Genomic DNA, 72,089 nt, shown 5'->3' on the forward strand with positions numbered 1-72,089 from the left:
AATATTTTTTTTGTGTGAGCAACACATTTTTAAACCAACAATTTTTGAGCGCTAGCATTAGTGTTGCATTTCTGCATATTGTATAGCACAAAGTAAAAATTATGTGAGCGACCATGTAAAACCTGTGAGCAATGCTCTGAAATGTATGAGCAATTGCTTACATGCTCAGCTTAGAGAGAACTCTGCCTACCACACTCTGGAAGGATCCATATAATACATAGAAGAGTCATCATTTTCACTTCAAAGAGCAGCTGTGAGGATGGTCTATATAGGAGGCCATACGTCTGTGCAGTTTCACACAGAGCTGGGAAGTAAGAGCTCTGGTCAGCCTGAATCTACTCAGGCACTTACTCGGATGGTATAATGAGGGAGGCCTTGCTAGAGAGAGAGTCATCTCTGAGAAGAAACAGCTGGAATGGTGTAATGAGAGAGACGGCACACTTTTTGCATAGACCACTGGTGCTGCCTTGAAGCTGTGACTTGCCCGTGGTGGTAACATCTGTATACTAATAAAACACATTTTCCTTGTCGGGCGAGTTCTATATTCTTCTTATGAGTGTGCCTTGAAAAGATAAATAATGCATTTGCTGATGTGCAGTAGCAGCAGCAGTGCTCTACTCTCGGATGTGCTGACCTCAAAAGGAATTAACAATTACACCTTGCTGTCCTTCTTTATGATAGGGAAGTGAGTCATAGCTAAGTGTTCTGTGATAGAACAAATTTTGAAGGGAAATTATACAGTAACATGAAATAATTTCTATAGTATGTTGTAACCCTGACTCGGGTGATTCCAAATGAGTTGCAGGGTACAGTCAATGCCACGGATGAGTCTCTGATACCACCATGGTTTTTTCTCTTCCTTTTCTCACACTGGGGGGACCTCCAAAGGCAGGAGGGGGGAGGCTAAATCTAGGTGTTACTTGTATGATCCTTTAGTGAGTGTCAAACATGAAACTGGACATTGTGATGCTGTTCCAGCATAGACTTTACTGAAGCACTTGTTCAATAATGAGAATCTGAAACATAACTTAATTCAGATGTCATCTGTGTAGTCCCTCTTCCTTGTTACTGGGGTCCCAGTAGTTCCCTTTTGAAAATTGGGAGTCCCTGCGCCATCTAGCTAGAGACTCCCTCCAATTTAAGGCTCCTCTGTATGGTACCTGAAGCTTATTGATACCCCCTTTGATGTTTCCATTCTTCTCTTTTTTGATCTCTCGAATAGGAACCTCCTTCACTCTGCTTATACTGTGGATGAGCACCTTGAAGGTGCTACTTCTTCTCCTTTCTCTCCCTTTTCTCTTCAACAGCTGGGTACCGGATGGATATCCTCTTATCAATAAAGAGTTTTACTGTAAAGGCACAGTTTTCTTACTCCAGGGGGCAGCTCCTTTAACAAAAATGGAAAGGAAGGGTGGAAAAGCTTCCTATCAACTGATGTTCCAAAATAGAGAATCTTCTTCTCAAAAAGATAACTCAGTCTCTCAAATCTCTAAAAACTCTTATCCCACCAAGTTGGGCCTAAAGTTTTCTCCAAAACGAAGAAAACTGAAAGGAACACACTTCTCCCTTAGATCTTCAACATAAACATGCACAACACCCTAATGGTTTCCTATGTCTAACATAAAGATAGTGAACAACCATTTCAGCAGCCTCACATGGGGGTGCTGTTCCTTTCTCTTTATCTAATTGCATAGCCCTTCTACAAGGCCAGACCTTCATAGAGATCCCAGTGGGGCCCTACATAATCAATTGTATAGCTCAGCAAGCAAAACGGGTGATATTGTCTGGCGATCTGAAGGCAGCGAAGCAATGTGACAAGGCAATAGCTAAAGCCAGAAGGATGCTGGGCTGCATAGAGACAGGTATAACCAGTAAGAAAAAAGAGATGGCAATGCCCCAGCACAGGTCCTTGGTGAGGACTCACCTGGAGTAATGTGTTCATTCTGGAGCCCGTATCGCAAAAATGATAGAGATAGGATGGAGGCGGTCCAAAGAAGAGCAACCAAAATGGTATAGGGTCTGTATCGGAAGACTTATGAGAAGAGGCTGAATGATCTGCATAGTGCATATGTATATTCTGGAAGAGAGGAGATGCAGGGTAGATATGATACAAAACCTTCAGATACCTGAAAGGTTTTAGTGATGCACGTATTTCTAACCTTTTCCGTTGGAAAGAAATCAGAACTAGAGGTTACGAAATGAAACTCCAGGGGGACGACTCAGAACCAATGTCAGGAAATATTTCTTCATGAAAAGGATGGTGGATGCCTGAAATGCCCTTCTGGAAGAGGTAAACATAAAAACAGTCAAAGACTTCAAAGGGGCATGGGTGTGGATCCCTAAAGGCTGAAAGACAGAAATGAAGAAAAGGGTGCATGAAGGTAACGACCTTTAACAACATGCATGGGGATTACTACCCTTAACCAATAAGCCTTGATACTTTTAATGCAACTGCTCTCCGCTTTAACATTGCTCTCTGCTTTGACAGCGTGGGGGGAAAAAGGGTAATAGGATTCAGAGGACACTCAACAAGGGCCCTGAAATTACAGCCTAGGGTACTTATACACAGACATAAGGGGAAAAGAACAGAATTGTATTGTGATCCTTCCCTGTTTGGGGAAGTATCTACACATTTTTTCCCTCTTAGTGTTTCTTTTGCGGCTCAGAGCCACCAACGCACTTCTCTCGCGGCAGGTGCCGCGCTACTGCAGTCCCTACAGCCCGGAGGCTGCCTCTGCTCTCTACTTCTCCTTTCCAAGCGGCCTGGAGGCCGCCGACAGCTTACTTGCGTGGCCGGAGCCATGCTGCCACCTCCTAAGCAGCACGGAGGCTGCCGACCTGCTCGTCTTGCGGCAGGAGCCACGTTGCTATTCTTTATGCGGTATGGAGCTGCGTAAAGCGTTCTCATGTGGTCCGGAGGCTGCCAGATTACCTTAGGCCCTCCGGGGAAAGAGGGCCTGCATCCCCGGTCTCTCCTGATGGCTGGAGCCGCCAGCAATCCTTCTTCAACGGCAGGGAGCTGTCCCTGACTCTGGGGTCTGTCTTGAGGCCTGGTTCCGGCTTCACTCCTCTCCTGCATTCTTCAGCGTCGCAGCAGGGCTGCTGTCCAGGGTCCTGTACTGCTTCTTGCTTCCTCCTAGGGGGCGAGGCCGGCTCTCTCTTCAGCATTTAAAGGAACAGTGAGGGAGGAGGTCCATCGGTGATGTCATCAGGGAGTCACCTTCTCTTCAGTATAAAAAGGTCTTGGCTTCATTCCTTCCTTGCCTTCGCAAGGAGCCAGTCCTCCTTAGGATTTCATCTGCTTCTCAAGGCACTTTGTTATATGTAGGATCCTGTGTCTTCGTGATGTCCTCACAGTACGTCTTCGTCTTTGTCATTGTCAAGGTCTCCAAATGTCTCGTTTTGATGTCTTCCTTATCCGGTTGATCTTTGTCCTGGCAGCACAAGCCTTCATAAGGTTCCAGCTTCTTATTTTAACCTGCGTCGTAGAGGCATCCCCTCGAATCTTCAACTTGCCTGGTTCCTTGGAGTCTGCACCCTGTCTCACTTCACAAATGAACTCTATTGTCCAATCCGTTCTGGCGTGGCTCTGCCTGGCCTTAATAAGCTGTGCAGGGTGCATCTTGGAACAGGCTTCGTCGGAGTCTTCACTTCAGCATTTTATTTCCCTGTGTGGGGAACCACCAGCATGGCCCGTGACCGGTCTTCATTGACTGAGTATATGGGCACGTGATGTGCAGTACTGACTCAGCTCTGCCAACTTATGTGGGGAACCACTAGCATGGTCCGCGACCAGCCTAACCCGGCTGTGTAGGGCGTGCCATCTGTGTGGTCCGAGACCAAACCAGCTAGGTTGTGTAGGTCGCATGATGTCCGGTACCAACCAAGTCTTCAAGCAACTCATGGCCTTCCAGCGTTTCTTCTTATACGTGACCAGAGTTCCTCTTCACTCCATGTATCCATATTGCAGTTTCTTCATGTTCTGAAGTCTCGTCTTATTTCATGTATCCAGAGTGATATATCACTTCACGTATCCTGGGTCTTGTGTCACTTCAAGTCTTCGTCTTTGATGTCCTCATCCTCTGACCACTGTCCGCCCTGTCGCAGTTGCTGCTCTGTGCTGGAAGGTCTGAAAGGGCTTGGAGTAGTCAGCGGACCACTCATGAAACCAACATTGCATTGTTTGGGTCTCTTTCTGCTGCGTATAGGTGTGGCTGAGGTTAAGGTCATCCTTCCATCTTCAGCCCATGCTGGGTCACCTCTCACCTGCCTCTCTGCTTGCCGGAACTCCTCTGCGGCTATATCGGGGCCCAGGGGCACACAAAAACATCAGAGATGGAACCGCTACCCACGTTTCCACAACAGATTGCTTCTACGGCCAAGTTTAAAATCTAAGCACATCAAGCAGCACTGTATAAACTTTCAAGACAGCCCCTTACCCAGTAAAAATGTTGCTTTGTTAATATATAAGGCTTGGGGGTAAACTGCATGGAGCGGCAGTTAATAAAAACATGGGGGTAACCTGCACAGAGTGGCAGTTAATACCCTTAACAGAAACACGGGGGTATTCTGCATGGAGCAGCAATTGCTACCATGGGAAACCTGCTGGGCAGACTAGATGGACCATTTGGTCTTTTTCTGCTGTCAGTACCATGTTACTATGTAACTACTAGAGATGTGAATCGTGTCCTCGATCGTCTTAACGATCGATTTCGGCTGGGAGGGGGAGGGAATCGTATTGTTGCCGTTTGTGTGTGTAAAGTATCGTCATAATCGTTAAAATCGTGAGCCGGCACACTAAAACCCCCTAAAACCCACCCCCGACCCTTTAAATTAAATCCCCCCCCTAAATGCCTTAAATTACCTGGTGGTCCAGCGGCACACTAAAACCCCCTAAAACCCACCCCGACCCTTTAAATTAAATCCCCCACCCTCCCGAACCCCCCCCAAATGCATTAAATTACCTGGGAGTCCTCCGTAGCGGCGGTCCGTGGCTAAATCGGGGGAAGGGGGAGAGCACGAAAACCGGCACACTAGATCGTGAGGTCTTCAGCCGGCGCCATTTTTCAAAATGGCCGCCGCAAAATGGCGGCGGCCATAGACGAAAACGATTCGACGCAAGAGGTCGTTCCGGACCCCCGCTGGACTTTTGGCAAGTCTTGTGGGGGTCAGGAGGCCCCCCCAAGCTGGCCAAAAGTTCCTGGGGGTCCAGCGGGGGTCAAGGAGCGATTTCCTGCCGCGAATCGTTTTCCGTACGGAAAATGGCGCCGGCAGGAGATCGACTGCAGGAGGTCGTTCAGCGAAGTCCGGAAATCTCGCGAGGGTTCCGGACCTCGCTGAACGACCTCCTGCAGTCGATCTCCTGCCGGCGCCATTTTCCGTACGGAAAACGATTCGCGGCAGGAAATCGCTCCTTGACCCCCGCTGGACCCCCAGGAACTTTTGGCCAGCTTGGGGGGGCCTCCTGACCCCCCCAAGCTGGGGGGGTCAGGAGGCCTTCAGAAGGCCTTCAGGAGGCCTTCAGGAGGGTCCGGACCTCGCTGAACGACCTCCTGCAGTCGATCTCCTGCCGGCGCCATTTTCCGTACGGACAATGGCACCGGCCATACGCGTATGGCCGGCGCCATTTTCCGTACGGAAAACGATTCGCGGCAGGAAATCGCTCCTTGACCCCCGCTGGACCCCCAGGAACTTTTGGCCAGCTTGGGAGGGCCTCCTGACCCCCACAAGACTTGCCAAAAGTCCAGCGGGGATCCGGAACGACCTCTTGCGTCTAATCGTTTTCATCTATGGCCACCGCCATTTTGCGGCGGCCATTTTGAAAAATGGCGCCGGCTGAAGACCTCACGATCTAGTGTGCCGGTTTTCGTGCTCTCCCCCTTCCCCCGATTTAGCCACGGACCGCCGCTACGGAGGACTCCCAGGTAATTTAATGCATTGGGGGGGGTTCGGGAGGGTGGGGGATTTAATTTAAAGGGTCGGGGGTGGGTTTTAGGGGGTTTTAGTGTGCCGGTTTTCCTGCCCTCCCCCTTCCCCCGATTTACGATTTTTTGACGATAAATCGGGGGAATTGGTATTGTATCGTGGCCCTAACGATTTTTGACGATTTAAAATATATCGGACGATATTTTAAATCGTCAAAAAACGATTCACATCCCTAGTAACTACTAGATCTTTCCCTTTTGTTTGTCCCATTCTATAAACAATATCAAAAGCACTGAAAAATGTGAAAAATTCTCAAAACAATTGTGGCAAATAAAAGACCAAAATGGCCCATCCAATCTGCCAGCAAACTTTTTAAGGTGGTTCAAGAATCACTTTTTTATTTATTTTATTTTATATTTTGCTTTTCAGGTATTTCAAAAGAGATTATATTCAGATACTGTAGGTGTTTCCCTATCCCCAGAGGGCTTACAATTTAATAAGATTTACTAAGCCACATCAAGGTGATATGTATGTTATGCACGTTAAATGCTGTTTTTCATGTGATATCACCATATCGTGGCATATCATGTGATGTAACTGAAGAGTTCCTTCTCCTATGGAAGTAAGCCACTTTACATGCATTTAAATGCATAAAATTGCCTAATGCGGCTTATGCATTGGCAATTCTTTGGTCATAAAATTACACAGCTGTCTTAGAAACAAGTCAGCCCCATTATTTTAGCACTTTTAAGGAAGTTATAGGTAATTTCCCGAGGGAGCATTGGGACACTAACATGGGTCCCTGATGGTCCTGCAGATAAACTAAAGGGCCCAAAGCCCATAAATCACCCCCACCCCCAGACCACCAGACTACTTTTTTTAGGGTCGGAAGATGGGGAACCACTAGACCCCAGGGATTTTACTTTATTTGGATGGGGGAGGGCCATATGGGTAATGGAAGGAACTTTGTGCCACAATAAAAAAAATCACACCATGGTACTGCTATGATAGTTTGTTGGGAAGGGGCCATATATCGAAGAGATGCCCCCACAATATTTGTCCCTTCTCACGATAAACTATTGTAGTTTACTAAATCTCCCTATAAATTGTACCTGAGGCAATGGAGGGTGAAGTAAGTTGCCCAAGGTTTTTGGATATGTGGGTTAAATTAGAGGATGATGTTGCGTCGGAGGTGGACCCTTGGGCCTAGGTGGGGTTGCCGCAACCCGTAGGTAAGGACCTACGGGTCCCCACATTTGGCAGGTGGAGTGGACTGATAGGCAGAGGCCGCTGGAGCTTCACCTATAGCAGCCCTCGTTCCCCGCAGGTTGAGCCTTTGGGTGCCGGGGCTGGCAGGACTTAGGTGGGCCTCGATATAGAATAGCAAGAGAAGTTGGTTCAGCCCAGAAACAGCAGGCGAGGGATGGTGCAGTCCTACTCTGGACTGGGTAAGGTTCTGGAAACTCGGGCGCCAATGAAACAAAGGAAAACTGAGGGCGCTCGATCAAAGTTAGGCTGAAGCCTGGTAAGTCCACATCCAGGGAGTAGGCAGAGGAGGCGTCCAATTTTAGGCTTGAGTCAGGGCTGGCGGCATCCAGGGGCTTTGGCAAGCAATGCTGAGGTCTGATCGTGTAGATAGTCAATAGTGTAGTCGGACAAAGCGAAGGTCAGGGTCTGGAGATAGGCAATACGTGGTCAGGCGAAGCAGAGGTCTGGGGCTGGAGATATGCTGTAGTGTAGTCAGGCGAAGCGGAGGTCAAAGTCCGTGTAATCAATTTGAAGCATAGGCAGGGCAGGAACAAGGAAACAGGAACCAGGAACAACAAGGATCAGGAACGTAGAGTAGAGACGAATCTCTTAGTAGCAACGAGTACTTGACCAGCGAGGAGACCTGTTACAAAGGCAACACTATGGAGCGGGGCCTGAGCTTAAATACTATGAAGAGGTTGACGTCATCATCCGGGGCTGCGGCCAGGTTCCTGCCATGGTCCCTACATAAGGATCAGCGATGCGAGCGCACGCCTAGGGAGGGACGCGGCGCGGGTAGTGGCATCTCTCCACTGGCCACATGGAGAAGCCTGACGAGCAGTAGCAGCAGGTCCAGGAACGCTGGGGACTGTGGCAGAGCCGGAGGCACCGGGGGAAGCCCAAGGTTGGAGCTGGTGGCCCACCACCACTAGCAAGAAGGAACCAGAGACTGGAGTCCTTGTGGACAGGTGAGGGCGCCATGCCACGGGTCTGCTGTGGATGGCACGCATAACAGATGAGAGGTTTGTCACTTCTATTTTTAGGAAGTTGATTGACAGACATTCTCTCCTCCAGATGCAGGAGAATATTCCTGAATCAGTTTTTCAGATTATGGAGGCTTTGTACCTGTTATGATATCGAGGTGTTTGGTGGATTCTCAGGGGTAACAGTGATGTTATCTCCTACGGGGAGGAGCCCCGTAGGGAGACTGATGCACCGGGCTAGACTCAATAGCACAAACATAGAGATAGTTTCTTTTATTGTACAGCTAGGATAACCGCCAGAGGTGGTAGTAGAGAGCAGGTTAGCTGGTAGCAGTCTGTAAACCTTGGCGAGAGAGACCCATCCCACAATGGTGGTGTAAGGCCCCGACGCAGATGTCCAATAAGGCACTGTAGGAGAGACAGACTGGCAGATGTTAAACACACTCCCGTAGCTGAGTAGAGAGAATCCCAATGAGCAGTAGAAAGGATAAGTGTTAGCAGTCCGTGGTCCTCGGCAGAGACCTTTCTGCATTGGTGGTGTAGGGCCTGATGCAGAGAGGTATCGAGGAACTGATGAGAGACAGAGTGGTAGAAGTTGTACTCACTCTCTGTAGCTGATAGATGGATTTCTAGCAGGTTGAAGAATGGAGCAGGCACCAGGAAAGACACACAGGCCCTCGAGGAGTGAGTACCTGTAAGAGGATAGGCACCTGTAAATAAGCAGAGGGCCCTCGAGGAGCGGGTACCCAGGTTAGAGAACCCCGAAGGGTGAAGATAACTTCCAGTGGATTGGAGCGGCAGAGTAGTTTCAGACCGGGGCATATCAATCCTTGCTAACTCGGTGAGAGTCAGCAAATGGGCAACCTTAAATATGCAGAAGCAGTGACGTCACTCGAGGGGGATGCCCCTGAGGTTCGCACCAACACTACGACAAAGGTAGGGACGCGCATGCACGCGAGCCCTAGGAGACTTCGGGTCAAGATGGCTGATCGCTGCACCAGAGCCACTCCGGGGAAGCCGGAGGGTGTGGCAGGGAGACGCCACGGATGCCATTCTCCCGAGGCTAGTGGAGAAAGCTGAGAGAAAGGTGAGGCATGTGAGCCTGACGGACGCAACAGTACCTTTTTGAATGAATTTAAAATACAAGAACTTGAATGATTTTTTGATCATGACTATCCTATAAAAGTGATTAGAAGAGCTTATGAAAGAGCCCTTTTCATTAATCTTGTCTTACTGTTACAAAAGAAATCTTCTACATACACAAGTAAAATGGTGTATGCATGTCCATATTCTAGATCTACCAAGACAGTACAGATATTATTAGAACACATTGGTCCTTTCTTCAGTATCATCCAGAGCTTAGCAAACCTCCTTTGTTTGCCTTTAAGCATGCAAAAAATGTATGGAATTTTTTTGTGTCATCCTATATACTCAATATCCTGTTTGAATAGTGGGACTGGACATTTTCCCTGCTATGGGTGCAGTGTATGTGTACATTCAGCCACATTAACTTATTTTGATCATCTTCAGTCTAAGAAATGGTATTTCTTAAGATCCTCTACTATATGTAGCGGTAGTTGTGTGATTTCTTTTATATTGTGCCCTTGCTCTTTGATTTATGCATGAAATACTTTATGGGCTCTGAAAACATGGATTATAGAGCATCATAGTAGTCATTGTATGTCATGCGTATTGCGGAAGTGGACTCTTGGACCGAGGTGGAGTTGACGCAATCTGCAGGGAGGAAGCCTGCAGGTCCCCACCACTGGCAGGTGGAGCAGGTGGAAGCAGAGGCCCAAATTGAGCTTCACCAATACCAACCGACGTTCCCTGGTTGAGCCATGGGTGCCAGGGCCAGATGGACTTAGGTGCAGGCCTCTGCGGAGGTGAAGATCTGACAAGAGGAAGGAGTTGCAGCACAGGCAAGAGCAGGTGGAGAAGAGGTCCGGGACATGATCAGTGGCAAGCGGATGTCAAGCGAAGCCAATATCCAAGCAGAGGTCAAACCAGAAGGTTCTGTCCAAGGGCAGGTAGAGCTGAAGGCAGGCAGGATGGAATGCTAAAGAAAAGAAGACCATGATCCTGAGGAATACAGGAACTAAAGACTGACCACAGGTGAGACGACGAGAACTGAAGACAAGACTAGGAACCCAGGAACAAGGATTGGACAAAGGATCAAGAACTGGACCACAGGAACGAAGAGCTGGGAACAGGAACATTGAGGAATGCACACTTCGGAGAAGTCAACCTATTGCCGAGGTGAGGAAGCCAAGGTTTAGAAGCCTTTTTTTAGGCCTTAGCTGACTGATGTCATCAATAAGGGCTGTGGGATTCTACTCTGCAATCTTTTTAAAATTTAACCTGAGGTACGTGCGCACGCCTAAGGACGTCAGCTCTGGGCAGGAGTTAGTAGCAGCATCAGCCACAAAGAAGATAGTGGCAGCATCTGGAAGCCTGGCAATTTTGGACTAGCGGCCTACTGCTGTGTAAAAACGTCAGCAGCAAGAAATGCCATTGGGGGTCTTGGCAGGAGGTGAGCGCGATGGTATGCGAGGTTAGCCTGTGAACCGTCAAATACAACAGTCCCCCTCCTCTTGAGCCCACCTTCAGCGGCCCAGAGTTTACTGGGGTACCAGCCATGAAGAACCATTCGGATCCTTATAGTCTTCTTGGCTCGGGAGATAGCTTCTACCACCAAACAATTGGTTTTCTTCCTAGTTCATTCAATTCCAGGGACAGAAGCGGAGCCCCAAGTGGAGATGGGGTCTCTTCTAGATTGTCTTTCTGGAGAACAGTCCCCATCATGTCCGCGGAGACTGCTAGCTCCTCTTCTGGATCTGGACTGAACAGAAGTGTAATGTTCCTCTCTTTTTCCTGCCAAAGTCAGGAACACAAAATTTGTATTTTTTTCATCTTTGTCTTGGATATAGGTCTCAAGTTCCTTCTTAACATGCATGTGTTCCTGTTACAATTTTCCCATTCAGACCGCTCGTGGTCCAACTGCTCTCACAATTGTTCGTAGACTGAAGGTATTCTAGAGATGTTGTGAAGCTGTTTGCATCTTCTGGAACATCCCATCTGAGGTTGGGATCCTTGGAAGAATGGAGGCCATGACCATTGCACAGGATGAGTCTTCAGGTCTTAAACAGGATCCTATCTACCCTGGGATCTTCTGGGTGAGTTCTGCCATGGACCAGTCAAATTGTGACGGGTATTTCCACAGACATGGCAGGCCAAGGATGACGGCTCTTGGCAAGACATGGAAACTGATGTCTTCCGCATACATGCTTCCTACTCTTAAAATGAGTGGTACGGTAGTGCAAGTTACCAGTCCCGGAAGGGGGTCTCCATGGACAGATGAAAGCACCAATGGTGGGGTCAGGGGAATCGTGGTGATCCAGAACTGGTCAACGAGCTCCTGTTGCATAAAATTATCCCTGGTGCCGGAACCCACTGAAGGGGGTTGTTTTAAGAAAACCGACAAGTGAAACTGGGAAGCTGGGGTAACTAGACCTAAGGTCAATTGCTTGGATGTCACTAGGCATGATACATTTCCCTTCCTTAAGGGGTTTTGGGCTAAGACATGACCCCAGGCAGCACAATATAAACATAGGCCCAGTTTTCTGTGTCAGGTCCTCTCCTCAGAAGAGCGGTGGCATTGGCCCAATTGCATGGGTTCCTCTTGTGGGAGGAAAGCCGGTGTAGTTGAGTCAACTGAGAGTGGATATTAAAAGGGTGGCATCCAAAGAGCATCCTTACGTCCTGAGTGTTTCTCCCGAGCTCTCTTTTGGAGGCGCCTGTCAGTTTTTCTGGTGAGACCAACTAGCACCTCCAGAGAAGTGGGTATCTCTTGAGCAGCAAGCTCATATTTGATTAGTGGCAACAACCCTTCTAAAAAAAATTGCAAGCAGGCTGTCTTTCTGCCAATTCAGCTTAGTGGCCAGTGTTCGGAACTTGATCGCATACTCAGCTAGGGGCCGGGTGTCTTGGTGCAGGAGCAGGAGATAAGAACCCATAATGGGTAGCCGACTAGGCTCATCAAAGATTGTCATAAAGACAGCAATGAAGTGCTGCAGGTCCTGGAGGAGTGAATCCGCATGCTTCCATAATGAGGAGGCCCGGGCCAGGGCCTTACCAACTAAAAGGGAGAGAATATAGGTCATTTTAACTGTGTCAACTGGAAAAAGTGCCACCTGGAGGGAGAAATGCATATAGCATTGATTAAGGAATCCCTGCATTGTTTCAGTTTCCCAGCATACTGGGGTGAAGCTGGTAGTTGGATCATTGATCGGTGGGAAGCAGGAGGTGGTGCTGGTGCCACTACTGGTTGGAGTAGAGTAATGAGCAGAGTCAGTGCATCCAGTTTCACAGAGAGACGGTCAGTTGCTAAGGCCATGAGTTCCAAGGCTGCCTGTTGGGCCTGTGGTTTCTGAGCTAGGCCAGGGTTATCCTGTAATGTGGGCAGGTCCGAGTCCATGGCCTCAGCAATCTGTTGAGAAGTGGACCCTTGGGCTGAGATAGAGTTGGCACACCCTTCAGGTCCCTGCCACTGGCAGGTGGAAGCAGAGGTCCAACTGGAGCTTCACCAATACCAGCCCATGTTCCCTTTAGGTTGAGGTCTCAGGTGCCGGGGTTGGCTGGGCTTAGGCATGGGCCTCTGCAGAGGTGAAGATCAAACAGAGGAAGAAGTTGCAGGCCAGGGTCTAGCGCAGGCAAGTGCAGGTGGAGAAGAGGCCAGTACTGTTGTCAGTGGCAGGCGGAGTTCAAGCACAGTCAGAATACGAGCAATGGTCAGTGGCAGGCAGAGATCAAGCAAAGTCAGTATCCAGGCAGAGGTCAAACCAGAAGGATCCATCTGAGGGCAGGTAGAGCTGAAGGCAAGCAGGAAGACAAGGCAAGACAGGTGGGAGAATGAAATGCTGAAGAACAGAAGACTAGGACATGAAGAAATCACTACAATATGCTACCTTAGGGGTGGATTTATCAAAATGTGGTAAGTACCGCATGCGATAGCAAAAGGGGTGTGTTTTATGCTAATATAGCATTTTGTACTAATTACCTGTGTGAAGAGCTAAGTTAGCACAAATTGTGGTACCATTTTCAGATTCTGCAATAAGTGCCAGACCTGTTGTATTTCCTGCATCTCTTGTGAAGATAGGTTGAGAGAACATTGCCCAAATCTCATCTTGGAGTGAGTTTCCTCACTCTGAAGGCCAGCAAATCTTCACAAGAGACCACTGTTCTGTTCGTAGGTGTCAGGTAGAATGTCAAAGTGGCCCCTAACCCCCTACACTCTTACCTAAACCCCACCTCGAGTTACTAGGTGGGCCTACCATAGGGATACAAATACCTACCTATGGGCCATGACATTATGGCCAGTCTCTCTCTCTCTCTCTCTCTCTCTCTCTCTCTCTCTCTCTCTCTCTCTCTCCAATCCAAAGAGGTGTAGTTAAAATCAGTGTTACAGCAATAGCTCTTCCCAGCCCTAACTCCTCCTATTTGCATTAACTACATTTTCACATTTTGATAAATGACCCCCTTAGTTACCTACTTTTCGCCTTCGTTCACGTGTTAATTGCTTATCTAAGTTTCCTCCCTCCCCCTTCCTTCTCCTTTCCCCACCTACCCCCATTAATTTTAGCCCCATTACAGCTAACAGCCAGTTATGTTATATGTTATAAGTTTGTGTTAAGTTTATGTTATATGCTATATCAAGTGTAACCAGACTCTACCTTCTACGCCTTCCGTTATCCTAGTTCTCTTGACCCCTGTTCTATGTAATTTATTTATTTATTTATTTATTTTTATATACCGATATTCACCCGTGGGTATCATGTCGGTTTACAAGATAACGTTTTTGATAATGTGACTGCGGTCATATTATCTTTACATTGTAACAAACATTAATTTAACCTTCTTTATAATATTATAATACCCCTGTTCTATGTGAACCGATATGATATATCTACATTAATGTCGATATAATAAAGATTTAAATAAATAAAAATAAGACAGGAACTGAAGACTGACCACAGATGAGACAAGAACTGACTTAATGTCACCACGATATTAGGTCGGAGGATGTACAGAAAGGCAATATTTTTTCTGCTTTTCTGTACACTTTTTTGGGCTGCTCAGAAATTAATACCTGCTCTGGGCCGGCGTTAATTTCTGAGCTTACAAATATACGGATCAGATGTACATTTTTTTTTGTATTTGGGGCAAATAGCTAATAGCCTCATCAACATGTATTTGCATGTGTTGAGCGCTATTAGTTTTCAGGTGGGGTGGTCGCGCATTTTGGACACAATAAACCTCTTATGGTATAGGGTTGTGGACGCACGTCAGTGCGCTCAGCTGATCACACTTTACTGTATCAGAGTGTAAGTTTGTACCTGAGGCAATAGAGGGTGAAGTGACTTGCCCAAGGTTACAAAGATCAGCAGTGGAACTGAAACCCTGGCTTCCCTGGTTCTCAGCCCACTGGTGTTCTCCTCCGGTCATCGGTGGGGACTGGGGCACTTGTCGGGATGGAGGGGACAGCGAATGGAAAAAAAAGCACAGAAAAGTCCTTGAGGAAAACCTGCTGCTTTCCATATGAAAGCTGGAACTGGGACAGACATTCGCCTTTCAGTACAGTTTTGTAGACTTCTCCAGTTATTGGATTTCAGTGTTGTGGGTTATTTTTGGCCCTGAAAGTCAAGTCACCAACATGTTGCAGGAATACTTATAACCTTTCAGAAATGCATTATGCTGGTGTAAGAGTATAACAACTGATCAAGCAAAAATATGTCTAACAACATTTTTATGACATAAACATAACCGTTCTCTGTAAAGGCTACGCCTATATATCTTTTGTTGTAAGTTACTTGTAAACCGGCACGATGTGCAAACGGTTGCCGGTATATAAAATTAAATAAATAAATAAATAAAATAAATAAACAGTGGGAGTATTTCATGTACAGTATTCAGAAAGACAAATTTCAGAATAACAAATATGCTGGTGAGACCGTATAGCAGAATAGTGCAAATATTGGCTAATAATATTTAGTATGACAAAAGGTAAATAGTGGAAGTATTCCAGGTAACTATATGCAGAGGAAACCAATATAACATTTTTGGAACCTAGGAACAAGGATTGGAGGACAGAAAAAAGGACAGGAATGCAGGAACGAAGAGCTGGGAACAGGCACACTGAGGCAGTGCACACTTCGGAGAAGTCAACCTATTGCTGAGGCAAGGAAGTCAAGGTTTAGAGGCTTTTTATAGGCCTTAACGGGCTGATGTCATCAATAGGGGCTGCAGGGTTGTTTCTCTGCAGTCCCTTTAAATTTTAACCTGAGGCGCACGCGTACACCTAAGAGGTCGGCACCGGGCAGGAGTTAGTAGTGGCTTCAGCCACAAAGAAGACAGTGGCAGGGTCCTGAGACCTGGTGGTTTTGGACCAGCGGCCTCTCGCCATGTAGAAACATTGGCGGCAAGCTACACCACTGGGCATCCTGGCAGGAAGTGAGTGAGGCAGTCCACGGGGTTAGCCCACGAACCACCAAATGCAACAGTATAGAGGCTCCTCTGACCCAGCATTTTTTTATTTATATGCTGCTAGACTCAAGAGGGAAGATCTTTGGGTTTTTTTGTGTTGCAGAAATGATTGCTATCTTCGGGGTGGCAACATGAATATTCATTTGCTGCAAGCCGAATAATACTGGATTTTTTCTTTAAATTTAGTCATCCTATGTGGTATGAATCTTAAGATTTATTGGGGGTCCTTGTTATGAGCTTTCATGTTCATGAAAGCTCATAACGTCTATAGATGTTTTCATTTCACTCATCTATTTTTTGTATTTTTTTCAAGTGTGGTGAATATCATTACATTTTTCTATATGATTGGGTGCTTACAAACATGTGAAGAGTTAAAGGTCTATTCTTAGTGCTGTGATTGGTTGAATGTTTTGAATCTTGCTACTATTGTTTGTTTGCATATCCTGTTTTTCTACAGCTATGTTTCTTCAAAGGATGCAGTTGGTTAGCTTTACAATCAAGTGATGATTTAAAGGTCCGTTCTGTAGAACTATGATTGGTTGTTCATTTCAAAGAGTAGGATGGATTTTGGTTGTTGGACATATGTATTGAAATGTTGAGTTTTGAAATGTTGCGTTTTGTGATTGGTGAAGTTGTCATGCTTCTGTGATGCCATTAGTTTGCCTCTAGAAAAGCAGTGTGATTGGTATTTGGCCATTCATTCTGTTACCTTAGGAGTAATTTTTCAAAGGGTTTGTGCGTGTAAAAAAAAGCCTTTTAGACGTTTATGTTTGGTGTATGCACAAATAATCAATTTTTAAAGCAGGATAAGTATGCCCATACTCTCGTGTTCATGCAGGAAAGTATGCATGAATAAAGTGAGTTTATTTGGGATTTGAGGATGTCCATGCAATCACTGCTATGAATTAACTTTATAAACCTTCATATTTTTTGTAAACCGTTATGATGGCGAAATCGAATGATGGTATATAAGACTCGATAAATAAATAAATAAATAAATAGATGTCATCAGGAATGCACAAATGTTTTTACACCTGCTATTTAAAGTGCCAAATTCAAAATTTCATTATCTTTTTTGGTGTGCTGGCTTCTCCCAGTGAGTGGAAAGAGTATGTGTCCTTGCCCATAAGTTTGTTTGATGTCTCTTGTCATTTTCTTTAGCAGGTCTGTCCCTCTGTCTCATCCAAGGTAGGCTACCATTCCTTGGGGGAACATTTCATTGGATGGTACAGCATTTCTGGGGAACGGGGTGTCACTAGGACATACTGGGGCTAGATGAGGATGTATGTTTGGTCACTGGGCCTCATTAGGGCTAACTGGGGGGGGGGGGGTGACACTGAGGCTAAATGGGGCTAACTGGGGAAGGGTCACTTTGGCTACCTGGGGGGGGGGGGGGTGTCAGACGTCTGCTATAACAGGGTCCACAGACACATCCACTGAGGATGTGTGTATAAGTGTCATGGGCTGACTGGGGCTTACTGGGGGAGGGTGTCAGACACACATCCGCACGCACATCCACGGGGGGGGGGGAGTATGTGTCACTGGGGCTTACTGGGGGGGGGTGTCAGACATCTGCTACAACAGGGTCCACAGACAGACCATAGCAGTCAATGAGAAAACCTTTGGCCTATTCAAAACACATTTCCACTGCTTGGACAGATCAGGAGGATGTCTTCTCTACAACCCAACAAATGTCTGTGACATCTTTCTAGTCTGCTGTATACTCCATAACCTGGCCAAAACTCGAGGCCTGCCTGCTCCAAAGGGACATGATGCTCAACATACAGGGCCCAATGATGAAGAGAAGGAGGAGGAGGAAGAGACATATGACTTAAGTGAGGAGGAATTTCAGGAGATGCATCACCAGACTCAGTGGCAGACAGGAAAGGAAAGGAACATTTTGATACAAAGACATTTTAAAAGTTGATGGTGCATTTCTTTAAAACAGATAAGTGATATGTATGCAGAGGAAAAACAATTTTTTTCCTGTCGATAAGCAGTGTGAATTAGTCATGCTGTAAGGATGATGTCATCAAGCGGCACTAGGCAGAGCTGTCTCTCAAAGCTTGTAGAGTTTTTAGCTCTACTGGGCATGCATAGTTCGAAGTCTCCTCGGTCTGTCTTTGTCTGGGCTCTAAAAGGACGCCAAACACTGTCTCTCCCAAGATTTGATTCTTATTTTGCATAAGCATTTCCAAAACACCACTTTTCAGTGCTTCAGTGGCCCAGAATGAAGACTCTGATTTCAAATACTGCTCCTGTGATCACATTATGTCGGTGACTTATGGTCATGATTACCACTGCTTGTCATTAGGCCCCGACCAGGACTTCCATGACTATGGTGGAATATCACCTAGGGCCCAGAGGCAAAGGGCTGAAAAAATAGAATGACTCTGGATAGAAGGTGCGTCTTCTTCTCCTGTGGCAAGTTTCTTCTGCTTCCCCTTTGGAAAATACTTCTATGGATATGGGTCAGGAAGGTAGGAGTGCTTCCCTCAGACGGTGAAAGGAATTAAAGAAAGTGGAGAGCTGGCCGTCTCAGTGGGGATGGCGCACACGGCGAAGGTGTTGTTGTCAACCCCTTCAGCACTGGCTGAACAAGTATCCGCGCTGAAACATAAGCGGTCAATGCATTCACTGTCTGGTGCACTACACGCCAAGGACAGAGCAAAAGAAACTGTTTCACGTGTGATCAATATGCAATGGCGCACGACACACACAAGTTGACACACACAACACAACAAGCAGATACGATGTAGGAGCCGAGTTGAGCAAGGCACATGGTGCAAAAGAGCAGAACAGGAGAATGCATGTTGCGGAGGTGGACCCTTGGCCCGAGGTGGAATTGGCACTACCCATGGCGTGGAGACCTGTTGCCAAGGCAAGGACCAAGTGGCGGGGCCCATCTTAAATAGCAGGACCCGGCGATGTCATCATCCAGGGCCACAGGAAGGTTTCCCGCTGCAGCCCATTTAAAGTCAGGAGAGGCGTGCGCGCTTAAGGTAATGACTGAGATTACGAGGTGGCAGCATCTCCCCCATGCACACGTGGAGAGACCCAACTGGGACCGGAGGAGGCCGAGGAACAGCCGGAGGAACCTGGGGAAGAAGTAGGAGCGCGGACATGGAAGCGGCTGCCTCCCGCTGCCAGTGAGGAAGGCCAGGACCGGGACCCGGGCGCTGGGGCTGAGTAGGGCAGGACGCGGGCCTGCCGCGGCCGGGACACGCAACAATACAACAATGCAGGCAAAGGAAAAAGACTATGATTGGACTGAAACCTGTTAAGGATATTGCATCTACAGAAAAAACATTACATTCCCACCGGGACACACCACCAGGGGTACACAGGTCCTGAACGCCATCAGAGTCTTTAGTGCCATAACCCCGAGGTGAGGACTGCCCACCACTTCTGCCAGGTCCTTCAAATCATCCGGCCTATAACTTATGGGTAGGGAACTCCACTCTCTATGATTTCCTCGAGGGATTTATTCCTCCTGCGCAACATCCTTTTATTTACCCATGGGAGGTCCCAGTTCATTTTTAGCATGTGGCATCAGGGCCTTCGACTCCAAACGCCTGAACCAGTGTGTTCCCTTCTACCATTTACAATTGCAGTAGGCCAAGAACAGGTATTGGTGCCAGAGTCTATGATCGCAGCAAGCAGTAGACCAAATCACAGATATTGTGTGCAGTTTCTTCTCATCACTATTTCTACAGGTTCCATCACCAGTTTTTCCACTGGCATACCCCATCAAGCCAGCTAGTACAGAGACGGCAGTGCCTCCTTTATCCCCTTCACAGGAGGATGAAGAGGGACCTAATGCTGATGCCGCAGTCAGAGAGTCCAGTCCTCCCTTCTCCAGGGGAGTCCTCAAGTAGTTCCACGGGAATACCATCTGACCCGCCAGATGAGCGACTGGACCTTTCCTCTCCACCAAAGGATTTTTTTTTTTAATTTTATTTTTATTGCACATTAAACAAATTAACAAGAATCTTTCTTGCATTAGGAAACATGAGGTTACTGAAAAAAGAATAGCATATAGCATATAGTAAACTTTCACTACAAATCTAAAGTTAACCTAACCCCATTCATGTAGGAAACTTGGGGGAGAGACATTAAGAAAATGGAGCAATCAAATACAATCATATTTCAACAAGAAAATACTGGACCCCCTGCATTTTAATTATCAGAGATTTGTACTGTTGTTCCCAAAAGCCCCTTTAGTTGTTCCGGGTCTGTAAAAACATATTTTTCATTCATATAATTTACCATACATCTGCATGGATATTTCAAGGTAAAACTATCCCCCTTCGATAACAAATCCTGCCTAAGAGCAATAAATTTCCTTCTCCGCAATTGCGTACTCCTTGCAAGGTCAGGATACACCCATACCTTTTGTCCATAGAATGTAGATAGTCTCGATCGAAAAAAGAATTGCATTATATTATCTCTTTCAGAAATAAAGGCAAAAGTTATCAAGAGTGTTTCCCTCTTTTTTACTTCTAAATCCGTAGAGCTTTGTAGTATTTCGGAGATATTCAGTGGAGCTAAGTCTGTGGGATTTTGTTCTTCTGGCTTTTCTTGCTTACTTCTAAGGTCTTTTTTTGCCCCAAGATAATACGCCTTGACAATAACTGGAAGGCAAGTTGATGGTATTTTAAGAGTATGCGTCATTAATTCTTTAAATAATTCCACTGGTGATAATTGGTCCATCACAGGAAAATTGAGTACTCTTAAATTCATTGCACGTACTGTGTTCTCTAGATTTTCAATTTTTTTCAACATTTCTCCTTCTGTTTGACTTTGATACTGTTGTATCTTCTCTACTTTATTCAATCGGTCATCCATACTCAATATTTTCTTTTCTTGTTCTTTCACTTTATCAGTATTATCTTTTAAAGATTTGTTTGTCTCCACCACAGCTTCTTTTAATGAAGTTATAGAAGCATCTAATTTCACGATTACGTTCCATATAGTGTCCAAAGTAATTATCGTGGGTTTAATAATTATGTTTTTACTGACCTTGGGCTTTGCTCCCTGGTCATGCTGGATTTTCTGGCCTAGGTCCTCAGCAGTTGGTGTTCTGACTTCGAAGGGGATTTTAACAGCATTTCCAGCCGACCCTTGCTTTAGGTCTGCCAGTTTTCCCTGCTGTTCAATTCCCTTCTCTGCATGGAGCTCCGGCTCCTTCATCGCCTCCCACTGAGCTTCTGGTTCACAAGCAGGTCCCAGGAGTTCCTCCGATATGTTCCCTGGTCTCAACAGACCAGTTCCCGGTGGTGATGGTGTTTCCAGCGCCCTGGGATGTAGTGATATTTTGTTGACCTGGATGGGAGAGACCTGCTCCTGTCCCTGCCCGTCAGCAGTCCTCTCAATGGCCGTAGCAGGAGGTAAGCCAAAACACTCGGTAATACTTCTTTGCGAGGTTTCTATTGTTAAGGCAACAGGCAGGCTCTTCAGCTTTGCCTTACACTTTGTATGAGGCATTCTCCGTCAACATAAAGCAGAGTTTCACTGAGGAAAATTGAAAAAGGTAAGAGCCGAATGTTTACCGTGCTCTCAGTAGGCAGCCATATTGTCTCTCCACATTTGTCGCCATCAAAGGATTTGACCTTCTCCCATTTCGTGGACAAAATGGGAACTTCTCTTATGGTAGAAGTAAGGAAGGACCCCCAACCCTCGAGCTGAGGTCATGCAAATACTAAAAATTCTTGAGATTCTTGGGATAGCCTTTTTGGGGAAAAACTGTGAGAAACAGTATTGCAAATAAAAGAACAAAATGTTGCAGTCCAATCCCAGTCCATGGGGGAGGATCCGCAGGCTACACAAAGCAATACTATCCCCAGTATAAAATATATTTTTACCCAAAGAGGTCTTACTGACCATACCAACAATATCGGTAGCCATATCAGCCACCTTGGCAAAAGCCAACCTTCCCAAACTCGAGGTTATCAAAAACAAAAATCACAAATCCAGCTGGCACCCAAACCCCAGCAGGTTTTTTAAATGTGCCATATGCATGGGTCATATTTGCCTATGTGGTGGATGTATCCTACATTAAATTCATTCTGGTCGGCTGTTGAAACTACTATTCAGAGTATTATTAAGAAGGATTTTTCTTTGACTCCTACCCTGGGTTTGTTGGGCTTGTGAAGGGACTCGGAGGGTTCTCTGACAAAGAGGTCAGTCTAGTTAGCCAATCACTGTATCCATGCAACCCATTTCATAGTAGCAACATTTTGGAAGCGGGGTTCCTGTGATACCACACTGGGAAAACCAATTGGTTGAAATAGCCTTGATTGAGAGGCTTACTTATTCCCTGGGATGATAACATTTAAACGTCTGCGCACCCATTTTATAATATACACATGTAAGTGCACGCATGTTATAAAATAGGCTGCCTGTGTGCACAATTTTAAGTGGGCGCACACCTGTGTGCACAAAGCTGCTTCTAAGGCGTAAGTGGGGAGATTTTAATAGACGCGTGCCAGTGCCGTTACCAATTTTCAGTTTGTTCCCAGTTCACCCAAGTAAGGGATAAAACTTCCAAACCTCCTGGTTTAATTGCCTCCCTTCTCCCCTGTTAGCCCCAACCCTTAAAACCCTACCGATCTGTCTATTTATCTTTATTTTATAATTTACACATCATCCATAGCAGACGTAAAGTTACGTCCCCAGTGCACGCCTAATTTGAAGTTGAAATCCAGAAACGCCCATGTCCCGCCCAGACCACACCCATCCCCGCCCCTTTTTGGAACTTTTCATTTGTGCATGCAGCGGGAGATATGCGCGTACTCAGGCGGCTTTTATAATCTGGTTGGCGCACACTGGGTGGAGTTGGCACGCCTTTAGAATTCACCTTTTAGGGGGCAAGATGGTAAGTATGACCTGATTTGGAAAAGGTTTTGGGACTACAAAGGTAGTGGTATCTCAATTTCTTCTCGTGTTTCTGATATATTAGCACTCTTTCATGTTCAGTAACCTGGACGAGGAGAAACCTTTTTTCACGATGTATGTGGGCCACTGTGATGATGTCTATTGCAAAGATGCATTGTCTTGTTGATAATGTTGTTCAACTGAAAAGACACGAAGGATTGTTTTGTACACCGAATGCATGATGTCTGAAGTTTGGACATGATCTTTTCTCACTGGCAGCTCTTCATGGCCAACATTATGTTAACAGTCTCTCAATGAAGTATAAAGTCTTACATGAAGATTCAACAGTTGCAAAGAACTCGTCAGCATGAGGAAGTTCCCCTGAGGCAGAAGCGTAACTTTGAAATATGGCCAGTGTTGGGGCAGTTTGGCAATAAGTAATCTGGGAACAGTTTTGAGAAGAAAAGATGACCTAATGAATCAATGGATGAAGGTAAGTGTTTTTGCTGGAATGTTTTTTTTTTACACGAGACTATGAGGGACTATATATTGTCTGTTTTAAGTCACTGATTTTTTGAGCATAAAGTTTTGAAAAAAGATCCACATATGAGACGTATGATTGTAACGAAGTTAATGACACTGTTCAGGCTTTGCTAGTCAAGTATCAAACCATATTTACAGGGATGAAGTCACATGGTTCTTAAAATATTTAAAACATTTTTTAGAGAAAGTAATATATTGTTTTGCGGATAAAGAACCAAGAAATCTATATACATTGCCTAACTAGATAATCTATTTGGTATTAGTGCTTAATGTAGTCTGTCAGCTGTACTGTATTTTAAGCCTAGCATGGGAATATTACCTGAACAAATGCATCGGTGAAACAAATAGCATCCCTCAGTCATAACAATCTCAAGCTAAAAAACTGATGACTGTGGTTTCACTGACTCTTTGCTGAAGTCTTGTGGTTTTTCTGTAGGAGGACTACGACAAGCTGGACAGGTTTGGATTTCCTGCAGTGAAACCTGTGCACATACTTTGTGAAAATGCCTTCGGCACTTATTTTCTTTAATGAAATAAACACAAAATTTCCCTTGCATTCAGTGGAAAGAAAAATGCAGACGCATCTAATATGTTATGAACCTGGGTGACCTATATTGCAGAGTACTATTGTTCTTCTATATGTGATAGGGCGCGGCTGGAGCTTGGTTTGTAATAGAGTGCTGTACACATGAAAGAGGGTGAGCAACTGGTAAAAACCTGTACCCGGGGTCCATCGCTAATATTCAGAGAAACACAGAACATGACGGCAGGTAAAGAACATACGGCCCCTCCACGTAGCCTGCTCAGATTTGCAGTGCCTTCCTCTCCATCAGAGATCTTCTGTGCTTGGGCCATGTTTTCATGAGCTGTGATACGGCCCCGTCGCCTCCAGCTCTACTCCGTGCATGCATCCACCATGCTTTCTGTAGTCTACCTCCTTCATCCTCATCTGATTTCCTTTGAAAGAGGCCTGCCACCTGTACTTTTATTTAAATATCTCTATCACATCTTCCCTTTCCCTTCTTTTCTCCAGGATATACATATTTAGCTCTGTAAGTCTGTCCCCGTATGTTTTATTGCAAAGGCTGTTGACTATTTTAGAGGCTGCCCTCCGGACAGGGGTGGCTGAAGGCAATCTGCAGTCTGGCATTTCACATCCCACCCCAGGCATCCCCTTGAAGAGTTTTACTGAGCTGGGGGGAGGATCTCCTTTGGAGTTTTGATTTGAAATGCCAGGGAAGGGGGCGAGGCAAGGGCAGACAGTGTCAGTGATAATATTTCCAGGAAGCTGTCAAGCTTCCCGCTCTTCCCAATCATCTGCACCCTGGAGGAGGGGAAGATGGGTTAATGGCAAGGACTTTTGTGCGATGCACTCTCTCTGACCCCCATTACCCCCAAACATCTTTCCTCTTTCCCGTACCCTTACCCCCCTCCCTTTTCTTCTGATTCCCCTCTCCTGCCTTTCCATTTCCTTCCTGAGTCTCTCACTCGTAATTTCCTCTTTTCTTCCCTTCCTTTCCTGTCGCATATACCCGCCAACTTTCCATGCCCTCTCGCTCTCTTTCCCCCACCACACACTGTGCCACCATGCGGGTCTTCATCCTGCCAGCATGGAAACCCTGTCATCAGTCACTTTATGGCCCGGTGCTCAGTTTGTTTATAAGTCATCTATCATAACTGCATGAAAGGCCTTGCTGAAATCCAGCTGTACTAGATCTCATTCTTTCCCCAATCACATTTTCTAGTCACCGAATGAAAGAAATTGATCAGATTCATCCGACAGAACCTTGCTGCTTCGGCTCTTCCAATCCAGTGAATTCCTGAAGCTGCACTGTCCTCTCCATTCCATTCATTTACTCACCACAAAGGTCACACTAGCTGACCTGTACATCCCAGCCTGCACTTCTATGAAAAGGAACCACATCTGCCCCTCTCCAGTCCTCCAGAACTACCCCCAGCTCTAAAGAAGCAGCCAGAACGTCTCTAATGTCCCTTAACACCCTGGGATGTACCTCATCTGACCCCACTGCTTTATCTGTTTTTGGTTTTGCTAGCTGCTTTTGAACTCAGTCTTCTGAAAATTGTTTGAGTTGTACGTCACTTCCATGCCTGTCTGTGGCACTTTTCTGTGGTCCTATTCCAAGCCCTTCCTTGGTGAACACTGAACAGAAATATTTATTAAGCAATTCCACTTGTTTCTCGTCAGCCTCTACATATTCCCTCTTTCACCTTTGACTCTTACACAGTCCATTTGTTGCACTTCCTTCTATCACTAACAAATCAAAAAAATGCCCCTCTCTTGTACCGTATTAGCTATTTTTTTTCTATTTCCATCTTCGCTCTCCTGATTACTTTTTCCAGCTTCTCTTAGGTCATCCAGATATTATTGCCTATCTTCCTCTTTCTGAGATCTCTTGTGGTTTATGAATGGTGTCTTTTTTCCCTTTCTTTTTCAGCCTCTTCTTTAGCAAACCACATTGACATCTTTCATCTTACCTTTATTTACTTTCCTAACAGAAAGGTTTGTTGCTCTTACAGTATCTCTTTACAGTTTTGCCCACTACTCTTCTACTTACCCTAGATTGTGTTAAGATTTACCCTGCTACACGGCCTCATCCTACCCTGCTGCCTCCTGCTTTGACACCTCCCCACCAGCAGAGGGCTCTTACATACTCTGATCTCAGCCATCAGAACCAACCTGAATCAGCCTGTGGTGAAGCCTTCTCTTCACTAGGAGTCCTCAGCAGGCTTGGCTTCCAGAACTTGCCAGGCTCCTCCTTCCTCCTGCATCACACCCAGCCCCAACTCTGTTTAGTCTTGCTTTGCCAGAATCTCCTCGCTGGTTCATTGAGTTACTCTTGGCTCTTTCTCCTGGCCTCTGTTCCTCACTCTGTGGCCTATAGGCCTTCTTGTCTTTCCTTGCCTTGTCTTGTGGCCTTAGGGCCTTCTTGCTCTCTGCCTTGCTTTAAGGCCTAAGGGCCTTCTCACTCTCCACCTTGCCTTGTAGCCTAAGGGCCTTCTTGCTATCTCCCTTGCCTTGTGGCCTAGGTGCCATCATGCTCCTTGCCTTGCCTAGCCCTGTGGCCTTTGGGCTTCCTGCCTATCTCCATAGCCTTTGGGCCTTCTGTGTTATCTGTCATGTCTTGTCTATGTCTTCTTCTGTCCTGTCCTGGCTTGGTCCAGTCCTTATATCCAGCCCTTGCCTGCAGCCCTGTATTATCTTATATCCAGCCCTTGCTACAGCTTTTACTTCCTTGGCATCCAGCCTCTATCTCCATTCTGGACATCCAGTCTCTATCTCCAATCCAGCATCCAACCTCTGTCTCCAGTCTTGCCTCAGCCTCCAGTTTGGCCTTGCCTGTTCCAGCTAAGTCCTACTGGCCCCCAGAACCCAAGGGCCCAACCTGCAGAAAAGGGGGCTGGCTAAGAAGAAGACCAACTCAGTCTTCACTGTCATGTTCAGCGGGTGTACACAAGACCTACTGGCCCCCAGAACCCAAAGACTCAACCTACCGGGGAGGGTCTGGCTAGACAGAAGACAGATCCAGCTCCTGCCTCGTGGTCCTGCCCTGTTCTAAAGAGGGTATCCCTAAACCCTACCAGCTACAACATTTATGCCATTCAGTTAATGACTTCTTGAAGTACTCCTCTATCTTAATAACATTAGTTTTCCTGAAATCTAGGACTCTCGTCTTTGAATAAATAATCACTGCCTGTGTTCTAATATGGAACCACACCCCTCGTGATCACTGAATCCCAGGTATTCCCCTGGTATGACCTCAGAAGCAATCTCCCTAATGATAAGTACCATATCCAGTATTGCACCCTTTTCTGACAGCAGAAAAAGACAAAATGGGCCATCTAGTCTGCTCAGCAAGTTTCTGTACCAGTTCTGTTACCAGCTGCCAGAACAGTTCTTCCTGCAGACAGTCCAGAATCTCTTTCCTTGTAGTTGACACCACAGTCGGGATGTCCCAATCAACATCCAACATAAAAACATAAGATTTGCCATAGTAGTTCAGATCAAAAGTCCATCAAGCCCAGTATCCTGTTTCCCACAGTGGCTAATCCAGGTCACAAGTACTTGGAAGGATCCCAAGGGGTAGAGAGATTCCTTGCTGCTTATCCCAGGGATAAGCAGTGGATTTCCCCAAGTCCATCTTAATAATGATTTATGGACTTTTCTTCCAGGAACTTGTCTAAACCTTTTTTAAAACCAGCTGTACTAGCTGCTTTCACCATATCCTCCAGCATGAATTTCAGAGTTTAATTAGTTCACTAAAAAAATATTTTCTCCTATTTGCCTTCAATGTATTACCTAGTAAATTCATTGTATGTCCACTAGTTTTTGAAAGCATAAACAATCGATTGACGTTTACCTGTTCCACTCCACTCATTATTTTATAGAACTTTATCTATCTCCCCTCAGCCGTCTCTTCTCCAAACTGAAGAACTCTAACTTCTTTAGTCTTTCCTCATAGGGAAATCATTCCAACACTTGTGTTAGTTTGTTCACTCTTCTCTGTACTTTTTCTTAATTCTGCTATATCTTTTTTTGAGATGCAGTGACCAGAATTGCACACAATACTCAAGATGAGGTTGCACCATGGAGCGATACAGAGGCATTAAGATATTCTCTGTTTTATTCTCCATTCCTTTCCTAATAATCCATAGTATTCTATTTGCTTTCTTGCACACTCAGCAGAGGATTTCAACATATTTTCTGTCAATAAACAGGCTGAATTAGAAATCACATGTGGGTGGGTGTGGTCCAGCGGCATCAAATGAACTCATCTCTCCTAGCTTGTAGACCTTTTAGTTCTACTGAGCATGTGCAGGAATTCCCGCACATGCTCCTCAGTCAATTTTTTGCCCAAACATAAGTACAGATGTGTACTCAATCTGTCCAGATATATTTTCTCTTCTAGCTTATGCTTCGATATTTGTCTTCAATATTTACCTTATTTAATTGCCTCACTGCCTCTGTAATGCCCAAAACAGCACTTTTCAGTGCTAGAAGAAAAAAAAACAACAACAAAAGAACTTGCCTCCTCAACATATCTAGCAAAAGAAACCTACCGTCAATGGTTTAAAAAATTGCATCTGTGGCAAGGAAATGCCCTTCATGGATGAGATATGAGTTGTGCTAGCGATGCCTTGGGCTGAACCACAATAAGACACTCTGGGGCCATTGGAACTTGCGTCGAAGAAGCATAAATCCTTAAAGCATGGTGCATGAGCACAGTCGATGCACAGCACATTGGCAATGCAATAGACTTCAGCACTGTCAGTGCAAGGCACATCAACATGCTGAACGCACGATGCATCGATGTGCACAATGCATCAGTATGTTCAGTGCATGATGCATCAGTGTGCTCGACGCATCAGTGCATTCGGCACACGACACACAGATGCACTCAACACATGGCTCACTGGTGCATTCAATGCTTGATGCATTGAAGCCCTCTGTGCACAGGGCCCTCAATGCATTGAAGCACCATGCTCGCAATGCAGCAGGCCCATATGATCCATTGATCCATAGTGCAAGGACACATGGAGTCAGGGCTCCTTCCAGACTAATGGTTCCAATGCAACCAATGCAGACATAAAAAAAAAATACCAGCTCTATGTCGGCTTGATTAGCGTGGCTCAAGCCCTTTAAGCATTCAAAGAAACATTCCTTGGCAGTTTCCAGGCATTCGACTCCATTGAAGCACATGACTCCTATAGTACCATCTTTGATACATTGAGTCCCGGACCAGAGTCATCATGCTACATTGCTTACACAGCTGCATGCCAGTTGCCCTAGATTGGGGCAGAATGGGATCTTTTGCCTCTGCCCCCTCCAATTACAAGAGCCCTCACTCCTTCACAATTATTAGTCGAGGGCTTCTGATTGGAGTCACTGGAACCGATATGTTCCATAGTACTGCTCAACTCCACTACACCTCCTATTATGGAACAAGGACCCATTCTTGTCTACAAAGAGGATGTTCCACCTCATACACTAGGTCAGAGGACATGTCAGTCACTGAACCAAATTGCATATATGGTGAAGAATGTCTTTACCTGTTTGACTAGGAAGATAGAAGGAACTATCCAGCCTATCCTTTCCACCTTTGCTATGGCAATCTCTCAGACTGGAGTCCCAGTTTTGCCCATTGGGATGAACACATCATCAGAACCCTTGCTACAATGTTCTTCATTATCTCACTTAATTGAGATGGAGTCAAGTCATTCAGAGATGGTAGTCCAGGATGTTTCCCCTCTGAGACAACCAGGAGAACCCCAGTTCATCTTCTTCATCACTGGGGTCCTGGATTAATGAGCCCACATTATTAGATTCAGAAGAAGGTTCTATAGGCCATACATCGCCTCTGGAGGACCTTACTTATTCAAAATTTGTGGAAAAATGGAAAAGACACTTGTTATTAATGTATGAAGGATAAAGGCCCCCGTTCGGAAGTCTTTGATCTCCTCCAAATGCTAGACACGCCTTTTGAACCTGCGGCTCTTCCAGTCCACAGGTGAGAATACCCATTTAATCAATGTAGTCCTCATTCTCTCAGATGCTTCTCAGCCTTGCCACCTCCTCTCTTAGTTCAACCACCCATTTGCTGAGGGATTTGACATGCAGACAACTTTGAACCAGTTCCTCACTGTGTATTAGGATATCCATCTGAACAGCCGCAGAAACAATGACAGTGCCAGTAGCTTTAATGGTAGATTTCCCAGCTATCTTCAATTGGGGTAATGTCTCTGAATGGGTTAATTTGCACATAATTTGACAGGAATGAACCTTACTCATTAGCCAGGGTTTGTTGAGTCTGATCTAAGTCTCTCATATTTACTGCTAATCCCCTTCTTAATACATGCATTCTGCCAATGAGAGCTTCCTGCTAATGTTCATAGGATGTTATATTCACAGGCAACGCGTCCAGATGTGTTGCGCGACCGGCTTGGCTTACCGACATGGCTGGGTCTGCAGCTGTAACTGTTCAACGGGGCATCTGGGACACCTCTTCCTGCCGGACCTCCGATGTCATGGAACGCGGCGCGGGCTGGCCTCCAGGAGCTCACCCCGCCTCTTAAAGGGGCCAGGGAACAGAAGCCTTGGATCTGCCTGCCGGCCTTGCCTTGCAACAGGTCTTCCTGCTAGCTGCCTTGGTGCCTTCCTGCTTTTGCTGTGATCCGGATTGCCTGACCTGCCTGCTTGCCTGCCGCCTGCCCTGATTTGGATTTCTGTTGGACTCTGCCTGCCTGTCTGCCGCCTGCCTCTGACCCAGTTTGCCTGACCTGCCTGTTTGCCTGCCGCCTGCCCTGATTTGGATTACTATTGGACTCTGCCTGCCTTCTGCCAGCCTCCGACCCCGGGCCGTGCCTAGATTCCATCCTATCAGGTGAGGGGATTTCCTGTTCCACCTTTTTGAGTCTGTCTACAGACAGTGGGAATCCATGGGTCACCTCGCTGATAGCCACACCTCACCTCGGTCAAGGGTCCACATTTCAGCTAGCATCAGCCAACAGATATGCCCAGATGTTCTTTTTAATTAGGACAATGGTATCCAATACAATCGGAACAATTTGTGTATCTTTCTGTCACATTTTCTAGGTCTCTGATTGATTCGTTTGGTACTTGAGGATCTTCTCTTTCTCCATTGAATTCACAGAATAGTCTCTTGGTACTGACATGTCTATCATTGGTCCCATTAGATCTACCCCCAAATTCGAAATCAGGCTTTTCAAATCCCCCAACTACAAATTTGCTTAGTATATACCCCCCAGGTCTCCTAGACTCAAACTCACCCCCCCTTATTGAATGCATAACTATGAACTAGCCAGCCATCATCCTAGGGGATTTCAATTTGCATGTTGATACCATACCCCTACCCCCCTCATGCGAGGCATTCCTGACATTTCTCCAAGCAATGGGATTTAACCAAATAATAAACAGTCCCACACACAGAGCAGGGCACACTTTAGATCTCATTTTCACAAACAATCTCATATGCTCAGATACTCCCTCATGCACCCCTGTACCCTGGTCCGACCACTCCCTCATCAAAACAAACCTTTCCATCAATAATACACCCAGCACTGATACAAACACGAAATACAACACAATTCACTTCAGAAAACCCTGTTCAAGGGATGACCTTGTCACAGCCATCACAAATGACCTCGACAAACTGGACCTAGCATAACCAACTCAGAATCTGCCTTCTCATCCTGGAACCACCTCACTAGAAATATTGCTGACAAACTCTGCCCATTACAGTCCAAGAAAATTAACCATTCGCTTAACCCCAAAGAAATCTGGTACACTCCAGAGTTAAAAACACTGAAACGTAACCTTAGAAAACTAGAAAGGAACCAGTGTAAAGACCCATCCTCTACAAAACTCACCAAATACAAACATGCCGTGCATACCTACCATGAAAACATCCTGAAAACCAAGCGAGACTTCCATGCCTAATGTATACATGACTTCCACTTCAACCCCAAAACACTATTCGATTACGTTGCTGACCTAACCAAAACTTCCCCCCACCTGTACCCGACAAAGAAGCCGCAAGCAAATGCCAGGACCTAGCCCAATTCTTCCATGATAAAATAGCAAAAATCATGACACGTTTTCCCGCAGTCTCTTCTTTATCCTCACCCAAGGCCTCCCAAAAAAACCACACAAGCCTCCCTAGACTCCTTCAAAGACACTACGCCCTCCGAAATTGAATCATGTCTAAAAGAAAAATGAGCTATACATACATCAAAAGAGAGAACAAATCTTTCACCACAGTATAACCCCTACAAGAGGCCCTTGTTTCTATATTACCAGTTTCATCAGGGGGATATTGACCATCAAACCTGCATTCAAAAAATACACTTTCAACGGACCCTCCGCGTTATCCATTGGCTTACTCACGCCGAGGTATTCTTTATCAGCTTTATATATGAAACCATCACAGGCTAAATCTCAAAACGTGCTTGACTTTCTCTTGGTTTAAGTCTCATGCACTTTTCCCAGCAGAACCTTGCTACTGCACCAGCTATTGATATGTTTGCAATGTTTTTCTGCAACGTCTTGAAACCTGAAGCCTGGACCAACGTGCACCACGGAGAATACGTGTCCAGGTCCAGGGCCTCTTGTAGGGGGTTATACCGTGGTGAAAGATGAAGCATTGTCTCTAAATTTTGATGAAGGAAGGAGCACACAGTGAAGAGCGCCAGATGAAGATAATTTCAATCTTTCATGCACTTTTAAATATAGATGGACACATGTATTTATTATATTTGACCATATAATAGCATGGTAATTAAGATTAAACAAATTGAGAATAGTGAAGATTAGGGAATAATTAGGTAATTGTACCAGAAGGTAAAATCATTTACAGAGTTGTAAGTGGTGCTATATAACCACAGAATATATAAATACATGTTCTTTGTTGCATTCTGAAATTCTTTACATCTTGAAAAAGTTGCATTAATGTAATTTCTGGCGGGCTACTTCATTGTGGCTTAAATTGTGATTTTAATTGAGTGTATGTGTGGATGAGTGAGTGAGTTTTATGACACACTTTTTATGTGATTTGGTAAAAGGTTTTGACAATAAAGATTTGTTCTCTCTTTTGATGTATGTAGAGTTTACGTTAGTGTTAAGAGAGCGGTAAATATCACCCATTTTGTGTACCTTATATGGTTTCCTAAAAAAAAATGAGGCCATCTTCGCTCCCTTATGACACTACCTCCTCGCCATCCCCAACACCATATCCCAACCCTTAGCTCACATCATAAATCGATCTCTCTCCCTAGGACATGTCCCCATGCCACTAAAGCAAGCACTGGTCAAACCTGTTCTTAAGAAACCTATGCTAAATCCGAATGAACCAACAAACTACCGCCCAGTCTCCAACCTACCATTCATATAAAAAATTCTGGAAAAAATAGTTAACCTGAAGCTAACTGAATACCTAGAAAGTAACAATATTCTCTCCAATTCACAATTTGGTTTCTGTAAGTTTTTCAACACTGAAACCTTCCTCCTCTCACTCTCCGATCACCTACTCAAAGGATTAGACAAAGGCCACTCATTCTTACTCGCACTTCTAGACATATCCTCGGCCTTTGACACTATAAGTCACAACTTACTACTTGATCGGCTATCTAAAATTGGTATCTCAGGGACTCCCCTCCACTGGTTCACATCATACCTAAAAAATAGACAATATAAAGTCAGAATAGGTAACCACGACTCCAAGGCAATCAACCTCCTACAAGGAGTTCCCCAAGGCTCCTCACTATCTTCCACCCTTTTCAACATTTACCTTCTGCCCCTCTGCAACCTCCTCTCTGAACTTGGTCTCACACATTACATATATGCTGATCACGTACAAATCATCATTCCCATCACCGACTCCCTACCTAATGCCATTAAAACATGGGAGACATCACTTTCCGCCATCAACAACCTCCTCGCTAGTCTCAACCTCGCACTCAACACCGCTAAAATGGAAATCATGATAATAACACCTCCGCACAATCCTACCTTCCCAAATCAACACAAACCCCCCCCCCCTTACCCTCAATTCCTACCTTACAACACGCAAGGAATCTAGGCGTCATTATTGATGACCAACTCAACCTCAAAAGATTCATCAACAACACCTTGAAAGACTGCTACTTCAAGTTACAAACCCTAAAAAAACTAAAACCCCTCTTACATTTCAATGATTTCTGGACAGTACTACAATCCACCATATTCTCTAAAATAGACTACTGCAACTCCCTCCTCCTCGGCCTTCCCAAAAACACCATCTCCCCCCTCCAAATGCTCCAGAACGCAGTTGCTCGCATCCTCACCAACACCTGCAGGAACGAACACATAACCCCCATCCTCAAAGAACTACATTGGCTCCTAATCCAACATCGCATACACTACAAAACCCTCACAATAATACACAAAACTTTACATAACCCAGATATGAACTGGTTACATAACTCCCTCACCTTCCGCAGCACTAATAGACCCACCTGATCATGCTTCCTAGCAACCCTACATGTTACCACACCCAAACGTACCCACTACAATGCCACTAAAGACCATGTACTATCCATTGCTGGCCCCACACTCTGGAATACTATGCCTACCGACATACGCCAAGAACACTGCCTGCATAAATTTAAACAAAAACTAAAAACTTGGCTTTTCAAACAAACTTACTCATGACTTTTTAGGACCTTACCCATCACCTTATACTCCCTCAGCTAATCTAACTACTCACACACCCCTTTTCGTCCCCCCCACATTTTTTAACCCCTTTACCAGACAGCAGTGCACCTTACCAAGATGACTACTTATTCCTCAAATATGACTCTAACTCTATACCTGATGATTCTGCTTAACTTCAAACTATATCTGTTATGGACCTATTTATTAGTATACTCTTAATTTATTTTAATTATTTTAATTAAGTTTATCTCTGTTCCTTGTTTTTGATTATTTACTTTGCATTTTCAAGCCTATCAATCCCCCTAGACATAACCGTCCCCCCCCCCGCCTCTTTTCTTATAGTTACACTGTAAAGCTGTACTTATTGTTACACTATAAAGCTATGTTGCTATCCAACTGTTTATCTGCAGTCCATTATGTTGTTACTCTGTAAAGCTATGCTTATTGTTACACTATAAAGCTATGTTGCTGTCCAACTGTTTATCTGTAGTCCATTACGATGTTACTCTGTAAAGCTGTACTTATTGTTATACTATAAAGCTATGTTGCTGTCCAACTGTTTATCTGCAGTCCATTACGATGTTACTCTGTAAAGCTGTACTTATTGTTATACTATAAAGCTATGTTGCTGTCCAACTGTTTATCTGCAGTCCATTATGTTGTTACTCTGTAAAGTTGTTCCTATTGTTACACTATAAAGCTATGTTGCTATCCAACTGTTTATCTGCAGTCCATTACGTTGCTACTCTGTAAAGCTGTACTTGTTACACTATAAAGCTATGTTGCTGTCCAACTGTTTATCTGCAGTCCATTATGTTGTTACTCTGTAAAGCTGTACTTATTGTTATACTATAAAGCTATGTTGCTGTCCAACTGTTTATCTGCAGTCCATTACGTTGTTACCCTGTAAAGTTGTTCCTATTGTTACACTATAACGCTATGTTGCTATCCAACTGTTTATCTGCAGTCCATTACGTTGTTACTCTGTAAAGCTGTACTTATTGTTATACTATAAAGCTATGTTGCTATCCAACTGTTTATCTGCAGTCCATTATGTTGTTACCCTGTAAAATTGTTCCTATTGTTACACTATAACGCTATGTTGCTATCCAACTGTTTATCTGCAGTCCATTACATTGTTACTCTGTAAAGTTGTTCCTATTGTTACACTGTAAAGCTATGTTGCTGTCCAACTGTTTATCTGCAGTCCATTACGTTGTTACTCTGTAAAGTTGTTCCTATTGTTACACTATAAAGCTATGTTGCTATCCAACTGTTTATCTGCAGTCCATTACGTTGTTACTCTGTAAAGCTGTACTTATTGTTACACTATAACGCTATGTTGCTATCCAACTGTTTATCTGCAGTCCATTCCGTTATTACTCTGCAAAGTTGTTCCTATTGTTACACTACAAAGCTATGTTGCTATCCAACTGTTTATCTGCAGTCCATTACGTTGTTACTCTGTAAAGTTGTTCCTATTGTTACACTGTAAAGCTATGTTGCTGTCCAACTGTTTATCTGCAGTCCATTATGTTGCTACTCTGTAAAGCTATGCTTATTGTTACACTATAAAGCTATGTTGCTGTCCAACTGTTTATCTGTAGTCCATTACGATGTTACTCTGTAAAGCTGTACTTATTGTTATACTATAAAGCTATGTTGCTGTCCAACTGTTTATCTGCAGTCCATTACGTTGTTACTCTGTAAAGCTGTACTTATTGTTATACTATAAAGCTATGTTGCTGTCCAACTGTTTATCTGCAGTCCATTATGTTGTTACTCTGTAAAGTTGTTCCTATTGTTACACTATAAAGCTATGTTGCTATCCAACTGTTTATCTGCAGTCCATTACGTTGCTACTCTGTAAAGCTGTACTTGTTACACTATAAAGCTATGTTGCTGTCCAACTGTTTATCTGCAGTCCATTATGTTGTTACTCTGTAAAGCTGTACTTATTGTTATACTATAACGCTATGTTGCTATCCAACTGTTTATCTGCAGTCCATTACGTTGTTACTCTGTAAAGCTGTACTTATTGTTATACTATAAAGCTATGTTGCTATCCAACTGTTTATCTGCAGTCCATTATGTTGTTACCCTGTAAAATTGTTCCTATTGTTACACTATAACGCTATGTTGCTATCCAACTGTTTATCTGCAGTCCATTACATTGTTACTCTGTAAAGTTGTTCCTATTGTTACACTGTAAAGCTATGTTGCTGTCCAACTGTTTATCTGCAGTCCATTACGTTGTTACTCTGTAAAGTTGTTCCTATTGTTACACTATAAAGCTATGTTGCTATCCAACTGTTTATCTGCAGTCCATTACGTTGTTACTCTGTAAAGCTGTACTTATTGTTACACTATAACGCTATGTTGCTATCCAACTGTTTATCTGCAGTCCATTCCGTTATTACTCTGCAAAGTTGTTCCTATTGTTACACTACAAAGCTATGTTGCTATCCAACTGTTTATCTGCAGTCCATTACGTTGTTACTCTGTAAAGCTGTACTTATTGTTACACTATAACGCTATGTTGCTGTTCAACTGTTTATCTGCAGTCCATTACATTGTTACTCTGTAAAGTTGTTCCTATTATTACACTGTAAAGCTATGTTGCTATCCAACTGTTTATCTGCAGTCCATTACGTTGTTACTCTGTAAAGTTGTTCCTATTGTTACACTGTAAAGCTATGTTGCTGTCCAACTGTTTATCTGCAGTCCATTACGTTGTTACTCTGTAAAGTTGTTCCTATTGTTACACTGTAAAGCTATGTTGCTGCCTCATTGTTTGTCTGTAAACCGATATGATGTTCCGCCAATGAATGTCGGTAGAGTAAAAACCTTAAATAAGGAAATAATAAATATCAACGATGCTGATATTGTGCTTTTCTCTTTTACTACAATATCCTGTTTTCTTGCATCAAGATTTGATTCTGTTGGAGTAGCAATGTCTCAGGTGATCACAACTTCTTCATTCTCTGCAATTGTTTACACAATTCCCAATGGATGAGCCATGCCACCTTATTATGCCTTTCTGTAAACGGGCCTTTTGATATCAGTACTTAACATCTAGTGATGAGGTGTGTTAACCATTTCTAATTGTTTTACAGAGTCTCAATTTATCTATTTTGTCATTTTTTTTCTATACTGGCCGTGAACCATTTTGTCTGCAGTCCACTACCCTGTGCAGCATTTATCAGTCTCTCATCTTCAGGTTTAAGCTTACCTCTTCTTAGCCATTCCTGAGTCAGGTTTTGATCCATGTGAGATTTTTGAAGCAGCTCTTTATTTCCCACTATATTTATGCTTTTGGTAATTGACTTAGTTTGATGGTCAAATTCCTTAAAGAGATGTTTCTCTTTTTTGAAAATTCTGTTGCTTCTTTCCTCGTATGTTGTTGGATTCTCATTCATTTTTTCCACTCATCAAAATGACCATCTGAGCTTAAAGGATAGAGACCAATATTGGCTGTTTATTTTCATACTTTAGCAGTTTTTGAGAATTGGGATTTGTTGATCCTATTAGATATGCTTGATGTCCTATATGTCTAATCTCTTTCTATAAGACCCATATTGCCTTCAGCCCTTGGAATATACAATCTCAGCATTCACTGACTCTTATAGATTAATTATTGGACAGGGAGAACTTTTCTTGTTCTTTCATCATTCTGCAGAGCTATGGGTACCTAGGCCCTGGCAACAAGTTCTCTCATGTCATCTTAGTTACCTGCCACGTCAGAGAACATACATTAGCATAATGGTAGTAGTACAAGCATTGGTCTGACCCTTGCAGCCAAATACTTCTTGTACCTGGACATTGCTTGGGTCAAGTTAACAAGAGAAAAGGCTTCAGATAATTGGAAACTCATCTGCACATGTCTTGGAATCCTTATTACTCTGTCAAGCATTAATTGTTGTGCATTACTTGACAGGAATGAACCTCACTCATTAGCCAGGGTTTGTTGAGTCTGACCGCAGTCTCTCATATTTACTGCAAATGTCCTTCTTAATATTTGCATCCTGCCAATTAGAACTTCCGGCTAGGTTTCATAGAGAGTTATATTCACAGGCAACACGTCCAGATGCAATCAGATGCAACCAGAATATACATTAGCGTAGTGGTGGTAGTTCAAGCAATGATCTGACTCTTGCAGCCAAATACATTGTTGTGAGCGCAGATGGCGCTCAGGAGCCGACGTGATCGTGAGCCCTTGGGCCATGGCACAACCCCGGGGAGAGGTTCCAAGGAACAAGCTGTGGGTAGGCAAGTGCATCTGAGCACGGGCTGGACAGACACTTGGAGTCTTGGAACACTTGGAAACTTGGAATGCTTGAGGCTTGGAACACTCAAGCCTCCACTGAACCTGCACGCACAGGAGTGAGATCCAGAAATGCAATGCTGGTTTCTGGGGTGCCCTTCAGCCACTAGAAAGTCCTTTTGGACCTGCTACTTGGGAAAGGCTTGTGCGTCAGGACAGACAAAGGCTGAGGACACAAGATATGAAGAGAGGAAGGCTTGAAGAAGACTCTGAAGATGGAGAAATACAAGGCTGAAGATTTTATAGACTCTTGACAAGACAAATCTCAGGGAGAGCCCTGCATCACAGCGCACTCGACACATCCTGAGGGCTTGTCATGGACCACACCAATGGCTGGAAAAAACTCTGGATTTGGAACCAGCTGAAGACGACATAACTCAGATGACGTATAAAAAACAAGGGCTGAAGACTCTGAAGACTCTTGGCAAGACGAAGTTCTGGGAGAGCCCTCGCCATAGCGCACCCTACATAGCCCATGGGCTGGTCACAGACCATGCCAACAGCAGTGCACTCTTTGGACTTGGAACCAGCTGAAGACAAGGGATCCAGACAAGATGAGAAACCAGGTGAAGACTAAAGACAAGGCTTCCTCTGACTGGAACAAGTTTTCTGAAGACCAGAAGCAGGAACTCTGGAACCAGGAACTCAGGAACAAGACTGAGCCAACGATTTTAAAGTATTATCCAGTATGATGCCTTGATCTTTTTCCTGGGTGGTAGCTCCTAATTACAGCAAGGGTTATTTTTCCCTATATGCAACACCTTGCACTTGTCCACATTAAATTTCATCTCTCATTTGGATGCCCAATGGTCCAGTCTTGCAAGATCCTCCTGTAATGTATCACAATCCGCTTGTGATTTAACTACTCTGAATAATTTTGTATCATCCGCAAATTTGATAACCTCACTCATCGTATTCCTTTCCATATCATTTATATATATATTGAAAAGCACCAGTCCAAGTACAGATCCCTGAGGCACTTCACTGCTCATCCTATTCCACTGAGAAAATTGACCATTTAATCCTACTCTCTCTTTCCTGTCTTTTAACCAGTTTGTAATCCACGAAAGGACATCGCCTCCTATCCCATGACTTTTTTGTTTTCTTAGAAGCCTCTCATGAGGGACTTTGTCAAACGCCTTCTGAAAATCCAAATATACTACATCTATTGGTTCACCTTTATCCACATGTTTATTAACCCCTTCAAAAAAAATGAAGCAGATTTGTTAGGCAAGACTTCCCTTGAGTAAATCCATGTTGACTGTGTTCCATTAAACCATGTCTTTCTATAGGCTCTACAACTTTGATCTTGAGAATAGTTTCCACTATTTTTCCCGGCACTGAAGTCAGGCTCACTGGTCTATAATTACCCGGATCACCCCTGGAGCCTTTTTTAAATATTGGGATTACATTGGCCACCCTCCAGTTTTCAGGTACAATGGATGATTTTAATGAAAGGTTACAAATTCTAACTAATAGATCAGAAATTTCATTTTTTTAGTTCCTTCAGTACCCTAGGATGCATACTAACCGGTCCAGGTGATTTGCTACTCTTTAGTTTGTCAATCTGGCCTACTACATCTTCCAGGTTCACAATGATTTTGTTCAGTTCGTCTGACTCATCACCCCTGAAAACCATCTCCGGAACTGGTATCTCTCCAACATCCTCATTAGTAAACACAGAAGCAAAGAATTCATTTAGTCTTTCTGCAATGGCCTTATCTTCCCCAAGAGCCGCTTTAACCCCTCAGTCATCTAATGGTCCAACCGACTCCCTCACAGGTTTCTTGCTTTGGATATATTTTAAAAAGTTTTTATTATGAGTTTTTGCCTCTATGGCCCACTTCATTTCAAATTCTCTCTTCGCCTGTCTTATCAATGTTTTACACTTAACTTCACAATGCTTATGTTTTATCCTATTTTCTTCAGATGGATCCTTCTTCCAATTTTTGAAGGATGTTTTATTGGCTAAAATAGCCTCTTTCACCTCACCTTTTAATCATGACGGTAATCATTTTGCCTTCCTTCCACCTTTCTTAATGCGTGGAATACATATGGACTGCGCCTCTAGGACTGTATTTTTAAACAATGTCCATGCCTGTTGAACACTTTTAACCTTTGCAGCTGCATCTTTCAGTTTTTTTCTATTTTCCTCATTTTATCAAAGTTTCCCTTTTGAAAGTTTAGTGTTAGAGCTGCAGATTTACTTATTGTCCCCATTTCCAGTTATTAGTTTAAATTTGATCATGTTATGATCACTATTGCCAAGTGGCCCCACCACCATTACCTCTCTCATCAAATCCTGCATTCCACTAAGAATTAAATCTAAAATAGCTCCCTCTCTTTATTGTGATAGTAATCCAAATGTGGTATCACCATAGCATGAGTGACTCTCTTAATAGATTTTAAATCAAGGAAAGGACCAGTCTTGACTTCACAAAAGCAGTACATATTATTTGAGAGACATGAAACTAAGTACAGTAAGTCATGGAGTTTCCCTTTTATAACCTTCCACAAGGATGGACTCTCCTGTCGGTCAACAAAATCTCTACATCCTCTTGAATTTCCCGGTGCTGGAATGTACCTCTGGTAACCTAATGGGCAAAAACCTAAGAAGCCCTACTGAAGGTAAAAAAAAGTGTGAGTTGCAGAGTCTCAAAGCATTGATTAGAGAGAGAGAAGGATAAGGCACTCAGCAACCACCTCCCCTAGTCTGCCACACCCTCTAGTCCTGTTTCCAAGTTTCTGCCTCTGATAATCAAGTCTGGCAGCAGAAGGAGTTTCCTGCTGTTTTGGGAATCACTTGGCATTACTCTCAGGTTATCGTCTATGGTGCATGTCTTCCTTCAACTCTGTCATGGTGATGCCTTCATGAGACTATCTTCTATTTCCAGTGCTGTTGAAGTATCATTTGAAGGATGTGTTTCCTAATCATAAGCCTTATCCTGCCAGAAGCCACTGTGATTTTTCTAATCCTTTTCCTTCAGATCCTTTGTAAGAATGGGGGATACATTTTTCTGGACTCTGGATATGGAGGGAGATACCCTTAATACCGGCCAATTCCTCTCTGAGTTGAGTGTCCTCCCTCATCAGTTCAAAGAGTTGTAAACAGATAGGGCAAGCCCGAAGCTTCCAGGAGGGCTCCGCTAGAGATTAACGCCCCACAGTTATTACACTGAATAACTCTCATAATATCTACACTGTTATTTCTGCCTAGATTTGGGAGTCCCTATGTCAGAGTCTGTCAGGATAGTATTGAAAGGAAGCACAGTCATACAGTCTGGCTTAGGGGAGATACCATAAGAAGAAATATTTCTGATGAAAAAGAATGTGGGTAGAAAAAAATTCCAGACTTGATAAAAATAGCCTCTGTCACTGTGCTCCCTGTGTAAATGGGATTGTGTCATACTATGGAAAAGGATGAGTTTGAGCTCTCCATACGTGTGATTGCGTATACAAATATTGAACAAAATATATATTTCCTCTTGAAACTTCCTGTTGCCTCAGTCTGGGGCATGTTTATTCTTCTGACTGATGCAATGGTTTAAAAGATACTTTATCCCTTATCGGTAAGAAAATATCCACAGTGCAATGACCTGCAGGCATGAATCTACACAAATAGAAAAAAAAAACAAAAAACAGGAGGCAGGAAATTCTAATGCACTCAGGTAATGAAGTCCATTTTTTAAAAAAGCATTTCTTGTTTCTGTTCATTTGTTACTAGTTGCATGTATGATGTGTGTTCAACCCCAAGTCTGATTTAACCTTCAAGTAATAGAAATGGAGAAAAGCCGGTAACTAGAATAAAGCGATTCTTTTTAAAAAAGGGTCATAGGCTTTAGCTGTTGCTTGCCTGAAATGCTTTCAACTAAATTAAAGTTTATCTCAACAATATAAAAAAAAAAAATGAACCACAACTTTGAAGAACTTATTAAGATACCAACCGTACACCATGGAGAATGATTCATGAGACCTTCATCTACAGGAGGCAAAGATCAGTATCCAACTTACACAGCCATAAACGTGACTGGTGCCTCTCCACTTTTATAATCATCCTCTCTCAATTCAACAGCTTCTTTCTGTTTTTTCTTTTTCTTTCAAATAATTTTATAGACGAACAATATTATCATAGACACTTAGAGCATTTTGAAGTTGAGACAGGAAGAGAATGACAAATGTCACAAGATCTGTTTTCATGTAGGATTTCTTCCTGTGTTTTTTGTGAATTTACCTTCAGTCCCCGGTTACTTTTTTTTTTTTTTTTTTTTAATAATCTGGTTTTCCTCCTCCCTACCTAAGCCCCATAAACCTCCCTCCGCTCCATCTCTAGACAGTTACCTGCCCTTGCAAACCTCCTTTCCCAATTGATATTTAAGTTTCCGTATGGGAGCCAACATGCCCAGTTCCTCTTATAAATGCAAGGATTTACTTTTAATTTTGATTGATTTATTTTGTATTTGTTTTACAGCCATTAGACTGTGCATGCTTATGAGAGATGCACGAATGGACAATAACCAGGGTTGAAGCCTTGACAATGGCCACTACTGCTCACAAATGTCTGACTTGTGCTAATTCAAAGCTTTTTAAAAAAAAAAAAAGCAAGTGTCGCCTAAGTAAAAGGTACATGCTGTCTTATTCCTAAGTAACAGAAAATATGAGAGAGAAAATACAGTAGGATAAAAAAGAAAGGATACTTAAGGATAAGATCAAGAAAAAAAAAACAAACTTTGGGTTGCAGCACAAAGAATATTACAAAATATGATCAGTTCCATAGGCTAAGAGGCTGTTAACAATATATGCTTTCCTCTAGAAAACTTAACATCCATGAAAAATAATTCTCATAGTTGTGTAGGTATCCTGCACAGCTCTACAGTACTGCATACAGCTCAATGCTCTACGAAGCCTAACCAGAAATCTCTCCAAGTATCCTGGTCAGGCAGGTCTGGGCCTTTTAGAAGGGTTTAAAAACCAATGAGCTCTGGAGTACTATTCTTGAGCTTTGCAAGACTCCCTCCAGCAAGCATGCACTCTTTCTCACAATTCTACTGCAAGGGTGGCTTTCTCACCATCTGATGCTGGCCGATTGTTGCATCCGTCGGTCTCAGACAGCTTCGACCTCTGTGCCTCACCTTTCTTCCTTCTCTCTCCTCAAGCCTTGGGAAGATGGCTGCTGCCGCGTCTTCATGCCGCTCTTTCCGGCGTCCCTGGAATGGCAACGGCGTTCGCCATGGTTCTCCTGAGGGCCTCCTATGGTGTGTGCGCTCACACCACCCACGTCATGGCGGGAACCTTGGGGGCGTCCCCCTCGAGTGACGTCACGCCATCCGGGTATTCAGCCTGCCCTTCGTTTGCTAACAAACTGAGGGGGTCATTTATCAAAATGCGCTAAGGTGTTTTCGCATGCGTTAAGGGCTTATCGCAGGCAAAAAGCCCCATTAACGCATGTGATAGCCCCATATTGTATGGTGCGATGCAAATTTGAAAAGGAGGAGGAGTGGGCTTGCCAGTCTTTGAAGTGCTATTGCACAGATTTAATGCTGATTTTAACTACACCTTTTTCAGTAGTGTTAAGCTGTTAGTGCATTTTGTAATGTCTCCTGAAAGGCCTGTTGTAGTAGCTCTAAGAGAGAGAGAGAGAGAGAAAGAGAGAGAGAGACTAGCCATAATGTCTGCTCCCTAGATAGGTATTTGTATCCCTATGGGAGGCCCGTCTAGTAACTCTAGGTAAGGTTTAGGTATTAGGGTAGGGGGTTAGGGGCCACTTTTACATTCAACGTGAGACGTACGAACAGAACAGTGCTCTCTTGTGAAGATTTGATGACCTACGGAGAGAGGAAACTTACCCAAAGATGAGATTTGTGCAATGTTCTCTCCACCTAGCTTGATGTTACCCAGGTAGAGAGTCCATCAAGCTAGGTTGAGAGAACCTTGCACAAATATCATCTTGGAGTGAATTTCCTCACTCCGAGGGTCATCAAATTTTCACAGGAGAGCACTGTTCTGTTCGTACATCTCACGTTGAATGTCAAAGTGGCCCCTAACCCCCTACCCTAATACCTAAACCTCACCTCGAGTTACTAGATGGGCCTTCCATAGGGAAACAAATACCTATCTAGGGAGAGGACATTATGGCTAGTCTCTCTCTCTCTCTCTCTCTCTCTCTCTCTCTCTCTCTCACTCACTCACTCACTCTCTCTCATTTAATGCAGGATATACAACAGGTCTAGCAATTTGCACTAACTTAGCTCTTCACATAGTTTATTGCAATTTGTGCTAATTACCTATCTATTAGCATCAACCATGCCCCTTTTGCTATCGCATGCGATACGTATCGCATTTTGATAAATCCAGGCCTGAGTTAGCAAAGATCGTGAATGGATTGGATTCACCTCCGGTCTAAGCTGCTCTGCCGCTTCCTTGCTGCCGCTGGAAGCTCTCTTTTTGCCCTCCAGGGCCATTCATCTTTAACCTGGGTACCCGCTCCTCAGGGGCCCTATGATTTCTTTCAGGTGCCTATCTGGGATACCAGGTACTTGCTCCTCAAGGGCCTGCTCTTCCTGCCTTGCTGCCTACAATTCAACTACTTCTGCCTGCCAGGATCTCCATCAATACAGCTATCTATGTCAGTGAGTAATCTAACCTTGTCAGTCTGTCTCACCTACAGCTCAGGGCTGGGAGCCTGCATCCGGGACTTCCTCTACTACCTCGCGCTGCCTACCATCTACTCAAGTGCGGGACTGGTCTCCTCTGATGAGGACCCCTGGACTACTTCTACTGGGTTACCTCACTGCTGTCCGCTCCCCGGGCAGTACCACCAAGCTGTATAATAAACACAACTTCTCTGTGTCTACATGCATAGAGTCCAGCCTAGTACTATGGTTCCTCATGGGGCTCCTCCCTGTGCGAGTGGCCATCTCCGCAGCACCCAAGAATCCACTCCAACACCTCAAAACCATAACACCGATCCCCTACTTGCGAGTTTACTGTACAGTGTATAGGATAGGGCACAGCACTCCCAAAGCCCCTACGCCTTGCTCATAGGAGGAAACCAGTATGTGGGGAGTTTTATCACTTTTAGTAAAAGCTCAAGTGGAGCAGTGTAAGCCAAGAGACCGCAGTCTCCAGGGCTAGTGCAAGGTTATTAAGCACCCTGGACGAACCTTCTGCCTTGTGCCACCCTGCCTCCCCCCCCCCCGGATCTAGGCCCTAGCTCCAGCATCAACCTCATTTACTCAGACAGGCCCCCTCTCTTACACACACTTAGGTTCCTTGTCTCATTCGCACACGCACCCGTACACAGGCTTCCTCTCTCTCTAACACTATGCTCTCTTGTACACACACAATCCCTCTCATTAAGAACATAAGAAATTGCCATGCTGGGTCAGACCAAGGGTCCATCAAGCCCAGCATCCTGTTTCCAACAGAGGCCAAACCAGGCCACAAGAACCTGGCAATTACCCAAACACCAAGAAGATCCCATGCTACTGATGCAATTAATAGCAGTGGCTATTCCCTAAGTAAACTTGATTAATAGCAGTTAATGGACTTCTCCAAGAACTTATCCAAATCTTTTTTTAGCTACACTAACTGCACTAACCACATCCTCTAGCAACAAATTCCAGAGCTTAATTGTGTGTTGAGTGAAAAAGAATTTTCTCTGATTATTCTTAAATGTGCTACTTGCTAACTTCATGGAGTGCCCCCTAGTCCTTCTATTATTAGAAAGTGTAAATAACCAATTCACATCTACTCGTTCAAGACCTCTCATGATCTTAAAGACCTCTATCATATCCCCCCTCAGCCGTCTCTTCTCCAAGCTGAGCAGCCCTAACCTCTTCAGCCTTTCCTCATAGGGGAGTTGTTCCATCCCCTTACACAGTATTCAAGGTGCGGTCTCACAATGGAGCGATACAGAGGCATTATGACATTTTCCGTTTTATTAACCATTCCCTTCCTAATAATTCCTAACATTCTGTTTGCTTTTTTGACTGCTGCAGCACACTGAACCGACGATTTTAAAGTATTATCCACTATGACACCTAGATCTCTTTCCTGGGTGGTAGCTCCTAATATGGAACCTAACATTGTGTAACTACAGCAAGGGTTATTTTTCCCTATATGCAAAACCTTGCACTTGTCCACATTAAATTTCATCTGCCATTTGGATGCCCAATCTTGCAGTCTTGCAAGGTCCTCCTGTAATGTATCACAATCCGCTTGTGATTTAACTACTCTGAATAATTTTGTATCATCTGCAAATTTGATAACCTCACTCGTCGTATTCCTTTCCAGATCATTTATAAATATATTGAAAAGCACCAGTCCAAGTACAGATCCCTGAGGCACTCCACTGTTTACCCTTTTCCACTGAGAAAATTGCCCATTTAACCCTACTCTCTGTTTCCTGTCTTTTAACCAGCTTGTAATCCACGAAAGGACATCATCTCCTATCTCATGACTTTTAAATTTTCTTAGAAACCTCTTATAAAGGACTTTGTCAAACGCCTTCTGAAAATCCAAATACACTACAACTACCAGTTCACCTTTATCCACATGTTTATTAACCCCTTCAAAAAAAATGAAGCAGATCTGTTAGGCAAGATTTCCCTTGGGTAAATCCATGTTGACTTTGTTCCATTAAATCATGTCTTTCTATATTCTCTACAATTTTGATCTTTAGAATAGTTTCCACTATTTTTCCTGGCACTGTAGTCAGGCTCACTGGTCTATAGTTTCCCAGATCGCCCCTGGAGCTCTTTTTAAATATTGGGGTTACATTGACCACCCTCCAGTCTTCAGTTACAATGGATGATTTTAATGATAGGTTAAAAATTTTAACTAATAGATCAGAAATTTCATTTTTTAGTTCCTTCAGTATCCTAGGATGCATACCTTCCAGTCCAGGTGATTTCCTACTCTTTAGTTTGTCAATCTGTCCTACTACATCTTCCAGGTTCACAGTGATTTGGTTCAGTTCATCTGACTCCTCACCCTTGAAAACCATCTCCAGAACTGGTATCTCCCCAACATCCTCATTAGTAAACACGGAAGCAAAGAATTCATTTAGTCTTTCTGCAATGGCCTTATCTTCCCCAAGAGCCCCTTTAAGCCCTCTGTTACCTAATGGTCCAACCAACAGGTTTCTTGCTTTGGATATATTTTTTAAAGTTTTTATTGGAGGAGCCTGGTAGAAGAAGCCTCTCAGAGGAGAGGCAAGCTGAAGGACTGTGCCTGGGGCTCCCCATCTGAGCCAAGGAAGACCGCGGGACTCATCCACAGCCTGACCCCGGTGACGTCATCACCCGGGGCCGGATCACCGGATAAATTCAGGGAAGGTGCGGCGCACTAAACCGGAGGAGCCTGCTGGGAGAAGCCTCTCGGAGAAGAGGCAGGCTGAAGGACTGTGCCTGGGGCTCCCCATCTGAGCCCAGAAAGACTGTGGTACTCATCCACAGCCTGACCCCGGTGAATTCATCACCTGGGGCCGGATCACCGGATAAATTCGGGGAAGGTGTGGCATGCTAAACTCGAAGAGCCTGGTGGGAGAAGCCTCTCAGAAGAGAGGCAGGCTGAAGGACTGTGCCTGGGGCTCCCCATATGAGCCCAGGAAGACCAGAGGACTCATCCTCAGCCAAGTGACATCATCACTTGGGGCCAAATCACCGGATAAATTCGGGAAGGTGTGGTGCGCAGCCGCCGGCATACTGCCAAAGCCGCGCGCCAAAGGGGTGCGCCCCTTATCAAGAATTTTTTCTCTTCCTTTTCCCTCCTACTTATATGGGTAGGAAAAGAAAAACCAAAGTTTGGAATTCTTCTCCGGCTGTGCCTGTGGTAAGGGGACCTATGGACTCCCATGTAGCCAGAAGGGTAAGTCAAACTGCCCGAAATTCTATACCTGAAATTTCCTTCTCGTCGGGATCCCAGAAAGTCCAAGCCTCTTGCAGTTGTCCCAATTGCAGGTGGAAGTACCCGGAGCTACATCCCAATATATGATCCAGGGATCTGTGGAAACAACTAACTCTATACAACCCATTTCAGTTGGGAATATAGAGGATTTGGGGATACAGGTGGGTTCTGGACCTCAGGATTTGGTTACAGAACCCAAAGATCCTCAAAATATAACATTGGGAGATGTGTGGAGGGTACTTATTAACATGCAAAAAACTTTGTCTAGTTCTATTATTCAGAATAGTAAAACCTCTGCTGAAATTAAAAATGTGATTGAAAAACATGATACTCGATTAACTCAATTAGAGGAGTCTTGTAAAATAATAAATGTTCAATTGTCTACATTGCATACTGCTAATAATTCCTTTATAAAGGATAGTTTGGTAATACACAGACAAATGGAGAATCTAGAAAATGAAAATCATGTAAGAAACTTAAGATTTTTAAACTTTCCTTTTTCTAGATTATTATCTACATTTGAGTTGCTTAAAATATATCTTGTGGAAGTCTTATCTATTTCAACAGTAGAGGGGAAAAAGTATATCTAAAATGTATTATATTCCTAAAACCAGATTAAGGCCTCAAGATGGGGAGGAAGGATCAGATGTTGTCCATCAGGAATCTCCTAATTTGACCTCATTTTTTGAGTCATCTATAGACGACATTCCTCTTAGAGCAACTCTTTTGGTTGCATTCTGCAGTGAAAGGGATAAGAACCTGATACTGCAGAAGTAATAAATAAAGATTTCCTTTTTTGTGGACAAAGGATCCAGTTATTTCCAGATGTGTCTCGTGGCACCCAATTAAGGAGAAAACAATTTCTTGTTTTGAAACCTAGAGTTTTATCTCTTGGAGCAACATTCTTTTTAAAATTTCCTTGCAAATGCTCAGTCATTTTCCAAAAAAATAAGTTTATTTTTCAGGAGCCCATCCATCTTAAAACCTTTCTGGCTGATAAAGAACGAGGTTGAAGTGTTAAACTGCTTATAAATTGTATACTCTCTTTTTTCTGTAATGTATTACAGTTTTCCTTGTGCCTGAATTGGTATTTCATGAAGTATCCTCCCATGATGGGGACCATAGTTTGGTGTAATTAAGGTAGCTAAAGATTTTGTTTTATTGTTATTCTTGCACTTAAAGTAATTTCCTTGATTTTTTGCAATGTAATTTGTTTAAAATCTTAATAAGGTATAAATTTAAAAAAAAAAAAGGTTTTTATTATGAATTTTTGTCTCTATGGCCAACTTCATTTCAAATTCTCTCTTCGCCTGTCTTATCAATGTTTTACACTTACCTTGACAATGCTTATGTTTTGTCCTATTTTCTTCAGATGAATCCTTCTTCCAATTTTTGAAGGATTTTTTTTGACTAAAAGAGCCTCTTTCACCTCACCTTTTAACCATGACGGTAATTGTTTTGCTTTCCTTCCAACTTTCTTATGGACTACGCCTCCAGGATTGTATTTTTAAACAATGTCCATGCCTGTTGAACACTTTTAACTTTTGCAGCTGCACCTTTCAGTTTTTTTCTTTTTTCCTCATTTTGTCAAAGTTTCCCTTTTGAAAATTTAGTGGTAGAGCTGTAGATTTACTTGTTGTCCCCCTTCCAGTTATTAGTTTAAATTTGATCATGTTATGATCACTATTGCCAAGTGGCCCCACCACCGTTACCTCTCTCACCAAATCCTGCGTTCCACTAAGAATTAAATCTAAAATAGCTCCCTCTCTTGTTGGTTCCTGATCCAACTGCTCCATGAAGCAGTCATTTATTACATCCAGGAACTTTATCTCTCTAGCAAGTCCTGATGTTTCATTTACCCAGTCAATAGTGGGGTAATTGAAATCTCCCATTATTACTGCAATGCCAGATTGGTTTGCTTCCCTGATTTCTCTTAGCATTTCATCATCTGTCTGACCATTTTGTCCAGATGGATGGTAGTATACTCCTATCACTATACTCTTACCCAACACACATGGGATTTCTACCCATATAGATTCTACTGAGCATTTAGTCTCTTGTATGATCTTTATCCTGTTGGACTTTATACCCTCCCGGACATAAAGTGCCACACCCCCACCTAATTGATCCTCCCTATCATTGCGATATAATTTGTACCCTGATATAGCACTATCCCATTGGTTATCTTCCTTCCATCAGGTCTCTGTGATGCCAATTATGTCAATCTCATCATTTACTGCTATGCACTCTAACTCTCCCATCTACTTCTTAGACTCTAGCATTGGCATACAGACACTCACACACACACACGCAAACAGAGGCGCTCCTCGTGGCCTGCCAAGACTCCGTTTCTCTTGGCCACAAGCAGGATGGGCGTTGCTCGTGGCCCGCCAAGTCTCTACTCTCGGCAATAAGTGGACTAGGCTCCTCTCGCAGCCCGCTGAGTCTTTACTTCTCTTGGCTGTGAGTGGGATGGGCTCCGCTTGTGGCCCCACATGGCTGCTCTTTGCTGCCCCCTAATGGTTGGTGCCGTAGGTGACCACCAGTCTCCATCCTTGCAGACATTTACACATATTTCAGTAGAAAATTAAGATACAGTTTCTTAAAAGAAAGACAAGGTTGGGCCATCCGAATGTCCCAGTAGTAGCCCCATGTGCTGCCATGCAGGAGACATGGATGGGATTCAAGTCCTGCTCCTGACTCCTGCTCATTGGGCCAGCAGGAGCTGGAAATGTTATGGAGGCAGTGAGCATAGCCACCTGTGGCTGGGGAGAACAGGAGTCCCAGAATTTGTACAACAGTGACACCTATGGGGGTGATTTGGGGTGCACCCATACTGTTTTCGTATGGGAGCTGTGGTCTGTGATACTCTACTGACGATGATTTGATTCTACCATGGAGGAGAGCAGAGCCTAATTGCTAATCAGCTCGTTTCCCCTTGGTTTCAGATCATCCCATCATAAAGGGCAGACTCCAGCTGGGCTGGAAAACCAGGTGAGGGGGAAGGCGAGCCAGACAAGAAAAATGAAGAGAAGTAGAACCCAAAAACAGAAGCTATACAGTCAACAATGAATTTAATTAGAGAAACATTTAATGTTATGTAATTTGTTATGTTATGTTAATGTTATGTAATATGTAATTGACTCTCTCTCCTGTACTTTCATATGTTATCCAGTTTCGTATATTATCCAATTATTTCCCAGTTAACCCTCCATCCTCGTTCATTGTAATTTCCTTTCTCAGTTACTTGTGAACCGACATGATGTGTCCTACGAATGCCGGTATATAAAAAGTGTTAAATAAATAATTAAATAAATAAATAAATAATTAGCGCAAAAGAGCAGACCAGCTGGGAATGGTTAACCTGAGGAGGCTAAGACCTGATCCAATTACAGTATATGCATGCTTCTGTATGCATATATTAAGGAATAGTTTTGCAGCTCGTGGTTCACAGCTACAGACGAAGTATGCACACGGTAATTAAAGATGAGCAGAGATGCACCACTCTTTAGAGAAACAAGGGTGGTGAGCAGGCTGGAAGCTGTATTGTTTACAAGGTGGAAGGTCAGTGCCTATGTCTGGCAATGATAAGCAGATTCATTTAAAGCGATACACACAGCTTTTTATTTTATTCATTTATAGACATTTGCTATTCTGCTTTTTACCAAATGACATAAAATTGAAACAATAATTTATCATAAAATCCAACTTTTGCATGAATTCACATGGAAAATAGACACCGATTGCACATCCTTTTTTTTTTCAAGACCAGAGCATCAATTCATCCATTCTGTAGTCAGAAAGGAGGTCATGGCAAATAGAATATTCAAAGCTGGAGCAGACGCTGCGCAGGAGGCCAAACAGAGGCAAACAAGGCTAGTATGAGGATTCGAGGAAGCTGCTCTACACTGTGGAATGAAATGTCTCTGTAATCTGACATTATCGAATTCCCAACCTCTGCTGAAGAGGAAGAAGGCAAAGGCACTGATATTGTACTGAAAGGAATGACTGGAGAACGTGTGCATGCTCGCTGCTGCTGCTAATACTGCTAGAAACCTGCGTACCCTGAGAACTCGGTGATTTTTATGGACTTACTGACTATTGGGAGCCTCAGATTTTGGGGAAAAAAAGATTGTTGTTTGAAGATGTTGTTTGGAGTGAGATCCTCTTTGTCTAAGCCTTTGGATTGGCAGAGGCTGCTATCAGTTATGTAAGAATTTGGTGAGCATTTTGGTACTTACAGGCCTTGTCTCTGAGCTGGGTCCACCTCACCATCTCCTTGACCATGTTGGCTTTTGAACCCACCTAGTAACTGCTGTCCAGCTCACAAGCAGGCATCGGGACCCACTATCGTTTTATGTGCCCCGAGAAGGGACGGGTTTGGTGTATGATTGTGAGATTGTAAAAGAAAATCTCTTCTAAAATTAACATCTCACAATAAGAACAGAACTGGATGATTCACAAACCCTCAAATGGATGATTCACTATAGAAAGTCAAAATGAGGTTTGCAAACTCACATTCTCTCTGGATTATTGGCTGTGAGGCAACACTGCGGTTGTGATTCTAGCACTGTGATACCGTTTTACTAGAAGAAGGGCTAACAGTCAAAACTGATGCATCCGGGAGGGGACCTTTCCCTCCCTGCTTGATTTTAGTGATTGTGTATTGCTGAAAGGCACTGTAACATCGGCTGTCAGTAGAACATTTCCTACAAAGAGTTCATGGTCATTCAACAAGAAAGCCAGACATACTCTAGCAATCTTTAGATTATAGCAGGCGTTCAAAGGCAGTGATCTCTGGTGCCTTCTGAAGCCACACGTCTAACTTCTAATCCACTGGAAGAGTCTCCCTTGTTGGATGGTAGGTTTTGTTTTGGTTTTTCTTAAGCAGATAGTTGATAAACCATCGTAAAGCACCTCCTGCTTGACAGTTGGGTGCATCCATTTTGCATTCAGGAGAGGGCGCACCACTGCCATCTCATCCATCCTTTCAAGTATTGGAGGACTATAGAATTGCATCAAGGGCATGCACTTGATGTGGCTTATTTGGATTTTAGCAGTGCTTTTGATAGAGTCCCACACAGGAGACTCATGAATAAAATGAGCAGCCTGGGAGTGGGTCCCAAGGTAATGACCACACGGAGGATGATTAGTGGAGTGCCTCAGGGATTGGTTCTGGGGCTGGTTTTGTTCAATACCTTTGTGAGTGATATTACAGAGGGGTTAAAAGGAAAAGGATTTGTCTTAATGCAGATGACACTAAAATGTGCAACAGAGTGAACACCCCCAAAAGAAGAGCTGGAATGAGAAGTGTTGTAAGAAAGCTCAAAGAATAGTCAAATCTATGGCAGCTGGGGATGCAGAAATGCAAAGGACTTATAGGAGCTGGTGTGGGCAAGAGACTGATGTGCACAGAATTTAGGGATGTGAATCGTTTTTGAACGATTAAAATTATCGTCAGATAATTTTAAAATCGTCCAAAATCGTTAGAGTGCAGATACAATACAAATGCCCCCGATTTATCGTCAGGGGCATTTGTATTGTATCGTTAAATAGGGCGCGAGAAAACTGGCACACCAAAAAAACCCTAAAACCCACCCCGAACCTTTAAAAGAAATCCCCCACCCTCCCGAACCCCCCCAAAATGTTTTAAATTACCTGGGGTCCATTGGGGGTTCCCGACGCGATCTCCCTCTCTCTTTCTGGCCACGGCTGCGTTGAGAAATGGCGCCGGTGGCCCTTTGCCCTTATCATGTGACAGGGCAAAGGTAGCGCTGGCGCCATTTTGAAGATTGGCAATACGGCCCGCGTGCAGGAGGTCGCTCCCGGACCCCCGCTGGACTTTTGGCAAGTCTTGTGGGGGTCAGGAGGCCCCCCCCCCCAAGCTGGCCAAAAGTCCCTGGGGGTCCAGCGGGGGTCTGGGGGCAATCTCCAGCAGGCGTGACGGGAGCCAGGAAACAAAATGGCACCGGCGCTACCTTTGCCCTGTCACATGATAAGGGCAAAGGGCCACCGGCGCCATTTCTCAACGCAGCCGTGGCCAGAGAGAGAGAGGGAGATCGCGTCGGGAACCCCCAATGGACCCCAGGTAATTTAAAACATTTTGGGAGGGTTCGGGAGGGTGGGGGATTTCTTTTAAAGGTTTGGGGTGGGTTTTAGGGTTTTTTTGGTGTGCCGGTTTTCCCGCCCTCCCCCGATTTACGATTTTTAACGATTTTTTAAAACAAAAAAACCCGACGATAAGATTTCCCTCCCCCCCAGCCAAAATCGATCGTTAAGACGATCGATCACACGATTCACACCTCTAAGATAGACCTCAGGGTGACAGTAAAGCCATGTGACAAGGCAGGGACTAAGACCAGAGAGGTTCTGGCTGCATAAAGCGATGCATAACTAACAGGACAGACATGATAATGCCCCGTTACAGACCATTGCTGAGGCCTCGTCTGGAGTACTGTGCTCAGTTCTAGAGGCTGTGTCTCAAAATGGATATCGATAGGATAGAAGCGGTCCAGAGAAAGGTGACCAAAATGGTGCAGGGTCTGCACACAAAAGGCATATGAGATAAGACTTGAGGACCTAAATATGTTTACACTAGAGGAGAGGAGAGAAGGGTAGAGATATGATACAGACATTTAAATACCTGAAAGTCATTAGTAATGTACAAGAATCAAAATCTTTTCCAATGAGTAGTAAGCTGTAGAACTAGAGGTCATGATATGAAGCTCCAAAGAACTGCGCACAGGGTCACCAGGAAATATTACATCATGGAAAGGGTGGTGGATGCCTGGAATGACGTCCTGGAAGACAAGAACAGGAATGGAATTCAAAAGGCTATGGGATAAACACAGAGGATCCCCAGTGACTAGACAAGGAAAATGAAGAACCAAGGAAACCTGTGGTAATCTTTGGAGTAACATTTCTACATGTGGGTAAACTGTACGGAGCGGCAGTTACTACCCTAAACAGCCTGGGCAGGCTCAATGGACCATTTTGATCTGTTTCTGCTGTCATTTGTTATGTTACTGTGTAAGAGGATTTAGAGATTCTTTGATGTTGTAGACCTGCCGCTGACCACATCGTGAACTAATCCAGCAGCATTATAGGAATAATCCTTTAAAACCAGTTTACTAGCAATCTACAGGGAAATGATGGGCTCGTGACATAACAGCGTACATAGTAGATGGTGGCAGATAAATGCCAGTTGTTATTCTCTTTGTTTTTTTACCACTTTGGATAGATGAGTGTATAAATTGTTATACTTAAACCAACACACACAATCCCAAAAGACCGCAAATGCACTGCCTCCTGTTTAAACAGTGAAATACACAAAGACAGGCTGTCAATTAATGCTCACTAATTCATAAATATTCCAACATTTAAAGTAAAGACATAATCTTTATTATTTACTCAACATCTTCATTTATACATTTTTAAATATTCAAATGTCCACAAAGTTCAATCACATCACATGATGTTAAAAATCACCCCTCATACACTTATACTCAAACCACATCCATACAACACTCACACCTCACTCCCCATTCCCAAACCCTAAAAACATTCAATGTTTCTATTTCTCCCTACTTAATTTCATTTCCACAATGGGTCTCCTTTGAGAGTGAAACCCTCTCGGGATCCTCAATTACTCTACTTAATACCTTATTTGTAATTACTATGTATACAACCTAGATCATGGGTAAATCCTCTTCACAAGCCTAACCAACTTTCATATTAAAGGTTCATCACTGAAGACAGGTCACCTCCTTTGCAGTAGTTATTACATCAAATCCAAACTTTTTCTCCTAATGAAGGCAATCACAACAGTGTCTTTCAATGTTGTCTCTTGACTGGTTACTGTATGAATCCTTCTCTGAACAATGTTATATCACAACATGATTCAAACCGCACAAATGTTTGGTTCGTAATTAGAAAATATCCCAGTGTGAATCCTTCTCTGAACAATGTTATATCATGACGTGACTCACACCACACAAATTTTAGTTAATTGTTAGAAAATGCTATGGTAGAAGGTAGATTTGTGTTTATTTATGACCGATACAAAATTTGTCCTTAAACCTGTACCAACAGAATTTATGGCAAGAGTCAGCAGCTAGAGAGAGATTACTTGTTGCCTTGGAGTGAACAGTCGCATATTTAACTGCACCAATGAGCCGGTTGGAATCCGAAGTTGGTTTAAAGGTCCCCTGATGCAGGTGGTAGGGTAACCGCCAAAATGCCATGGTGTCGGGCATTTTCTAACAATTAACTAAAATTTGTGTGGTGTGAGTCACGTCATGATATAACATTGTTCAGAGAAAGATTCACACAGGGATATTTTCTAATTACGAACCAAAAATTGGTACGGTTTGAATCACGTTGTGATATAACATTGTTCAGAGAAGGATTCATACAGTAACAAGTCAAGAGACAACATTGAAAGACACTGCTTTGATTGCCTTCATTAGGAGAAAAAGTTTGGATTTGATGTAATAACTACTGCAAAGGAGGTGACCTGTCTTCAGTGATGAACCTTTAATATGAAAGTTGGTTAGGCTTGTGAAGAGGATTTACCCTTGATCTAGGTTGTATACATAGTAATTACAAATAAGGTAGTAAATAGAGTAATTGAGGATCCCGAGAGGGTTTCACTCTCAAAGGAGACCCATTGTGGAAATGAAATTAAGTAGGGAGAAATAGAAACATTGAATGTTTTTAGGGTTTGGGAATGGGGAGTGAGGTGTGAGTGTTGTATGGATGTGGTTTGAGTATAAGTGTATGAGGGGTGATTTTTAACATCATGTGATGTGATTGAACTTTGTGGACATTTGGATATTTAAAAATGTATAAATGAAGATGTTGAGTAAATAATAAAGATTATGTCTTTACTTTAAATGTTGGAATAGTTGCGAATTAGTGAGCATTAATTGACAGCCTCTCCCACCCTGCCATGTCTTTTACTCAAACTCTCAGCCTCTGTATCCGTCCCAAGCTTGTTTAAATTCAGTTACAGTGCTGGCATCCAGCACCTCCGCAGGTAGGCTACTGATACTCCAGGCCTTGTCATCTTCCTTTTGGGATCTTGTACGTCCCATATTTAAGCCAACACCCAGGACTCCTCCCGTGTCTTACTGCCAAGCTTTGTACTGATCCATTACAACCACCGAAACCAGTGAAGCAGTTGTCAGTGTAAAGTGACCAGATGGCTCCGTGCCATAATGGACAGGCTGAGCCAGTCTCTGCACTTGAGGTTACCTTTCTGCTTTCCTTCTTGAATTTGGAATTCCAGAGATGCCAGGGGGTAAACCAGTACGGGCTCTGACTGCCTCTTATGATATGGGTCCCTTTTGATTGGCTATAATTTCAAATGTGTCGTAGGTCAGTGGTACCTTTTGGTGGTCTACATGAAATCAGGGCTGGCTCTGCACGACTACTACTACTACTACTACTACTTAACATTCCTATAACGCTACTCGACCTACAGAGCACCGTACAAACACACAAAAAAAGACAGTCCCTGCTCAATAGAGCTTACAATATAATCAGGGCAAGGAAGAGACTTGGTCACCGTACTGATAGGTCATACCCTGACTGCATGTTTATGTGGACGGATATTATATTGGGATGCAGGGTGACAGTCGGAAATCATATCAACTTTAGGCAATAATTTAACCTTTGTGATGTACGTCAAAGGAAGTGTGAAAGCCCCTTCTTGGCCCCTTGTGCCACAGAACATGGCAAGTGAGAAACCAGCGCATCAAGAGCAACAGCAAGAATTCCTTTGATCTTGTGTTATTATTGTTGTTATTGATAGGAAAATGCCCCATGGCTCTGCAGAATGATGCTGCGCAGAGACACCCAGGGAGCAGCCTCACCGAGTTTCACAATGAATAGCGCACCGGAACAGAAGAAAAAGCACCTTAGTGCCCGTTCTTACGGTAAGTGAAAAGGAAAAGAAACCCTGTGGGTGGGGATATAGTCTTTCTGAGACATTACTAACCCCCCACCAAAAAAAAAGGTGACTAAATGCCTTGAACAGGTTTTTTAAAAAAAACAAAAAACTCTTCCTCGCCCTCTCTGATAAAACTGGAGCTGGGGACACAGTCAGTAACGTGTGGCATTTGTACCGAGGCTCGCTCCGACTGCTGCCTAGAAGAGGGGGGAGAGCTGCGCCAGCTTTGCAGCTTTTAGTACTGATTTCCTTACATAAATTGGAATTATAAAGCCGTAGAAGTCACTTGGAATTTATTAGCAGACCTGTACTGATTTATTTTATGTGTTTGTTTTTTTTAATCCAACTTAGTAAGAGCATTTATCTCTGTTTCTGCCATTCAGGTTGCAGGTCTGCGGCTGCACTGAGTGCTTGAGCGCCCCCAGTGCTGTGGCTAGGGAAGGGTTAACTTGTATTGAATTTAGCGACCCTCATCATTTTGAGAAGTTGGATGGCGTGCTTGGCGTCAGTATTTGCCCTGATCTTTCCCCAGAATAAATCCCTGCAGCGATGGGAGCAGGTTGCAGCTCCCTTCTCAGCACCTTTGAACACTGGTAATGTCACTGATCTCTGGGTACTAGCTCGACCCTGTCAGCAAAGGCCATGAACTGTACCCCTGGCAGCCACACAGAGCAAGAAGAACCCGAGTGAGGATTAGAATCCACTCACCTTGTGCACTGGGAGATGGCCCTCAGCCACCTCCCTCCCATACAATATAAATGCAGTCATTCCGCCAGATGCACCCAGAGGAAAATGTCATTGCCATTTAAAAAGAACAACCCTTTGTCATGTCAAAATACTTTTAATAATTCTAAACGACTTCAGCTTCATTGCCTTCCGTGTATTACGGAGAGATCTTCTGCAGGAAAGATGGAGATGTCTTCATCTGCCATAGCAAAACACAAATTATCAGGCTTTTTAAAAAGGGAAAACTATAAGAACGGACTGCCTAGGGTAAATAAGTGTCTTCCTCCTCACAGTCCTTAAGAGGAGATGTAGCTATTGTACATTTTGAAAACTGGCTTTAGAGCTGGAGATGTTTTTTTCTTAACACACACAAGAAACAATGTAGAGGCTTCAAAAGAAAACTAAATTGAAAAGGTTTTGAGACTGGCAACGGTGCTGTTGTGTTTTAGCTAGCAAGGCTTGGGAGAGAGGATGATTGCTCTCTGTGCCTGTGGTTCTGGGGGCAGATTCCCTGCCCTCTCTTCAGCCACCAGGGGGACCTGAATTGTCTGGGGAGATTGTCTTGGGGAAGTAGCAGAGAGAATAACATCTTTATATCCCATTTGCCCCGCTCCCCTCCAGATAGGCTCACCCAAGGCTGAGCTGTTGTACCAAGGAAGAATATGGTCACGCTGCGACAGACTGCCAACTCTCCTAGGCATGGCATGATTGAGGCAGCGCTTCAACTTACAAAATCATTTTTATTTTACCTAAATAGATTCTTGAGAAGAAAGATCACGTTCATTGGAAACTGTTGACAATATTGTAGTGAGACATAAGAAGTTGCGATGCTGGGTCAGACCGAGGGTCCATCAAGCCCAGCATCCTCTTTCCAACAGTGGCCAATCCAGGCCATAAGAACCAGGCAAGTACCCAAACTCTAAATAGATCCCATGCTACTGATGCTGGTAATAAGCAGTGGCTATTCCCTAAGTCAACATGATTAATAGCAGTTTATGGACTTCTCCTCCAGGAACTTATCCAAAGATTTTTTAAACTCAGTTACACTAACTGCCTTAACCACATCCTCTGGCAATGAATTCCAGAATTTAGTTGTGTATTGCGTGAAAAAGATTTTCTCAAATTTGTTTTAAATGTTCTACTTGCTTACTTCATGAAGTGTCTCTTAGTCCTTGTAATATCTGAAAGAGTAAATAACCGATTCACATCTACCCGTTCAAGTCCTTTCAAGATTTTATAGACCTCTATCAAATCCCCCTTCAGTTGTCCCGTCTCCAAGCTGAAACCCCTTATCTCTTTAGCCTTTCCTTACAGGGGAGCCATTCCATGCCCTTTATCGTTTTGGTCGCCTTTCTCTGTACTTTCTCCAGTGCAATTATATCTTTTTTGAGATGCAGCAACCAGAATTGTACACAGTATTCAAGGTGCGGTCTCACCATGGAGCGATACAGAGGCATTATGACATTTTCCGTTCTATTAACCATTCCCTTCCTAATAATTCCTAACATTCTGTTTGCTTTTTTGACTGCTGCAGCACACTGAACCGACAATTTCAATGTATTATCCACTATGAAGCCCAGATCTTTTTCCTGGGTGGTAGCTCCTAATATGGAACCCAACATCGTGTAACTACAGCAAGGGTTATTTTTCCCTATATGCATCACCTTGCACTTGTCCACATTAAGTTTCATCTGCCATTTGGATGCCCAATCTTCCAGTCTCGCAATTTCCTCCAGCATTTTATCACAATCCACTTGTGATTTAACTACTCTGAATAATTTTGTCATCTGCAGATTTGATTACCTCACTGGTCATACCCCTTTCCAGATCTTTAATAAATATATTGAACAGCACTGGTCCAAGTATAGATCCCAGCACCGGTCCAAGTACAGATCCCTGAGGCACTCCACTGTTTACCCTTTTCCACTGAGAAAATTGACCATTTATTCCTACTCTCTGTTTCCTGTCTTTTAACCAGTTTGTAATCCACGAAAGGACATCGCCTCCTAACCCATGACTTTTTAGTTTTCTTAGAAGCCTCTCATGTGGGACTTTGTCAAACGCCTTCTGAAAATCCAAATACACCATGGGGCAGATTTTTAAAAAGTACGCGTGTGCGTACTTTTGTTCGCGCGACCGGCGCGAACAAAAGTACACCGGATTTTAAAAGATACGCGCATAGCCATGCGTATCTTTTAAAATCCGGGGTCAGCACATGCAAGGCTGCGCAAAATCGGCAGCCTGCATGCGCCGAGCCACGCAGCCTACCTCCGTTCCCTCCGAGGCCGCTCCGAAATCGGAGCGGCCTCGGAGGGAACTTTTTTTTTGTCCCCCCCCCCACCTTTCCCTCCCTTCCCCATCTAACCCACTCCCCAGCCCTAACTAAATCCCCCTCCCCTACCTTATTTTGTTGAGTTACGCCTGCCTCTGGCAGGCATAACTTGCGCGCGTCGCTGGCTCCCTGCCCCGGCCCAGGCCGCTGTGCCGAGCACTCGGCCCACCCCCGGACCGCCGTCACACCTCCAGCCCTGCCCCTGGACATGCCCCCAAATGTTGCGTCGCCTCTGATACACCCCCCGACACGCCCCCCAAGCAAAGCCCCGGGACTTACGCGCGTCCCGGGGCTTTGCGCGCGCCGGCGGCCTATGCAAAATAAGCGCGCCGGTGCACAAGGGCCCTGTGCGCGTAAATCCAGCAGCATTTACGTGCACAGGGCTTTTAAAATCTACCCCCATATCTACTGGTTCACCATTGTCCACATGTTCTGAAGGAACTAAAAAATGAAATTTCAGATCTGTTACTAAAAATTTGTAACCATTGTACCTGAAGACTGGAGGAGGGCTAATGAACCCCAATATTTAAAAAGGGCTCCAGGGGTGATCTGGGAAACTACAGACCGGTTAGCCTGACTTCAGTGCCAGGAAAAATAGTGGAAAGTGTTCTAAACATCAAAATCACAGAACATATAGAAAGACATGGTTTAATGGAACAAAGTCAGCATGGCTTTACCCAAGGCAAGTCTTGCCTCACAAATCTGCTTCACTTTTTTGAAGGAGTTAATAAACATGTGGATAAAGGTGAACCTGTAGATGTAGTGCACTTGGATTTTCAGAAGGCGTTTGACAAAGTTCCTCATTCATGACGGAGAAATAGTCTGTACAGACTGTTTCTCCGTCAATCCTGTTATTTGTAATTAATTTCTAATTCTAGTTAATAATGTCAATTGTAAAGCCTGTTGCTAAGTTATTGTTAAATGAAAACCGCGGTGATGTATATCCTTACGTACTGCGGTATATAAAAATCTCTAAATAAATAAATAAATAAATAAATAAATAGGTTGTATAATTTTACATTCAACAATACACTATGTACTGAAACCGTCCCGTTTCTTCATAGGGATTAATTGACCTTCACTCTTCAACATACACTATATCTTCAATCCGTCCCATTTCTCCACAGGGACTAGATTCACCTTCACTCGTGAAAACAAGGCTGTATAAAGTTACATTGTTTGAAACAACGATATAAGAACTGATGGTGTACTGTGAAACATTTGTGGTGCACTGTGGGAATACTCCAAATTAGAGAAAAATTGGGCGAGAAGAATATACTATTTATTTATTTATTTAGTGATTTTTTTTTTTATATACCGCGGCACGTTAATAACATCACCTCGGTTTACAATAAATCAGCAACAAGCTTTACAGTCAAAATGATATAAAGTGGAAACATTATATATATCAATTAAAACAAAACAATTAAACCAGTGACAATCATATTCTACAGTTAAAGGAATGTCTAATAAGGAACGGGAGATCAGAGACAGATAAAATAAAATTTAGCAACGAGTAAAATACTAAATTGGTGAGTGGTAATGGATCAGAGAAAACAGTCTTTAAAAAGAGTGGGTGTAGAGTGGATATTTAGATACATTAGATGAGAAGGGGTAATAGATAGATATCTATTAGCGTGCAGGTAAGGTATTTTGAGTGGAACAAGTGATCGGCATTTCTGAAGAAGAGATGATCATTGAGTGTAAGCTTGTTTGAACAGCCAGGTTTTAAGGTTCTGCTTAAATTTCTTATGGCAGGGTTCTAGACGCAGGTCTGTGGGCATTTTGTTCCAGATGTTGGTTCCAGCAATCGTGAATGAGCGGTCTCTCGTAGCAACGTGTTTGATGTGTTTAAGTGAAGAAGAAGCGAGTTTGGCTTGATGCATTTTTCTTATCGGTCTCTTTGATGTGCGGAATGTAAAATGATCAGAGAACCACTGCATATCTTACTCTGTTACTTACTATGTTACATTGTAAAATTTAGTGTGTCACATTGTTTTGATGTTTTTCTTTTAATGGTGTGTATGGAGTGAGTGAATGTGATTAGTCAGTTTTAACTTTGTCTAGTAAGAATCATGCTTTTACATGAACAATAAAAAAGATGTTTTGCATGACATGATTATAATATATAGTAGATTCTCTCTTTGTGTATTTGTGTAGTAACTCGAGAGAACGAGTCAAATATTTCCCTGGTGTTATATTTACCGTGTGGTTAACTTATTAAGGAGGAAACATTAAGACAATACTGTAAAATGTATTTTTTTACTTTATTTCAATTATTCAGCATTATACATTTCTCTAAAAAAATATTGGACAGAGGCAAATACAATCATAGTCACAAAAATCTAGTTGTAAAGTATACAAATATAACAGTCTTTTTGTGCCTCAAAGTCTGCTATTTTAAAAAAAAGTAGAAGCAGGAAGATCACAGGAAAACAATATATGCCTCTAACAGTAACAACAAAACAGAAAAAAATCAAATGTATTCAGTTATCAGAGAATAGCAATTATAATAAAATACCCCCAAAATATTAATGAGACCAATGAAACCTATTTAAATCCAAATCATGCTTAGTGGGGAATATTCCACTTTAAAATTATAATCCCCAAATACTAGAGGAGCTAGAAACAGTGGTAAGGAAGGCCATTTTTAGCAATTACTTCTGGTTTTATCTTTCAGGATTGCAATAACTTGATTTGGGTCAAAATATACCTAACTCCTATCATGGTATATTTAGAATGATATTTCTGTGTAAACACGGCCCCTGGGTTAATAGGCTCTTAACGCCTTGCCTCAGTTCTACAGGAAACACAACAAAGGCCAAGGTGTGCACAGCACATTTGTTACATAACTCTGCATCACAGAGTTTCAGCAAGCCACCGCCGGTCTGCCCTGTCATTTACTTCCCAAAGGTGAGGTCTGTTTTTTTAATTGTTTTTCACACAGCACCGATTCAGTAAACCGCGCGGGAGAGCCGGCGCTCCGAGGCGAGCGCCCGCTCTCCCAACACGTGCCCAGGCCACACTCCTGGGCGCGTGATTCAGTATTCAAATGAGGGCCCGCGCTAATAAGGAGGTGCTTTGAATACTAGCGCGTCCCTAGCGCCTCCTTATTGGTGGAAGTGGCGGCTGTCAGCGGGTTTGACAGCCGACGCTTAATTTTACCGGCATTGGTTGTCGAACCCACTGACAGCCACAGGTTTGGAACACGGATGCCGGTAAAACTGAGCGTCTGTTTTCCAACCCACAGGCAGATTTTTTAATTTTTTAATTTTTGGGAAACAGTAAAAACAGTTTTTTCTGCTTTTCTGTACACTTTCCCGGTGCTGGCCGAAATTAACTCCTGCCTTTGGCAGGAGTTAATTTCTGAGAATAAAATGTGTGGCTTGGCTGCACATTTTAATTTCTGTATCAGCGGGACTAACTAATAGGCTCATCAACATGCATTTGCATGTTGAGCTCGCTATTAGTTTCGGGGGGGTTGGACGCGCGTTTTCCACGCGCTATTAGCCCTTACTGTATAAGGGGTAATAATAGCACGTTAAAAACGCACATCCAAACAGGGGCTAATGGTGCGCTCGGCCTGAGCGCACCCTACTGAATTGGCCTGAAAGTACTTAATGTCAGCAAGAAAGATCCAACAGAAGAAAATAGGATAATGCATAAACTTTGGCAAGTTAAATGTAAGACATTGATAAGACAGGCTAAGAGAGAATTTGAAAAGAAGTTGGCTGTAGAGGCAAAAACTCACAGTAAAATCTTTTTAAAATATATCCGAAGCAGAAAGCCTGTGAGGGAGTCAGTTGGACCGTTAGTTGATCGAGGGGTTAAAGGGCACTTAGAGAAGATAAGGCCATCGCAGAAAGATTAAATGATTTCTTTTCTTCGGTGTTTATTGAAGAGGATGTTGGGGAGGTACCCGTACTGGAGAAGGTTTTCATGGGTAATGATTCAGATGGACTGAACCAAATCACGGTGAACCTAGAAGATGTGGTAGACCTGATTGACAAACTGAAGAGTAGTAAATCACCTGGACCGGATGGTATACACCCCAGAGTTCTGAAGGAACTAAAAAATGAAATTTCAGACCTATTAGTAAAAATTTGTAACCTGTCATTAAAATCATCCATTGTACCTGAAGACTGGAGGATGGCAAATGTAACCCCAATATTTAAAAAGGGCTCCAGGGGCGATCCAGGAAACTACAGACCGGTTAGCCTGACTTCAGTGCCAGGAAAAATAGTGGAAAGTATTCTAAACATCAAAATCACAGAACATATAGAAAGACATGGTTTAATGGAACAAAGTCAGCATGGCTTTGCCCAAGGCAAGTCTTGCCTCACAAAAATGCTTCACGTTTTTGAAGGAATTAATAAACATGTGGATAAAGGTGAACCGGTAGATATAGTATACTTGGATTTTCAGAAGGCGTTTGACAAAGTTCCTCATGAGAGGCTTCTAGGAAAAGTAAAAAGTCATGGGATAGGTGGCGATGTCCTTTTCGTGGATTACAAACTGGTTAAAAGACAGGAAACAGAGAGTAGGATTAAATGGACAATTTTCTCAGTGGAAGGGAGTGGACAGTGGAGTCCCTCAGGGATCTGTATTGGGACCCTTTACTTTTCAATATATTTATAAATAATCTGAAAAGAAATACGACAAGTGAGGTAATCAAATTTGCGGATGATACAAAATTGTTCAGAGTAGTTAAATCACAAGCAGATTGTGATAAATTGCAGAAAGACCTTGTGAGGCTGGAAAATTGGGCATCCAAATGGCAGATGAAATTTAATGTGGATAAGTGCAAGGTGATGCATAAAGGGAAAAATAACCCATGCTATAGTTACACGATGTTAGGTTCCATATTAGGTGCTACAACCCAAGAAAGAGATCTAGGCATCATAGTGGATAACATATTGAAATCGTCAGCTCAGTGTGCTGCGGCAGTCAAAAAAGCAAACAGAATGTTGGGAATTATTAGAAAGGGAATGGTGAATAAAACGGAAAATGCTATAATGCCTCTGTATCGCTCCATAGTGAGACCGCATCTTGAATACTGTGTACAATTCTGGTCGCCGCATCTCAAAATAGATATAGTTGAGATTGAGACGGTACAGAGAAGGACGACCAAAATGATAAGGGGATGGAACAGCTCCCCTATGCGGAAAGACTAAAGAGGTTAGGACTTTTCAGCCTGGAGACGAGACGGCTGAGGGGGGATATGATAGAGGTGTTTAAAATCATGAGAGGTCTAGAACGGGTAGATGTGAATCGGTTATTTACTCTTTCGGATAATAGAAAGACTAGGGGACACTCCATGAAGTTAGCATGGGGCACATTTAAAACTAATCGGAGAAAGTTCTTTTTTACTCAACGCACAATTAAACTCTGGAATTTGTTGCCAGAGGATGTGGTTAGTGCAGTTAGTATAGCTGTGTTTAAAAAAGGATTGGATAAGTTCTTGGAGGAGAAGTCCATTGCCTGCTATTAAGTTCACCTAGAGAATAGCCACTGCCATTAGCAATGGTAACATGGAATAGACTTAGTTTTTGGGTACTTGCCAGGTTCTTATGGCCTGGATTGGCCACTGTTGGAAACAGGATGCTGGGCTTGATGGACCCTTGGTCTGACCCAGTATGGCATTTTCTTATGTTCTTATGTTCTTAAGCGCAGAACGCCTGCTGCAGCTTTAGGTAAGTTCTGCTTGAACTCTCCCCAAAGCACTTTGGTGAAGGAAACGCTGGCCGGAGCTGGGTTTGTGCACTTGCAATGAATAAAAGGGCAGTCCTTACCTTTTGGGGGTAAATGACGGAGCAGGCCGGCACTGGCTTGCTGATATAAACTATGTTTAACAGGGAGGCAGAATAGGCAACACTAGACCCTCATCTTTTCTTTCAATTTATGACGAGAGGTTTGCACTTTTTGTAGAACAGTTTTACCTGAGACCTCAGACTAAATTCTCATTTTCTGTCCCCATGAACAGCAGTGAATCTCTTTCCAGAAAATGCCATTTAAGAAACATTGGAGCTAAAATGAAAGAAACCTAAAAGAGAGGCTTGCTGAGATATTGGATCCCAGGGTTTTACAAAGGGCTGTATTTCTTTATTTCTTTCAATTTTTATACCACTTTTCCAAAGGGCCGCACAAGGTAAAAACACATAAGAGTGCATAAGAGTTAATAAAGCAAGCAGGCAATGAGGCTGAGCCAGTATAGAAAGACAATCCATACCCCGAATATGATTAAAAGGTAATCTAATCCAAAAAATTAAGAGCTCAGCAGTAAACAGGGCAAATGTTTAATCATGGAAACGTGTCAGCAGAAAATATCTGCAAACCCACACCGACTATTCAGCTTTACAATCCCTGCCACTCCCTCAGAGATCCCCTGGGTCTGCGCCGTGCTTTCTCAATTCAAGGTCAAAGTACAGGCTGCATAAAGCCCAAATATTTGAACCTAATCACATTTCAGAAATTAGGAACTCCGTTCACTCAAAGCAGATTTAAAAAGCCAAGTGTTTCACTGCTCATCTGAGAGTGAATTAATGCTCATCTAAGACAAGCTCCAAAGATGAGGAGACCCACCCAAGGGGCCAGGGAAAGTCTAATCCAATGACACAGAGGTGGGGGCAGGAGCCTTTCAGGACAGAGTCCCCTGTTTCTTTTCGGCTACCCCTCTGAAAGTCTAACCTAGGCTCTCTGCATCCTGCTTCCGACAGGAAGAAAACATTGCCAGCCTATGGGAAAGGGAATATTGCTGAGGCAGCCCTGCTTTTCTCCTCTTACATGCAGGAATTAGGGAAATTAGAACTAGGGATGTGAATCGTTTTTTGACGATTTAAAACAATCGTCAGATATATTTTAAATCGTCAAAAATTGTTAGAGCCGCGATACAATAACAATTCCCCCGATTTATCGTCAAAAATCGTAAATCGGGGGAGGGGGGGAGGGCGGGAAAACCGGCACACCAAAACAACCCTAAAACCCACCCCGACCCTTTAAAATAAATCCTCCACCCTCCCGAACCCCCCCAAAATGTTTTAAATTACCTGGGGTCCAGTGGGGGGGGGGGGTGTCCCGGCGCAATCTCCCGCTCTCTGGCCATGGCTGCGTTAAGAGAAATGGCGCCGGTGGCCCTTTGCCCTTATCATATGACAGGGCCATTTTGTTTCCTGGCTCCCGACGTCACGAGCGCAGGAGGTCGCTCCCGGACCCCAGCTGGACCCCCAGGGACTTTTGGCCAGCTTGGGGGGGCCGCCTGACCCCCACAAGACTTGCCAAAAGTCCAGCGGGGGTCCGGGAGCGACCTCCTGCGCTCGTGACGTCGGGAGCCAGGAAACAAAATGGCCCTGTCATATGATAAGGGCAAAGGGCCACCGGCGCCATTTCTCTTAACGCAGCCATGGCCAGAGAGCGGGAGATCGCGCCGGGACACCCCCCCCCCCCACTGGACCCCAGGTAATTTAAAACATTTTGGGGGGGTTCGGGAGGGTGGGGGATTTATTTTAAAGGGTCGGGGTGGGTTTTAGGGTTGTTTTAGTGTGCCGGTTTTCCCGCCCTCCCCCGATAAAACGATTTTTTAATCTAAAAAACTAAGACGATCAGATTCCCCCCCCCCCCCCCCAGCCAAAATCGATCGTTAAGACGATCGATCACACGATTCACATCCCTAATTAGAACTGCACGGCCCTGCATGCGATGGGATTCAATAAACCCCCCTCTCCACCAGAGGCAAATGTAGCTCTTCACTAGGGGGGCTTCATTTATCTGCCCAGGACGTGGGATCACATTGGGGAAGGGAGCCCCCAAAGCAGGCACGGCATTTGCAGATGGCTGCAGATATCTTCCTACTTGAAGCCGACCGATAGGCGCTTCTGGCCAGTGTCCCCCTTCCGTGCAGCTTTCCCTTTTAAATGCACGCTTAGGATAGAAACTGCACAATGCAGGCCAAATGTTGCCGCACTCCCTGCTGCAGGCAGGATCTGTGAGAAATGTACTCCTCCTCTCCCGGAGGCTGTCACTTCTCTGTGGGAAGGCTGTCACTTCCCCTCTCCCGGAGGCTGTCACTTCTCTATGGGAAGGCTGTCACTTCTCCTGTCCTGGAGGCTGTCACTTCTCTATGGGAAGGCTGTCACTTCCCCTCTCCCGGAGGCTGTCACTTCTCTATGGGAAGGCTGTCACTTCTCCTCTCCCGGAGGCTGTCACTTCTCTGTGGGAAGGCTGTCACTTCTCCTCTCCCAGAGGCTGTCACTTCTCTATGGGAAGGCTGTCACTTCTCTATGGAAGGCTGTCACTTCCCCTCTCCCAGAGGCTGTCACTTCTCTGTGGGAGGCTGTCACTTCTCTATGGGAAGGCTGTCACTTCTCCTCTCCCGGAGGCTGTCACTTCTCTGTGGGAAGGCTGTCACTTCTCCTCTCCCTGAGGCTGTCACTTCTCTATGGGAAGGCTGTCACTTCTCTATGGGAGGCTGTCACTTCTCTGCGGGAGGCTGTCACTTCTCTATGGGAAGGCTGTCACTTCTCCTCTCCCGGAGGCTGTCACTTCTCTGTGGGAAGGCTGTCACTTCTTCTCTCCCTGAGGCTGTCACTTCTCTATGGGAAGGCTGTCACTTCTCTATGGGAGGCTGTCACTTCTCTGCGGGAGGCTGTCACTTCTCTATGGGAAGGCTGTCACTTCCCCTGTCCCAGAGGCTGTCACTTCTCTGTGGGAGGCTGTCACTTCTCTATGGGAAGGTTGTCACTTCTCCTCTCCCGGAGGCTGTCACTTCTCTGTGGGAAGGCTGTCACTTCTCCTCTCCCCGAGGCTGTCACTTCTCTATGGGAAGGCTGTCACTTCTCTATGGGAGGCTGTCACTTCTCTGCGGGAGGCTGTCACTTCTCTATGGGAAGGCTGTCACTTCTCCTCTCCCGGAGGCTGTCACTTCTCTGTGGGAAGGCTGTCACTTCTCCTCTCCCTGAGGCTGTCACTTCTATATGGGAAGGCTGTCACTTCTCTATGGGAGGCTGTCACTTCTCTGCGGGAGGCTGTCACTTCTCTATGGGAAGGCTGTCACTTCCCCTCTCCCAGAGGCTGTCACTTCTCTGTGGGAGGCTGTCACTTCTCTATGGGAAGGCTGTCACTTCTCCTCTCCCGGAGGCTGTCACTTCTCTGTGGGAAGGCTGTCACTTCTCCTCTCCCTGAGGCTGTCACTTCTCTATGGGAGGCTGTCACTTCTCTGTGGGAGGCTGTCACTTCTCTATGGGAAGGCTGTCACTTCTCCTCTCCCGGAGGCTGTCACTTCTCTCTGGGAGAAGGGTCCTGCACAGGCATTTGGTAATGAAATAATAAGCCCATCTGTCGGGTGATTTCCAGCTCACCAGCAGAACCGTCTTCCCTGCTATCTGAACATGGACGTTTCCTGCTCTTCGTGTACCCATCAAACACACAGGAAGCAAAGCCATTTGTAGGAGGATTTCAAAGTGAAATGTGAGCTTTCCCTAATACGCTCCTTCCATCTGGAAGTGAACTCCTAGAGTAAGCAGAGGACCATTTGCCGCAAAGGGGGGAATGGAGAATACCAGTTTAGAGAAACCCATCCACCTCTGCCTGCGCCTGCAGCCCTAACCGAAGCCATCCTGCCTCCTGTTTCCCCCCCCCCCCCCCCAGGCATTAACTAGCTCTGATAGTAACCGTGCTCCTAGGATGGCTGAAGCTCCAGGACCTCACAGCATCCAGGTCACTTCCCGAGGAAGGCTCTGTGCGGTTACCTTTGCACTTCTGCTGGGAGATGTAAACCCGAAACAACATCCAGAAGAAAGCTTCCCTCGCAAATGAGAACCGACCTGGCCTTCTCCCCCGTCCTCTCGGCGCCCTGACAGCTGGGAAAGGCTCACCTACCTTTGCCTGGCTGTGAAGAATGTGTCCGTGCACACACCTTCTCTCTAGCTTTTCTGGTTACTCAGGCACAGTCCTTAGCGCTGCTTCTCACGGTTAATCATAACCAAAATGCTTTCAGCCTGCAAGGGGGATGTTGACCTTTACTGTTACGAAGGTGGTTGGCTGGAGCCCTGGGTTGGCCAGATGTGTAAATACAGTAATTCTTTCCAGGGGTGGCACAATATATTGCAAATGGTTTGATGTGCGTAAAGTGCCTGGGATAGAAGCGTGATTATAAGACCTCAAGTAGCACCATTATTAATCAGCCACTTGCTGGAACTTGGATGCCACCCATCTCCTCCTACCTGCTCAGTGTCTGCTCCCTGCAGCTTGCTGCCAATGAACTTATCTGGTTCTTGCTTATCTTTGGCAGCAGAAGGATAAAGCAATAGATGTAGTAAACACATCTCTGTTCAAAGCTTTAGGTTTCCTTGAAGAGTAATCGGCAGTGACAGAAAAAGGAAGCGTTCACGCTGAGCAGGCAGATCTCCACGGCAGCCAGTCACAGAGAACAGGCGGACCTGTAGCGCAGACAGTCACGCTGAGCAGGCGGATCTCCACGGCAGCCAGTCACAGAGAACAGGCGGACCTGT

General features: G+C 44.1%; 1 long non-coding RNA gene across 1 annotated transcript; it reads left to right on the plus strand.

Annotated features, from left to right (window-relative positions):
• The first annotated feature begins 22,858 nt into the window (after nt 1-22,858).
• Nucleotides 22,859-51,849, plus strand: LOC115079814. Its single transcript, XR_003853388.1, has 3 exons — nt 22,859-23,067; nt 49,642-49,714; nt 51,523-51,849. It is a non-coding gene; the product is annotated as an uncharacterized LOC115079814 (long non-coding RNA).
• The last annotated feature ends 20,240 nt before the right edge of the window (nt 51,850-72,089 follow it).

The sequence above is a fragment of the Rhinatrema bivittatum genome, chromosome 1 (genome assembly GCF_901001135.1).
Source record: "Rhinatrema bivittatum chromosome 1, aRhiBiv1.1, whole genome shotgun sequence".
NCBI classification, from domain to species: domain Eukaryota; kingdom Metazoa; phylum Chordata; class Amphibia; order Gymnophiona; family Rhinatrematidae; genus Rhinatrema; species Rhinatrema bivittatum.